Raw genomic sequence first — 72089 nt, forward strand, 5'->3', positions numbered from 1 at the left:
ATCAAGAAAGTAGACGACGGAGCACCTGGGTGGCTCACTGGGTTAAAGCCTCTGCCTTTGGTCATGATCCCAGGGTCCTGGGATTGAGCCTTGCATTGGGCTCTCTGCTCAGCAGGAAGCCTGCTAACCACCCCACTGCCTGCCTCTCTGCCTACTTGTGATTTCTGTCTATCAAATAAATAAAATCTAAAAAAAAAAAAGTAAAAGTAAAAGACAACCATAGGATGGGAGGAAATATCTGTAAATCAAACATATCTGATTAGTATCCAGGAACTATCATCCAGACTATATAAATAATTCTTAAAACTGAATAATACAAATGACAACCCAATTTTGAAAAGGACAAAACATTTAAATACACATTTCTCCAAAGAAGATATATGAAAAGATGCTCAAAATCATTAGTCATTAGAGAAATACAAACCATAACCATAGTGAGAGATCACTTCATACCCATTAGAATGGTTATACCCAAAAAGATAGATAATAGCCAGTGTCTGTAAGGATCTGCAGAAATTGGAATCTTCATACATTGCTGCCAGGAATGTAAAATGGTGCAGTTGCTTAGGAAAACAGGTTGGGATTGCCTTAAATAGTTAAACAGAGAGTTATTATATGACTCAGAAATTTCACTCTTAGTTAAAAGGAATGAAAACATATACCACACAAAAACTTTTACATAAATGTTCATAACAACCAAAAAATGGAAGTAACTCAAATGTCCATCAACTGCTCAATGAATATATATGATATAGCCATGTCATGGAATATTATTTGGCAATAAAACGGAATAATAAATGATGCAACACGTCTGAATCTTGAAAACATTTTACTAAATGAAAAAAGCCTGTCATGTACCACACACAAAAAAAAACATATTTTGTAATTCCATTTACACAGAAAGTCTAGAACAAGAAAATTTATAGCTATAGTAAGTAGACTAGTGGTTGCCTAGGATTTTGGAGGTGGGGAGGGAAGGAGAGGGAGAAAGAGAACTTCCTCCTACAGAGTGGCTGCTGTGGCTTCCTGATGGGGATGCCAAGTGAAGAGTGGGCCTTAGTCCCCCTCATGCTGGCCTGAGGATGGATGGTATGCCTAGCAGTCTTTTTCTCCCAGAATTGATGCCAGAAGCCCTTTCCCCTTCTGACACCATCCAGACCAAAGCAGCGCTATGAAAATTCATAAATAAGACCCTCTGGCACTCAGATTGTGATCTATCTTCATCAGAAGATTCTGTTGTTGCCCTTGAGTGGGAGGGTATCCTCCATGATTCCAGCAGGTGCAGTCCTGTTCCCCAGTAAGGCCTCCAGACTATGGGCTGCAGATCCCATGGTGATGGGGGGTCAGAGATGCAGAGCTGGGCACACTGCAATGGTCACTACAATCTCCAGAACAATCTAACAACTCCAGGGTCAGAGGGAATGGGCCCTGTGGTTCTTGGGAGATAACATAGATAACACTGGACTATTCGGTTGGGCACTGTCTTCTAATGGGTTTTTCTAGGCCACGCCAGCCACATACTCTCCCAGGCTTCATCTTTCTTGCCCTCACATACAGAGCTCTGCACATTTGGGGTTTGGTTCTATGATGGCAAGAGATGGGCTGGGTATGGGAAGGACAATGGAGAATGGAAAAAGAATATGTGGAAGCAGACAGAAATGGAGGCAAAGATGGAGGATGTGAAGGTGGGAATGAGACAGTGACAGAAGATCCACCCACCAGACTCATTTGCCAGAACTAGAGCCAGTTCTAGGATATGGCAAGTGAGACACACTTTGGGCACAAATTTAGGAGCACCAAAAAACTCAATAGTCAAGATAAATATTTTAATGCACTATTTCTAAAAATTTAAATTAATGCAAAAAAAATCCATGATGAAGAAATTATCAAGATTTTAAACAAAAGTGAGATCCATATTCCTAATTGTCCCTTTTGCTTGAAGCTCCAATATGGCCCCTCTAACATGGTTGGGCAGGTGCTGCTACTAGAGTAACCTTGAGCCAGAGGGAAATAAGTGAGGAGATTCTAGACGACCAGGATGTCACCTATTCTCTAAGAACAGTCTAAAAGGAAACAAAGGAAGGTGGAAATGACAATATTCTAATGGAAAACTCTGTCTACCACAGGAAGTATAAATCCAGAATGGTCCCCAGTGCTCATATCTCTAGCTTAGGCTCACAAGAGGGAAGTTTCTCTGGGACTCTGGGCCATCTCCACATGGATCAGTGCATGTAATCCTCATAATAATCTCCACTTTCAATGCTTTCAATGTCTCCATTGTACAGATGAGAAAACCAAGGCCCTTGAATGTAGTAACATTCTCAGGGCCACACAGCTAGCACCTTGAGGGCTGGTACTACATCCAGGCTCACGCTTTCAGCTTTCACACTTCACTGACCCTTCATGCACAGCCGAATTCCTGCCCTCCATCACGTAACTCCATGATCAGCCTCCACGTCTGTGGAGTGCCTGACATCAAGTGCACTGCCTGACATCATCTCTACCTGGTCCATTGGCTGCTGCATTCTTCCTCATCTGCCTCCCAGATTTGGGCCTGCTGGATGCAGCATTGATTAAAATAGGGGGCAGCTATGGAAGGGATCTGAAAAGCAATGCCTTCTCATTTGACCAGGGAGCCAATGTCAAAATGAGAACTGTTAGGTTTAAACAGACACAGGGGCCCTGAGGATGAAGAATCCCCAAAACTCCTGGGCTGAACATAGCTATCCTTCATGCTGGATAGTTTCTGGCCCATTAGCAGTACTCAATAAATACTTGTTGAACCTTCAATGAATTAATGCACTGTTTTTCAACCTTGGCACTCTTGAAAATTTGGGCCAGATAATTCTTTGTTGCAGAAGCTGTCCTCTGCATTTGTAGGATATTTAACAGCATCCCTGACCTCTACTTCCTAGACACTAGTAGTGACTTCCAGTTATGACAACCAAAACTATCTCCAGACATGGCCAGATATTCCCTGGAGAGCAAAATCATCCAGCTGAGAACCACTGAACTAATGAATCAGAGGATGAGAAAATGAACAGCTCTTGGCCATCCTAAAGGAGAAGCAGGCCCTGGTGATGCTGAGCAGACCTAGGTGAGAGTCAGCTAGCAGTCAGAAGACCCTGGAACATCTTTGTTAAGAGACAAAGATGAAGGCACTGTCACTCCTTTTCCCCACTCATCAAATGGCCTATCTGTGGCAAATTTGCAAAGTGTGACACTTCAGCAGCAACAAATGACTGATCAGGGATACAGCCCACGGCTGCAAGCTCTGTCACTGTTCCAAGCCACTGCCTGACTTATGCCCAGGCCAAAAACAATTCACTACTTCTCCTTAAAAGAGCAATTTCCCCTCTGAGTGATGGATGGTCTGCCACTCACCAGCCACAAACCAACCCTATTTCTCACCCTTCACGCAGCTGCCCCACTCCAGGGCTTTACGGTAAATTAATCAACAATCGAGAGCAGGCTGTGGAAGGACACAGGGTGGGAAGAACAAATCTTCAAATTCAAAGAGACAAGGCCCATCAAATTATGTCTTCAGCCTCTGCCCTGCCCCCATCACCAGCAGCAGCTGCTGTCGGATTAAGAAAGGTAGAGATAGACAAGCCTGTGAACTGGGGACTGGGAGTCGCAGGGACATGTCCCCAGTTGGAACTGACTTTTATGTTGGTTCTCAAAGATTCCTATAAAGAAGAGTATAGAAACCACAATAAGTTGCCACTTAACACCCTTCAGGTTGGCAAAAATTAAGACATCTGCCAATACAAAGTTGATGAGAATTTGGAGCAGTGGGAAGTAGAGGGAATATAAACTGGTAGGAGCTCTGTGGAAAACAATGCATTACTGTCCTGTGACCTGGATGCCACATGTTGAACAACCCAACCACTCCATTCCTGTATATGGAACAGTAGTAACTCACAAAATGTGTGTACAGGTGCACCAGGAGACATACACAGAAATGCCCATAGCAGCACAAAAAGAGGGAAATAAGCATAGTAAAAATAGAGCAGAATAAGGGGAACAACACAAATACCCACCAATAGTAAAATGAAGAAAGACAATAACATATAAAATATAGAAAAATTTCATAAATGCAACATTAATTTCAAAAAAAACGAGCTAAAGGAAACATATAAAGTATCTTTCCACTGAGATAAAGCTCAAAAACCTGCAAGAGAGCTATATTCACCTGTGATAAAATTTATTTAAAAAGGAGCAAAGGATTAGTACTCAATTTGAAAAAAGAGATCATAGTTGAGAAAGATGTACCCATGGGGCTGCAAGATTATTGGTAATGTTCTATTTCTCAAGCTGAGTGATGGATACACACCTCTTCGTTGTATTATTGTCACTACTTACATTATATGTGCAGATATTACTATGTATCTACACATATGATTGAAATATATTTCCTAATAAAAAGATTAAGGAGTAAGGGATATTTTATGCCAACAGGTTGGAGAGTTCCATATCCAGGAATGGAATGGCTGGGTCATACAGCATGTGGCATTCAAATCATAAGGCAAAACACATCGTTTTCCACAAAGCTCCTACCAACTCCTACCACCACACACCGAAGCAGTAAACAAGAGCTCTTGTGCCTCCATATCCTCATCAACTTTTGTACTGTCAGCCTCTTAAACAGTAATGACGAATGTTAAGACTTTTCAAAGAAGTTCCAGATGAGGACCGAGCTCCCCCCACCAAAAAAAGGCATATACCCTAAAAAAGTCAGTCATGTCCTCCACACAACAAAGGTTCAATGACTGTTCTTGTACTCAACCATCCAGTCAGCTGGGGGTACCTCAGGAGGCAAAACAATATCTGAAGCCAAGGGAAATGGAAAAGGGGCTTCTTTGAGTCACTGTGCTGCCTACTGACCTTCTTCATGGAGGGTATAGGGCTTCATAGCCCCAATGAGCACAAATTGTGTGTTGGGCAGTCACCATAAATCATGAATTGCTCACAAAAACCCTGCAAAAGAATCTTTATTATTCCCATGTTATAGCTTAGAAAGTTGAAGCTACTTGCTCAAGATTACATAACTACTAAAAAGTATAGACAGGTTTCAAACTCAAGGCTGTCTGATGTCAAATCTTGACCTCTTTCCCATAAGACAGGCTATCTTTTGAATTTCATAATCTACCCTTCCTCATCTACCACAGAAATGCCTTTGGAGAAACTGTTGTGCCCAAATTTCGAGACCCCCCAAAGACAACCACCAGAGTCCAGAGTCAAAGCCAAACAGCAAGGGTTGTTTATTACAAGTTCGAACCCGGACCTCCGCACACTCGTTGCCGGTGATGCTAAGAGGTCCTGAGCTCAGGATCACAGCACTTTTTATACACTATTTGGGGAGGCAGGGACTTAGCATACATCATAGTATCTCGTAACAAATCACTACATACCGCGGGAAAATCAAACAGTAACTCTATAATATGACTGGTGCGCTATAGAGCAGGAAAAAGCTGAGAATAGATTATTGGTTAGGTCAAAGGGCTGTCATTCTTCAAACTGCTTAGTTGGCGCTGCTAGGGTATGTGCTCCCTCAGGATTGGCTGGGGTCTCCCTGTCAAGCCGCGGGGTGCGAGATGGTTATTATCTCCCGTACCCAAAGCTGGGTGGGGTCTGGGAGCAGTCACTTTGTCATGTCCAATTCTGGGTGGGGGTTTCTCTGGTGCCAGATGGCTGTTATCTCTCCGCCCGGAGCCGGGTGGGGGTTTAGGAGCGGCCACTCTGCTAGGTTCGATTCTGGGCGGGGGTTGTGTGGTTACAGAGGGCCTCCAGAAAGTTTACTGGTAATTTTCCATCTCCTCATGGGTTAGCAAGTGAAGGTACAGAAGCAGAAATAGCGGTAATAGTTATAATTTAGGCATCTCAAAAAACATAAACAACCCTTCCTCACAGGCTGTTTCATATAAGGTGAACTTAAAGAGGAGCAATTTTAATTGGCCCAGCACAGCTGCCAGGCCAATAGCATAACTGGGCAGTCACCAGTTTGTCGTTAGTAAAAAATGGTAGCAAATGAAGGATACAAAGCAGTTGTACCCTGCCACTTTCCTAATGGCGCACAGGGGAAGATGGCACAATTGAGTCAGCTGTGAGAGAGAGGGAGCAGGCGACTACAGCCAGAAGGACTGTCACCCCCAACAACTTCTCAGTCCCGTATTTATTAGATACAAGATAGCAACAAAGAGGAAGAAAAGATGGTTATACAATAACCTTGGGTCTAGCAGGTAAACAAGAAGGAACGTGAGTCATATTGGTCACACGTTTTAGAGGTAAAAGAGATAAACAAGAAGAGGATTAAGGTGTGTCTGGTCCAGCAGCATGGATTTATAGTTGTGCAAGTGCACTTAAAGGGATTACCTTAGTAGGAGGCTTTCTCTGAGATAGGGGAGACAAAAAAAAAAAAAGGCAAGCAGGGCAGTGTTCCACCCAGAGCATGGCCAAGCACTCCCAGCCATTTGGCTTCAAGGGCATGTATCATCCCCTCCACCAGAGAGGTCTGCTGCTAGTACATGTTTTTCTCAAGGTCATCTTTAAGCATGCTTGCATGACCAGTACAACTCCTCAGTAGTGAAAATTATAGTTTAAGCAGTATATTATTCTGAGGGAGGGATACATTTACCTCATTTTGTTTGTGTAGAAGTAGGAAATTCTATTTAAGCAGTATATAAATTCTAAGGGATGGTTACAGTACTCTGTTTCTACTCAGCAAGCAAAATGAAACATTTTTTTTCTTTTCTTCACAAGCAAGAGGCATGAAAGCATACAAGCATCCCATGAGATGCATCAGCCACTCTTCAGGGACATTTATGGGTGCTTCTCATGAGGCAGAGCACAGTCATAACCACCTAGTGAAGAGTGAGCACCCAAAAGAGAGACCCATCCCAGAGATGCTGGGCTTGTTGGCCCCCTGACAGTGCTCTCCACTTTCCACATCAATAATCCCAAACACAGCCAACCACTGCACTGGTCTCAACAAATGGGAAGCAAGGTTGCATCTTCTTTGGCTCCCTAGTGTCTAGAGGTGAAATTCCTTACTATGGCTAATAAGATCCTCCTCAATCTCTCTCATCTCAGTTCCTGCCATGTGGAAGTTCAGGAAAGGGCAGCAGGCAGAAGATATAATTGCCATTCCCTAGCATATCTGAGAAATAGTAAGGGGGTGGGGGTGCACTGTGGCTGGAGCAAATGAGTGAAATAAAGAGAGAGTTAAAGAAGACAATACTGGTAAGTTTTGCTCTTTATTCTGAATAAAATGGAGAGCCATTGCATGATTTGAGCAGAAGAGGCATAGGTCTGGTTTCCATTTTCAAAGAATCTTCAGCTATTATGTAACAGATGAGTTGCAGAGGGACAAGAGTGGAGGTAGAGACAAACTAAAGGCTGTTCAGGAAATAAGGTAGGAGCTGATGGTAGGATGGAACTGGTGGTAAAAGGATGCTGGATTTATTTGGAAGCTGGAATCAGTGGGGTTTCCTGACAGATTGAACAAAAAGTGTAAAAGAAAGAATAGAGTCAAAGATGATTCCAGAACTTTTGACCTGAGCAACTGAAAAGCAGTTGTCAGTCACTGAATGGGAAGGCTGTAAGTCAAATGGATCATTTCAATTGAGGGACAGGCAGAGATTGGAGTTCAGTTGTAGGCATGTTGAATTTCAGATATCTATCAAACATCCAAGAAGAGATATAGAATATACTCTTGCTGAATATAGAAAAATGAGCTTCAAGAGGCAAATCAAGACTGAATTATAAATTTGGGAGTTGTCAGAATGTGCATAGTATCTACATCATGAGACTGAGTGCAATCCCCAATGAAGAAAATATACATAGAGCATGAAAGATGACCAAGAACAAGCACTGAGAGCCTCTGACTTTAAGAGTTCTGAAGAGGAGAAAACAACACAAGTTGGAGATGATTCATCAGTAATTCAGCTGCTACATACATGACCATACATACACACACATATACATATACTTACACACGCACATGAACATACATATGCACATACAGTTTCCCAATCTCTAAAAAGACAGAACGTAATCCAAAATCTCTGCAAAATAACACTCACAATATCCGTAATAAACTAGAGGTTTAAGGAAACAAAGAAATGTATCCAGAATCAAGAGGAAACAAGTCAATAATGCCAATTCACAGATCACTCAAATTTTGGAATTAGAAGACAATAACATTTTCTTTTTTGTTTGTTTGTTTTTACACTTTTACTGTAGATTCAATGTAATACTTTCTTTTATTTAAACTTTATTTTATTTTTTTCAAGGTTCCAAGATTCAATGTTTATGCATCATACCCAGTGCTACATGCAATATGTGCCCTCCTTAATACGCACCACCAGGCTCACCCATTTCCCCAACCCTTTCCCTCCAAAACTCTCAGTTTGTTTCTTAGAGTCCACAGTCTCTCATGGTTTGTATCCTCCTCTTCAAAACCATTCCAAGTGAAGAAATGAGAAGAAAAAACAGACAGAATGGGTGAGGAGATGAAGGTGATGAGGACTCTCAGGAAAGAAATTTCAGCCATAAGAAGAGAACCAAATTGGAATTCTAGAACTAATAAACACAACATCTAACTCAAAAATGTATTAGATGTAGTCAGTGTTGTTCTACACTCAGTGGAGAACAATTCATAGATTCCAGATGTGTTAACAGAGAAAATAATTTTTTAAAAAACAGAGTGTCTGACACATGTAAAACAATATTAAATGGTCTAACATAGGAGTCCCAGAAAGAAACAAGAGAGAGAAATGGGGCAGAAGAAATATTGAAGTGAAAAGGTCAAAATTATTCTAAATGAAAACTGATGAAAGACGTAAGTTAAATTTCCAAGAATGTTGGTGGGAGTATAAGCCAACAGAGGAAATAAAATGGAATTTTTTAAAATTATTTAAATGCTTGATTACTCCAAAAGAAGTCAGGAAGGGAGAACAAAAAGAACAACACCAACAGCAACAACAAAACGATGGCATACATAAAACAAATAGCAAATGATAGACTGAAGTTCAACAACTTCAATAATTTTGTTAAATGTAAACTGACTAAGCAAGCACTCAACTTAAAAGCTGAGCACTATCAAAATGATTTTTTTTAATTCTATGCTATTAATAAAAGACAAAATTTAAATTTAATAGTCAATATATGTTGAAAGTGAAAAGTTGGAGAAATACATGCCTTGCAAACACTGATAACAAAAAGGTGGTAAGACTGCAGTAATGGAGTAGACTTCAAGACATTGCTAGAGATATAGAAGAACATGTCACAACATCCAGAAGATTAATTCTCCAGAAGGACGTAACAATCTTAATATGTGTCCACCTAATCAGATAGATTCAAAGTACATGAAAAAAAACAATGAATGGATCAAACAGAAATACACATATTCACAATTAGAGTTGGAGATCTTAACACTCCTCTCTCAGTAAATGATAAATGTGATTTTAAAAATCAGTACAATATAAAAGAATAGAACATGACAATTAACCAATTTGATCAAACTGGCAATTGTAGAACACTATACCCAGGAAGTTCAGAACACACTTTCTTTTTAAGAATATGCTCATGGCACAGTCACCAAAATAGCTGATGGATATGCTCATACATAAAATATGTCTCAATGGATGAAACTTTACAAAGTTCATTCTTACTTACTCTGGAATTAAATTAAAAATAAATTATTAAGCAATTATCTTACAAATTAACTAGAAAAATACCTCCCCATGAAAATCTCTTTTTTTAAATTATTTTATTTATTTATTTGACAGAGAGGCAGGCAGGTGGGTGGGGAGCAGGCTCCCTGCTGAGCAGAGAGCCTGATGTGGGGCTCGATCCCCGGACCCTGAGATCATGAACTGAGCCAAAGGCAGAGGCTTAACCCACTGAGCCACCCAGGTGCCCCCCAAATCTCTTTTTTTTATTTAATTTTATTTTTTCAGTGTTCCAAGATTGTTTATGTCCCACACCCAGTGCTCCATGCAATATGTGCCACCAAAATCTCCTGAAACTAAGTATTAGGCTTTTTATAACCCATGAGTCTAAGAAAAACTAAAAGGAAATTAGACAATATTTTTATCAAAATGATAATAAACACCCAGCATTTCAAAATGTGTGAAAGGCAGCTAAAGGAATACTTAGATATAAATTGATCATTTTAATTCCACATATTAGAAAACAGGAGTTTTAAACAGTTTTCACCTCAGAAGTTAGCAAAAGAAAAGCAGTTTAAGTTCAAAGCAAGTAAAAAAGCAAAGAAATCATAAAGATGAGAGGTTAAGAAAAATACACAGAAAAGAAAACAGAGTAGCCATGAAAAAAAGCCAGAATAACCAACTTTTTTTCTTTTTAAAGAAAATTAACAAAAAAACAAGAATGTCAAGAAAAGAAAATACAAATTACCAGTATCAGGAATGAAATGAAAGCCTGAAATGTCCTACAGATGTCAAAAGAATATTAATAAGCTATTATGAACAACTTCATGTCAAGTTTCAATAATTTAGATGGTAAAAAGTATGTTGCAAAATACAACTTCCCAAAATTGTCACAAGAAGAAATAGAAAAATCAGAATAAACTTCCAGCTTTTTAATGGAGACCATCATTTAAAATCTTCCCACTTTAAAAACAAACAAACAAGGCAAAGAAACAAAACAAACAAGACTCCAGATCCAAATGTCTTTGCTAGTGAATTCTACCAAACATTTGAGAAAGAAATACCAATCTTACACAAACTATCAGACAACCAAGGAGGAAACATTTCCAACTCATTTTATGAGATTAATATAACCCTAATAAAAAAACCTGACAATAATATTATAAGAAAAGAAAATTGCAGACCAATGCTCCTCATGAAGAGACACAAAAATCTTTCACAACATATTACACATCAAATTCAGAAATACATGAAAAAAGAGAATATATTTGTGACCAAATGCAGTATATCATAAGGATGCAAGGTTGGCACAGCACTCAAAAGTCAATCAATGTAATTCAGTGTATTAACAGAATAAAGGAACAAAAACCATGTAATAGTCTCAATAGATTCAGAGAAAGCATCTGATAATATTTAACAAGTGTTCATAATTAAAACTGTCAGCAAAAAGAGAATAGAAGGGATCTCCTCAACCTAAAGAGGAGTATGCATGAGAAAAACATACAGCTAACATCATATATATGATGAAATATTAATCTTTGTGCCCTAATACTGGGAACAAGTCAGACAACCAGTCTTATTGTTTCTATATCCTACTGTAATGAAGGTTTTTATAGTCTGTTAAAGAAAAAGAAGAAAAGAAAAGAAAAAAGAAAAATGGTTTTGAAAGGAAGAAGTAAGGCTTTGTTTACTTGCAGATGACATTATTATAGAAAAATCCATAGAAATCTACAAACTATTTAAATAATTCCTGGATTTAACAAGGCTGCAGGATAAAAATTAAATACAAAATAATATACTTTCTAAGCACTGGCAACAACAACAAAAAAAAAAGAAATAAAAGAAATACAGCAAAAAAAAATACCATTTCCAATAGCTTTGAAAAAATCATATATGTGGGAATAAGTTTAACAAAAAAATGTACAAGACAGAAAATATGTAACATTTCTAAAAGAAATAAAAGAAGAGCTAAAAAATGGAAAGACATCATCTGTTCATGAATTGGAAGACCACTGTACAGATAACCAATTCTGACCCCAGTTGATCTACAGATTCACTGAAGACCCAGTCAAATTTCCAACAGGATTTGTTATAGACACTAACACCCATGTGCTATTAACTTAATAACAGAAAATAGATCAACAGAACATAAAAAAAGAAGTTCAGAAATAGACCCACACAGAAAATTATAAAATATTAATTGTGACTTTTATTTCGTATTATTGAACAAAATTTATTCAAGCTGGATCACAGACTAAAAGCTAAAACTAAAAATATTCTAGGGGGGAAAATAAGGTAAAATTTCACAGACAGGATTGATTAGACAAGCACATGAAAACACAAAACATAAAAGAAAAAAAATAGTAATTTAGACCTTACAAAATTAAAATCCTCTACTCATGAAGAGACACTATCACACACACACACACACACACCATTAATATATATATATATTTATATATATATATATATATATATAAATGGTGTGTGTGAATATATATATATATATATATATATATATTCTGGAAGCAAGATAGCAGAGGAGTGGGAAACTGAAATAGCATTAGGTCCCAAGAGTTCAGTTAAATAGTTATCAAACCATTCTGAACCCCAACAAACTCAACAGGAGATAGAAGAGAAGAAGAGCAGCAGCAATTCTAGCAACAGAAAATCAACCACTTTTGGGAAGGTAGGACATGCAAAGAAATGAATCTGAAACAATGGAAAGATAAACCATGGTGGGAGAGGCCGGCTCCTGGCATGGCAAGTGGTGGAGCAACAGAGCACATAAACAGAACTTTTAGAAGTCTACTCCACTGAGGGACATCACTCCAGAGGCTAAGTGGGGATGGAGACCTCATGAAGACCATGTGATCTCAGGACCCATGGGGTCACAGAAAGATTGGAGATATCTGAGTGTGGCAGAGCTCCCAATATCAGAGTGGGGAAGCCAGTTACAGAGATGAAACTGAGGTGGGGGCTTTCAGCTAGGGGTTACCTTAAACCATGATCTAAGGCACACTCGGGCCATTGTTCTTCAAGCAGGGACCACTCAAGTGGCAGATCCAAGAGACCCTGTTCCTCCTCTGGAAGGAGCAGTACAGGAGTGCATGGCTGGAATGCTGGATTTGGAGACTCCAAATGGGGCTGTGCACCAGAGATAGAAACACTCGGTCACAGGCTGGCTGAGCTCAGTGCGTGGCCAGAGACCAGGGAGAGGGGAGGGATGACTGCTTTTCTCTGAGGGTGCACTGAGGGGTGGGGCTCCAAGTGCTTGGCTTCTCTGGGCTGGAGATTGGGAGGCCACCATTTTCATTCCCGCACACCAGAGCTCACAGAGAATGTTCAGGGAACAAAAGTTCCTAAGAATGAACCTGAGCAGATTACTTAGCCTGGTCCCTGGAAAGGGTGGTGCATTTCTGCCTCAGGCAAAGACATCCGAGAATCACTGCAACAGGCCTCTCCCCCAGAAGATCAGCAAGAAATCCAGCCAATACCAAGTTCACTGATCAATGAGAACAGAGGAACTCCAGAGCTAGGGGAAAGCAACATATAGAATTCATGGCTTTTTCCCCATGATCCATTAGCCTTGCAAAGTTAAAATTTTTTTAACTTAATTTTTTCTTATTATATTTTTTTAACTTTTACTCTTTCCTCTCTTAACGTTTTTTAACTATTTTCTCTTAACAATACCTTTTTTAAAAGAAATCTTTTTAAAATTTTCATTGTTATACTATATTTTATCACTTCACTGTATTTAATCATATTTTTATATACATATAGGAGCTTTTTTCCTTTAAAATTTTGGGATACAATTTCTTCTAATAGATCAAAATATACCCTAAATCTAGCACATGGTTTTATTCTTGTCTCCAGCCTGATTACATTCTGTCCTCTTTTTTTTTTTCTTTTTCCAACCCCCTTATCTTATCTCTTATCAATTCCTTTTTTAGAATCTTTTTTTATTTTCATCTTAAAGTCATATTCCTTCCCTTCATCAGGCTTACTCTTATTTTGTGTGTGTGTGTGTATTTATATATATTTTTTTTTCTTTCTTTCTTTCTTTCAAATTTTGGGAGTTGGTTTCTTCTAAAAGCCCAGAATACACCCAAAATCAAGTGGGTGGCTCTGTTCTATTCACCAGTTTAATACATATATCTTTTCCCTCCTTTTTTCTCCCCCTAGTTCTGGGTCTCTTCTGATTTGGTTAGTATATATTTTTCTATTTTGCCACCCTTTTAGCATTTTACTCTCTCATTCATATATTCTTATCTATAAAAGGACAAGGTGGAAAAACTCACTCAAAAAAAAAAAAAAGAACAAGAGGCAGTACCAATGGCTAAGGAACTAATCAATATGGAAATTAATAATATGTCAGAACTAGAGTTCAGAATGATGATTATCAAGTTGCTAGCTGGGCTTGAAAAAGGCATGGATGATATTAGAGAATTCCTTTATGTAGAAATAAAACCGCTTTCTGGAGAAATAAAAGAACAAAAATCTAACCAAGTTGAAATATTAAAAAAAGCTATTAATGAGGTACAATAAAAAAAAATGGAGGCCATTACTGCTAGGATAAATAAGGCAGAAAAGAGAATTAGTGATATAGAAGACCAAATGATGGAGAATAAAGACACTGAGCAAAAAAGAGGCAAACAACTACTGGACCTCTAGGGGAAAATTTGAGAGATAAATGATACCATGAGACAAAAAATATGAGAATAACTTGGATCCCACAAGAAAAAGAAAGAGAGAGGGAGGCAGAAGGTATATTGGAGCAAATTATACTAGAGAATTTCCCTAATATGGCAAAGGGAAGAAGCATCAAAATCCAGGAGGCACAGAGAACCCTCTTCAAAATCAATAAAAATAGGTCCACACCCCATCATCCAATAGTAAAACTTATAAGTCTCAGTGACAAAGAGAAAATCCTGAAAGCAGCCTGGGACAAGAAGTCTGTAACATACAATGGTAGAAATATTAGATTGGCAGCAAATTTACCCACAGAGACCTGGGAGGCCAGAAAGAACTGGCATGATATATTCAGAGCACTAAACAAGAAAAACATGCAGCCAAGAATACTGTATCCAGCTAGGTTATCATTGAAAATAGAAGGAGAGTAAAAATCTTCCAGGACAAACAAAAATTAAAAGAATTTTCAAATACCAAACCAGGCCTATAGGAAATATTGAAAGGGTCTTTCTAAGCAAAGAGAGAGCCTAAAAGTAGTAGACCAGAAAGGAATAGAGACAATATACAGTAACAGTCATTACAGGCAATACAATGCACTAAATTCGTATCTTTCAATAGTTACCCTGAGTGTAAATGGGCTAAGTGCCTCAATCAGAAGACACAGAATGGTATCAGAATGGATAAAAAAACAAGACCCATCAATATTCTGTCTACAAGAAACTTATTTTAGACCCAAAGACACCTCCAGATTTAAAGTGAGGTGGTAGAAAACAATTTACCACATTAATAGACATCAAAAGAACTTGGGGTGGCAATTCTTATATCAGATAAGTTATATTTTAAGCCAAAGACTACAATAAGAAATGAGGAAGGACACTATACTATACTTAAAGGGTCGTCCAACAAGAAGATCTAACCATTTTAAATACCCATGCCCCTAACATGGGAGCAGCCAACTATATAAACCAATTAATAACAAAATCAAAGAAACACATTGGCAATAATACAATCATAGTAGGGGACTTTAACACCCACCTCACTGAAATGGACTAAGCAAAACATTAACAAGGAAATAAAGGCTCTAAATGACACACTGGACCAGATGGACATCACAGATATATTTAGAACATTCCATTTCAAAGCAACAGAATACACATTCTCCTCTAGTGCACATAGGACATCTCCAGTAGAGATCACATCCTGGGTCACAAATCAAGTCTCAACTGGTATCAAAACATTGGAATCATTCTATGCATATTTTCAGACCATAATGCTCTGAAGCTAGAACTCAATCACAAGAGGAAAGTTGGAAAGAATTCAAATACATGAAGGCTAAAAAGAATCCTACTAAAGAATGAATGGGTCAACCAGGAAATTAAAGTAGAATTGAAAAAATTCAAGCAAATGAAAATGAAAACACAACTGTTCAAAATGTTTGTGACACAGCAAAAGAGGTCCTGAGAGGAAAGTATATAGTGATACAAACAAGTCTTTCTCAAGAAACAAGAAGGATGTCAAGTACACAACCTAAGCCTACACATAAAGGAGCTGGAGAAAGAACAGCAAAGAAAACCTAAACCCACCAGAAGAAGGGAAATCATAAAGATCTGAGCAGAAATCAATGAAATAGAAGCCAAAAGAACAGTAGAACAAATCAACAAAACTAGGAACTGGTTCTTTGAAAGAATTAATAAGATTGATAAACCCCTGGCCAAATTATCAAAAAGAAAAGAGAAAGGACCCAAATAAATAAAATCATGAATGAAAGAAGAGAGATCACAACCAACACCAAAGAAATGCAAACAATTATAAAAACATATTATGAGCAACTCTACACCAGCAAATTTGACAATCTGGAAGAAATGGATGCATTCCTAGAGATGTATAAACTACCACAACTGAACCAGGAAGACATAGAAAACCTGACCTAACCACTAAGGTTACAAACACGACAGGGATGTCCACTATCACCACTGCTATTCAACATAGTACTAGAAGTCCTAGCCTCAACAATCAAACAAAATGGCATCCAAATCACTAAAGAAGTCAAACTCTCACTCTTTGCAGATGGTATGATACTTTTGTGGTAAACTCAAAAGTCTCTACTCCAAAACTGCTAGAACTCATACAGGAATTTAGTAAAGTGTCAGGATATAAAATCAATGCTCAGAAATCAGTTGCATTTCTATACACCAACAGCAAGACAGAAGAAAAACTAAGGAGTTAATCCCATTTACAACTGCACCCAAAACCATAAGATACCTAGGAATAAACCTAACCAAAGGGGCAAAGAATCTGCACTCAGAAAGCTATAAAGTACTCATGAAAGAAATTGAGGGAGAACAAAGAAATGAAAAAATGCTCCATGTTTATGAATTGGAAAAACAAATATTGTGAAATTGTCTATGCTACCTAAAGCAATCTACACATTTAACCCAATTCATATTAAAATACAATGAATTTTTTTCAAAGAAATGAAACAAATAATCCTAAAATTTATATGGAACCAGAAAAGACCCCAAATAGCCAGAGGAATGTTGAAAAAGAAAGCCAAGGTTGGTGGCATTACAATTTCAGGCTTCAAGCTCTATTACAATGCTGTATTCATCAAGACAGTATGGTATTGGCAGAAAAATAGACACATAGATCAATGGAACAGAATAGAGAGCCCAGAAATAGACCCTCAACTCTATGATCAACTAGTCTTCGACAAAGCAGCAAAGAATGTCCAGTGGAAAAAAGACAGTCTCTTCAACAAATGGTGTTGGGAAAATTGGACAGCCACATGCAGAAAAATGAAACTGGACCATTTCCTTACACCACACAGAAAAATAGACTCAAAATAAATGAAAAACCTCAATGTGAGACAGGAATCCATCAAAATCCTTGAGAAGAACACAGGCATCAACCTCTCCAAGCTATGGTGAGTGCTGTGAAATGTGTAAGCCTGATGATTCACAGACCTGTACTGCTGGGGCAAATAATACATTATATGTTAATAAAAATAATTTAAAAAAATACAAGCCACAAAAACTTCTTCCTAGAAGCATTGTCAAAGGCAAGGGAAGCAAGGGCAAAAATGAACTGTTGGGACTTCACCAAGATCAAAAGCTTTTGCAGAGCAAAGGAAACAGTCAACAAAACCAAAAGACAACTGACAGAATGGAAGAAGATATTCGCAAACGACCTATCAGATAAAGGGCTAGTATCCAAAATCTATAAAGACCTTATCAGGGGTGCCCGGATAGCTCAGTGGGTTAAGCCTTTTCCTTCAGCATAGGTCATGGTCTCAGGATCCTGGGATCGAGCCCCACATTGGTCTCTCTGCTCGGCGGGGAGTCTGCTTTCCCCTCTGCCTCTGCCTGCCTCTCTACCTACTTGTGATCTCTCTCTGTGCGTCAAATAAATAAATAAAATCTTTTTTTTAAAAAAGACCTTATCAAACTCAACACCCAAAGAACAAATAATCCAATCAAGAAATGAGCAGAAGACATGAACAGATATTTCTGCAAAGAAGACATACAAATAGCCAACAGACACATGAAAAAGTGCCAACATCACTCTGCATCAGGGAACTACAAATCAAAACCACAATGAGATACCACTTCACACCAGGCAGAATGGCTAAAATTAATAAGTCAGGAAAAGACAGATGCTGAACAGGATGCAGAGAAAGGGGAACCCTCCTACACTGTTTGTGGGAATGCAAGCTGGTGCAGCCACTCTGGAAAACAGCATGGAGGTTCCTCCAAAAGTTTGAAATAAAAATACCCAATGACCCAGGAATTGCACTATTAGGTATTTACCCTAAAGATACAAATGTAGTGATCCAAAGGAGCATGTGCATCTGAATGTCTATAGCAGCAATATCCACAATAGCCAAATAGGAAAGGACCTATATGTCCACCAACAAATGAATGGATAAAGAAGGTGTGATATCTATCTATCTATCTATCTATATGATGTCAGAGAAATACAATTATCATATGATCTCTCTGATATGAAGAATTTGAGAGATAGGGCAGAGGGTTGTGGGGGGGTAGGGAAGGAAAAAATTAAACAAGATGGGATCGGGAGGGAGACAAACTGTAAGAGACTCTTAATCTCACAAAACAGAGGGTTCCAACCCTTGGGGGTTGGAAGGAAGGGATAGGGTGGTTGGGTTATGGACACTGAAGAGGTTATGGGCTATGGTGAGTGCTGTGAAATGTGTAAGCCTGATGATTCACAGATCTGTACCGCTGGGGCAAATAATACATTATATGTTAATAAAAATAATTTTTAAAAAAAGACAGGCCACAGACAGAGATAATTGGGCTATATAGCAAACAAAAAAAAATTATCTCCATAATATATTTTTTTAATTTATTTTTTATTTTCAGCGTAACAGTATTCATTATTTTTGCACCACACCCAGTGCTCCATGCAATCCATGCCCTCTGTAATACCCACCACCTGGTACCCCGACCTCCCACCCCCTGCCCCTTCAAAACCCTCAGATTGTTTTTCAGAGCCCATAATCTCTCATGATTCACCTCCCCTTCCAATTTACCCCAACCCCCTTCTCTCTAACTCCCCATGTCCTCCATGCTTTTTGTTATGCTCCACAAATAAGTGAAACCATATGATAATTGACTCTCTCAGCTTGACTTATTTCACTCAGCAAAATCTCTTCCAGTCCCGTCCATGTTGCTACAAAAGTTGGGTATTCGTCCTTTCTGATGGAGGCATAATACTCCATAGTGTATATGGACCATATCTTCCTTATCCATTCGTCCTTTGAAGGGCATCTTGGGTTCTTTCCACAGTTTGGCGACCGTGGCCATTGCTGCTATAAACATTGGGGTACAGATGGCCTTTCTTTTCACTACATCTGTATCTTTGGGGTAAATACCCAGTAGTGCAATTGCAGGGTCATAGGGAAGTTCTATTTTTAATTTGAGGAATCTCCACACTGTTCTCCAAAAAGGTTGCACCAACTTGCATCCCCACCAACAGTGCAAGAGGGTTCCCCTTTCTCCACATCCTCTCCAACACATGTTGTTTCCTGTCTTGCTAATTTTGGCCATTCTAAATGGTGTAAGGTGATATCTCAATGTGGTTTTAATTTGAATCTCCCTGATGGCTAGTGATGATGAACATTTTTTCATGTGTCTGATAGCCATTTGTATGTCTTCATTGGAGAAGTGTCTGTCCATATCTTCTGCCCATTTTTTGATATGATTGTCTGTTTTGTGTGTGTTGAGTTTGAGGAGTTCTTTATAAATCCTGGATATCAACCTTTTGTCTGTACTGTCATTTGCAAATATGGTCAAATAATCTTCGACAAAACGGGAAAAAATATACAGTGGAAAAAAGACAGTCTCTTCAATAAATAGTGCTGGGAAAACTGGGCAGCTATATGTAGAAGAATGAAACTCGACCATTCTCTTACACCGTACACAAAGATAAACTCAAAATGGATAAAAGACCTCAATGTGAGACAGGAAGCCATCAGATTCCTAGAGGAGAACATAGGCAGTAATCTTTTCGATATCAGCCACAGCAACTTCTTTCAAGATATGTCTCCAAAGGCAAAGGAAACAAAAGCGAAAATGAACTTTTGGGACTTCTTCAAAATCAAAAGCTTCTGCACAGCAAAGGAAACAGTCAAGAAAACAAAGAGGCAACCCATGGAATGGGAGAAGATATTTCCAAAATATATTTTTTAAAAAAACACAAATAGCCAATAAGAAAAGAAGAGGTGGCCAGCATCATCACCAAGGAAACGCTGTGATGCCCCCTCCCATCTACTGCAGAGGCTACCACCAAATGGGTGAACAAATCCAAATGCTGATGAGGATGTGGAGCAACTGAAACTCATATATTAGTGGTTGGAAGACAAATAGCACAAAATGCTTTGGTAAACTGCCTGGCAGCTTCTTCTTGAAGTTAAACATACACCTGCTCACATATAAGAATTTAACTAGAAGAAACTAAAATGTAGTACCACAAGAAAACTTGCGTAAGAATGTTCATAGCAGTTTTACTGATAATAGCCCAGAGCTGAAAAGAAAAATGTCCATTCACAGAATAAATAAATGCATTTGATATAGTTCCCAGAAAAACTGAAAGGAAGAACCACTGATTCATGGATGAATCAAGTCTCAAGAACATGGTTTAAACAAAAGAAACCAGAGGTTCAAAAGCAGGCAAAACTATAGAAATCAAAACTGGGGCCCTTGAATGGAAGGATTAGAGGTAATTTTCAGGGATGGTGGACATAGTCTATATCTGCATTTAGGTGGTTGTTAGAATATTCATTTGACAAAACTACTGAATTGCGTACTGAACCTGTTTATTTCACTCTACGTAAAATCTGCCTCAATTTTAAAATAAATAATTAAAAGTGCTTTAAAGAGACAGACTGACAGAAGAAGCATTAGAGGCAGGGTATACGGAAAAGTCAAGAGTGTTTTGCTGTAAGTGGAACCAGAGAAATAGGATGGTAACTGATAAAGCTGGTGTGAGGAAAAATATGCTTGTTTGTTTATTCGTAGAGAAACAGAAATGACAGCACAATGGGATGCTTACAGGAGTGATCCAGGATAGAATTAAGCATTGTTGGAGTGACTTCCCTGAGTAGACAAAGAAGGTGAAACCTCCAATGCAAGAAGAGGGATTGACTTTAGACAGACAAAGCAAGAAAGAGTTTCTTAACTATAGAGAATAAACTGATGATTACCAGAGGGGTGGGGAGTGGCCTGTGAGTTAAATAGGTGATGGGGATAAAGGAGTACACTTGTGATGAGCACTGGGCAATGTAAGGAATTGCTGAATCACTGTATTGTACACCTGAAATTAATGTAACATTGTATATTAACTACACTGGAATAAAAATTAAAACTTAATAAAAAAAAAAAAGAGGGATTGACTTTAAGAAAGTACCCCCATAGGGCAGGAGGGCAAGGGTGTGGGGACAGGTGATGGGTGGGGTTCTGATTGTTTCTCTCCTCTCGATGAATTAAGAAGGTGTGGGAAGAGGTGGAGGAGGTTTGCAAGGATAGGTTATGAAAGTCACACAAGATTTGGAGAGGGAATTGTCCACAGTAGGAGTCAACAAACAAGGACACTTAGGCCCAACATGGCCCCACAAAGCTAAGAATGGTTTTTACATTTTTAAATGATGGGGGGAGGGGGGAGAAAAGTAATATTTTGAAGTATGTGAAAATATTTGGAATTTAAATTTTAGTTGCAACATATAAAGTTATTGGAACACAGCCATACTTATCCATTCCTATGTTGGACATGCCTGCTTCCAGAAGACAGCAACAAAGCTGAGTAATTGCAGCAGAGACCACACAGCCCACAAAGACTAAAACATTCATCATCTGGTTTTTACAGAAAAAGTCTGCCTACTAATATGATTGCTGGGCAGAAATGAGCCTTCACTTGAGGATTATGATCTGAACTTGAAATAAGACACATCCCCATAGTTGTATGTTTTTCTCTATAATTTAGCAGTAACCAGGCCCCTGTTTAGGCCACAGTTTGGTTGTTGATTGAATTAAATGAGATCATACCTGTGTAGTGTCTAGCACAAAGCATGTACTTATTCAACATGAAACACCCAGCCACCTGCTATCATGACCTCCTCCTGGAACTAACGTGTGTGGATGATGTCAAGCCCAGAGATTATAGTGGGATTCTAGGCAAAAGGGCTGCCTCCTGAATCACAGCTCTCAAACAAACCTTTCCTTATCAACTGGGATTTTTGTATCCACATCTGCTAGGAGTAATCCCAACTCAAAACTGTTCTGACCAAATGTTACTAATCCTTGCCAGTAGGCAAAGCATCCATGCATTCCAGAGCTGAAAGGTCAAGACCTTGCAAGAATCAGTCTGGAAAAGCTCTCTCCACCCTGACCCTAAGCCACCCCATGGCAGATATTCTTTCACCAAAGCAGTTTCATAAATAAAATAAAATAAAATAAAATAAGAACAAGAAAGAGTTGGGGGCAGGAGGAGTTCTTGGTGTAACTGTAATTTCTCATGAATGAGAATTGCCATTGTCTTTTTAAGACATTTAGAAATTTTAATCTAGTGGCAAAAAAAAAATTTCATTATTTTCTTAAATTTAATTAATTTACTAAACTCCTCATGGTTCGTTGGATTCAATCCTGTATCTGTGATCTTTCTGGGTCCATTACACTCATGGGATTCAACTTCATTTCTTCTAACTCATAAAAATCTCATCAAAATGGAAATAAAATGCAGTTTTGAACTTTCTAATGAAGGCACCCATCCTGACTTCCCAGCACTCTAAAATTAATGGCCTCTGTCCCTCACCCTTTGTTGAGAACTCTTTAGTTCTGTGCGGACTAGAAGGGAGAAGATGCCATTGTCGTGAAGGACCTGCTCCACCTCCACCATTTCGGTTGGCGCATCACCCAAGAGGGACACTCAGGAGAGGGGTGTGCCTGTCCACAAAGACACCAGCCAGTTACAGCTGGCTCCTGGGAAGACATTTTTGTAATAAAAGTAAGGGAAAGCTGGGGCGCATGGGTGGCTCAGTCAATGAAGCGTCTGCCTTCAGCTCAGGTCATGATCCTGGGGTCCTGGAATTGAGCCCCATTTCAAAAAAATCCCTACTCAGCAAGGAGTCTGCTTCTCCCTCTCTCTGCTGCTCCTCCTGCTTGTACTCTCTCTCTCTGTCAAATAAATAAATGAAATATTTTTTTTTAATTAAGGGAAAGTACTGTCCCAATTAAGGACAAGTATAAAACCATTTCTGAGTTGGCAGCTGCACAGATGTAGGTATAATAAGCCACAACACTAAGGCTGCTCCACACCCACCCCTGCTCATGTTCTATGCACACACCGCTCACCTCCTTAGACCCACCCACCCCTGCTTGTGCTCCACCCACACACCATGCACCTTCCCTAGACTCACTGGGCATCTTTCAGGTCTCAGAAACTTGCACCTCTGGAGTGAAAGTATGATCATCTCCACTTTTTAGTGAAAGAGTTTTTCACTGAGAAAACACTTAGCTCTTGTCCACACTCATAAATATGACAAAAGATAGAACAGGGCTGGTTATGACATAACGAGGTCAGCTGTGATGATGGCCAGCAGCAAGCATCATGGCAACCACACCTCTGGGCCAGGCTTCCTACTAAGTGTTGTCCAGGCATGACCTTATTCAGTCTCCACAACTACTCAGATGCTGTGCATGGCTATCAGCCCCATTACAGATGAGCATGTAACATGGATTAGCCATAGATTGTACAGCTAGAAAGTGGCTGATTTTCCAATCCTGAAGACTGTGGGCTCCCGGCCCTAGAATCCCCTACTGTCTCTCATTGCTCCTCCCACACCTGCCCCTGGAGACATCCCCAAGACTAATTTGTGAAATGGACTCTCTTCTCTTGGAATATCCAAAATTAGTGTTATTTTGAAATTGACATGTTATTTAATGCAGACTCCTTGGAGAGTATCCAAACTTCTAGCCAAGGAGAGGTTGATGCCATGTCCAAGACTGGTGGAATGTTCAGCCTTTCCAAACTGTACTTGCCAGCCTGAATGTCTGAATCTTGGATCCCGCCACAGTTTTCTGATGTTGAAAGAGGAGAGAAGGTCCTTTCAGCTGATCCCAATGACTCATGTCCCCAGTGGTAGCCCATGAGGCTACTCATCATATTCCACTTCCCACTCTTTATGGGAGGACTATACTACCCTTCCCAGTTTGAGTTAGGTGAGGCTATAGGATGTGCTCTGGACAATAAAAAAATGAGATAAAATAGTGTGTGTCACTTCTGGGCAGAAATGCTAAGAGAAAGTACACAGTTTATCACATTTCTTTCCATCTGTCTCTGTGATAAAGGAACTCAAGTCAAGATGAGGCTTCTGTTAGCCTGGTCCTGAGTGACTATAAAGGAGCAGAGAATCCTGCCAACCTTCATTGTTAGGAGCCCTGAATTCTTGTTGTGTAAGTAAAGCCACTGAGACATGAGAGTCTGTTTGTTGATGCAGCATGACCCAGCTGCACATATACACATACTCCAACAACCCCACAAATATCCTCTTATAAACCCACTCCAGGATAGGATCTGTTTCTCTACTCACAAATCTTTTAACACAAAATATATAGGTTTTCCACTCCAACCAATTCTCAAACTCTCTGTAGATGCCAACTGGGTGTTTTACAGTTTAATCCAATTTCTATTCTAACTACCTAAAGTCAGCACAGACCCTGCAGTTTAAGGGCTCAGCTCTACAAGACTGTCCCATTTCAGGCACCAGTAGCAAGTAGTGGGTCCCAAGGTTACACACACTTCTTTCTCACTTAGCTACAAATCAGAGGTTGTATGATCCCCCTCTTGCAGATTTGATAATTTACTGTAACAGTTCATAGACCTCAGGGATAACACTTTAGTGACTATTGCTAATGTTTTATAAAGGATAGAAATGAACAGACAGATGAAGAGTTAAATAGAGCAAGGTTCAGATGGATCCTGAGCACAGAAGCTTCAGTTCCCTTGGAGTTTGGGATGTGGCACCCTCCCAGCACATGGATGCATTCACCAACCTAGAGGCTCTCCCAAGCCTTGTTGCTTAGGGGTTTTATGGAGGTTTCATTACATAGGCACAATCGATCAAATCATTGGCCATCAATGATTAACTCAATATCCAGCCGCTTTCCCCTCACTGTAAGTGAGACTGTGGGACTGAAAGCTCCAAGCCCCCGATCACATGGTTGGTCTTCTGTCCAGCAGCCTCCCTTCTCCAAAATCCCTTCCTTAACATTAACTCAAGTGTGATTGAAAGTGGCTTGTTATGAAAAATAAAAAAATGTTCCTCTCACCACATCACACAGGAAATTACAAGCATTTTAGCGACTCTTGTGCCAGGAATGGGGGATACAAGGATCCCCAGTACCAGATAAGCCCTAAAGGGGACAGAGCCCCTACCCTACAGAAGGAAAGTCACACTCTACTCTCTGACATGACACCCACTCACCACCCACCCATGCACCTACCCATCCATCCACCTACTCATCCATTTACCCATCCATTCACCCACACAACCATCCAGTCAGCCATCCACCCACCCACCCATCCATTCAACGAATCTTCTCTCCCACCTACAATGTACCAGACTCTGGTGCTGAAGACCCAGAAAAAAAGCAAGGTCAGCAGGTGGATAGGGACTATATTGGAAGTGGGTACATAAATATACCACAGGATGACTCTGGCTAGCTGGGCTTCAGAACCACCCAGAAAGTTCCAAGTGCCTTTGGTTGGCATTCTTCTCTGTGCACCTGGTTTCATCTACTACAACTACTTCCTATGTACATATGCCCAACAGGACCCCTGCGAGAAGAATGGCTTATATACATTTGTGCCCCACCTAGTAGAAAAACTGCAGTAGATGGTTGTACAGACAAGAAGACTTCTGTCCAGGATGGCAATGTCTATTGCATTCCCGGGGCCCTGGAACTCATCTGATTCCTCAGCATATCATTCATCTTGTTGGCACAGGTGAGTGTGAGCAAAGGATGCCATGAAATCTGATCCCAATTAGTTGTTTCCTTTGCCACCTTGATATCTATTCCCCTCTGATAGTTTCATATAGCTGGTTTTAAAATTGCTTTATATCTTGCCACATAATTAAGAAAGCTGGTGTTCTTCCATCTAATTTGGTTTTAGGAACACATCAGGACATGAGTTGTGGGACCAGCATCCCACTGAAATCACCTCCCCAACCAGCTCAGAGGCCTGGGGGTTGGATTCTGAGTCTAGACAAGAACATGTCAAAATAAAGAGGAGGGAAGCACCGCCAGCCCTCTTGCCACACAGTAAATGCCAGTGTTTTGAGCCTGCTTTTAACTCACTGGTTCTTCTGCTCTTAAATAGTGAGCCTCTAAGGACCCAAGTAATGCTGGAGATCACAGAGACCTCAGAGAATCCATAGATTTGTGGCTCTACGGCCCCAAGGAACAGCACAGTGTATCATCTTCAGCACTGCAGACACCAGCTACAGGTGGGTGTACAGTAATCATGGCCAAGGAAAAGAGGGTGAGTGCTTGGGAATATTACTACCATTGCCTGTGTGGATCACTTCTGGGAGTGACGGTTGAGACTGACCAACACAAGTCTGACAGAGAGATGTCATGGGCTAAGGATGTCATGGGGTAAAGGGTGGCAACAATCCAGTAAAACTTCTCTCATGCTCACAGCATGCCTTATACAGATGAGAAATGACCAGGCACCTGCAGTAGTTATACCACTGGTCCCTGCCCCCACCAAAACATACTCTATCCATGATGGTTCATTTTATGTGTACACTGGATTGGGTCACAGGGTATCTAAATATTTGGTCAAACATTTTTCTGGGTATGTCTTTGAGAGTGTTTCCAGATGATATTAACATTGAAATCTGTACAATGAAGAAAACAGATTGCTCTCCCTAATGTGGGTGGGCCTCATCCAATCAGCTCATGACCTAAATAGAACAAAATGTTGATCCTCACTGAGCAAAAGAGAATCCTTCCTGCCTGTAGATATTCAAACTGTAACATCAGCTCTCCCTAGCTTCTGGCCTTTGGGTCAAACTGGAATACTAGTTCTGTGGATTTGGAACTTACAAACCTCTGTAACTGTGTGAGTTAATTCCTTATAGTAAAGGTACATATCCTACTGGTTCTAAAGTTCTCTAGAGAACTTTAATATACCATCTCTCCAGGAAACCTCTGACCCCACACCCCCAGTCTCCAAGTTGGGAAGAGGAAGTGGGAAGGAGCCAAGAAGTCAGTGGATGCAGGCAAGACAGGCCTGGCAGGTCTATCCTGCCCTCTCTCAATAGCTATCATGGGTTTCTGTTGATTCTCAGATTCCTCATATGGGAACCAGGAAACATAAATAATCCCAGAATTAACATGGGCCAACCATCAGGTACCTAGCAGGCCATCAACAAACTCTTGCTCTTTGGCCTAAAGCATGTTTGCCCTGCTGCTGATTTTCCAGGCAGTGGTTGTTTTATGCCCCCCAGAAAAGCAAATAGCGCCTTGCTCTCTGACTAGGACTTGGTTGGGGTTGTGAACCTCATGCCTTCACTCAGTTCTCAAGCCTGGACCTTCCACCCCCACCCCTTGTGGCCCTCTTAAACCTGACTCCATCATCATACCCCATACTATCAGATTGGCCCATGGGACTCACACATTATTCTTCTCTTAGAAACATTTCTGCCTGGGCAGCTTTCCCTGTGCTAAGTCAGCATGGAAGGCAACTGTCTGGACCTTGGAAAAGAAGTACATTCATCAGTCCACTGTTGCTGCTGCTTTTCATGGCACAGGGGTACTCTACAGGACTCCACAAACACTGCTTCTCCTGGCTAGAGTATGCTGGAAGGTACTTCTGTGGTTTTGCAATTCATGGACACTTTGTATAAACTGAGGGGCAATGCCAGGTCCACAGAGGCTGAATAACTTCTGGATGTCCCAGAGTAGCTTGTCCTGACTTCAGCCGCCTTGCTCTTGTCCAGAGACAAGTTGCTGGACACCAGGAGAGGGCCTGCACCCAGGCTTCAAAGAACCAGTCCCACCACATGTCACTGACCCTCCCCATCTACTTTCCAATATGCTATTTCTGCCACGTTCATCACTGGAGCCCCTCTTGCCCCTCCCTTCTCCAACCTGATTGGTTATGGCCTGGCTGACCATGTGGTTTCATCTTCATATGCCCTGCCTGGCTGGGTTTCAATTCAGCTCCTCCTCCCTTGCCTGAGCCATAGGTTGCAGGAGACTCCTGCTGGCCCCCTATCACAGCAGGCCCTGGGCCTCTCCCCTGAGCTCCCCTTTGGGTGACCCTCCTATTGGTGATAGATTCTGCCTGAGCTCCAACATCTGATCCTGCCAGCCTCCCCTTTCTCACCTCCCACACTCCTCCTTTCCCTCAAGAACCCCAAGCCCCTGCTGACCCTTGCAGACCTCTGCTTGTCGCGGCCAGCACGACGAATAGACCAGAGAAACCGTGAGGGCTAAGAGGATGGTGAAAAGAAATTAAGAGACAAAGAGATGGGGACAGGAGGGACACTGAGGAGGATGTCCAATAGTGCTGATTTTATTCCACATCTTACTGTCATTTATAAGGCAGACCAGAATAGAAGGAGCATTACATCAGTACATAGTCAGAATACCACAAGTTTCTATAACAAGTTTACATTTACTACAAGCAAACCTTGTGACGCCAGGTAGTTTCGGCTAAAGCCATTAGCAAGACAATCAACCAGGGAGTGGGTCATGGGAAGTACAGAACAACAAGGACTAACTAAGAATTCAGGACTCTGGCCACATTGTTCCCTACTGTAGGGAGAGTGTGTGGGAAGTCACGTAGGCGAGCGCACGACACATAGCACAGACCCTTTCTCAGTGCACTCAACTTTCCCGTCCTTAACCTTGTCAAGGTGTCCGGACTTTGAAGGAGACACAAGTCAGGGCCTGGTTTGATCCTCTACTCCAACTGTGCCATGGCCTCCAACATCTGCTCTTCCCCATTCTGCCTTCCCCTGACCTCCCCCTCCCTTGCCTAACTCCTCCAAGGCCCAGAGCCACAGCTCATCTCCCCTTGGGCAAAATGGTACAGAGATGTGGTCACAGTTGGCATATGCTGAATCTGTATCTTTTTTCCTGGCTCCTGAGATTTGACCCTTAGTTCTACTTTAACTTCCCAGTCATCTCAAGATCCATAGGCAGGGTCCTTCAGATCCACACCCCAAGAGCTGTGTAGTCTGCTTTGGACCTGAGCACCCACACGTGTGCCCTTTCCCTGGGGTCCTCCAGCTCCTGCCTCATGGGGAGGCCAACTTCTGAGACTGACTCCAAAGCACATTTTCTTCCTGAATAGCTCATAACCCAGCTAAATTCTTACCTTCAGGTTCCACCCCATGAGCACAGAGCATGAGAAACTCAGCATTACCCTGCATAATTATGCTTTAATGGACAGACTAAGGCCTGAACTAGACAGGGAATGGCTCATGAGTGGGAGATGGTACATGAGTGGGAGATGGTACATGAGTGTGCACATGTGTATCTTCATGTGTGGTATATGTGTTTCAGGTGTGTGACAGCATGTGCATGTGTGTGGGCAGTATGTGGTAGTGGTGGTATGTATGTGTGTGTGCAGTGTGTGGGTTTGGGTGGTATGTGGTGATGATGTGTGTGTGCTGTGTGTATGGTATGTGGTGGTGGTGGTATTATGTGCGCAGTGTGTGGTGTGGTGGTGGTAGTATGTGTATGATGTATGTGGGTGGTGTGTGGTGGTGTCTGTGGTGGTAGGTGTTTGGTGGTATGTGATGGTAGAAGTATGAGTCTGTGAGGTATGTGGGTGGAGTATGGTAGTGGTGTGTGTGTGTACAGTGTGTGGGTGAATGAGGTGGTGGTGTGTGTGCAGTGTGTGGGTGGTATGTGGTGGTGGGGTGTGTGTGTGGAGTGTGTGGGTGGTGTGTGGTGGTACATGTGTGTGTGTGCTGTATGTAGGTGGTATGTGTTGGTGTGAGTGTGTGTGCAGTGTATGGGTGGTGTGAAGTGGTAGTGTGTGTAGTGCAGTGTGTAGGTGGTATGTGGTGGTGGGGTGTGTGTGTGGCGTATGGGTGGTGTATGGTGGTAGTAGTGTGTGTGGGTGTGGTGGTATGTGTGCAGTGTGGGTGGTATGTGGTGGTGGGGTGTGTGTGGTGTGTGTGCATGCTTTCTGGGGCTAAATGGGGAGTGGGGTGGGGGCTGCCTTAGATGAGGAAATCATTTCCTTCTCATCACTGCTTCCTAAAACCATAGAAGTGAAACTGGGGAGGTGAGGTTGCAGGGCAGAAGGGAGGTATCTGAAGACACCCTGTGGAAGGCAGAAGAGGAGCTTTTCTCCTTAGAACCAACATATCTTAACTGTGTTGCCTTAGACAGGCTACTTGGTCTTTCTGAGCTTTTTTTCTCATCTATAAAATGACAATGAGCACAAGGACCTCACAGGGTCATGCTGAGGGTTAAGTAAGACACTGGGTGTGACGAATATGGACAGTGCCCTCCCCAGGAGGGCTCAGTCTCCACACAGCCCAGCTCTGAGCCCATGGTTCAGGAAAGAAGGGGAGTTAAAGAAACATCCAGGGAATGGAAATAGGCTTGAGGAAAATGCCCCACCCAGAGAATGAGAGCCCTGCCAGGCTTGGCTCAGAGCTGGGAAATTGTAAATGCAGCTTTATTATGTAAAGCGTATAAGTGATTTTCAGTATAATTAAGATGGATGGCTCTAATAATCCTGCAGGGTCCAATTCTGAGCCACATTACCAGGCATTTACAGGGAGTTTTTGTGCACTTTGCTTCAATGAGCACAGGGCCCATTAAAGGAATGTGTGGAAGACCAGGTTCTCTAGCCAACTGCCCTGGGCAGAAGCCAGTGGAGGGGCCTTAGGTCGAAGGCCCAGAGGAACTGGCAGAAGCCCCATATCCCAGGAAAGTCATCCTTCACCCTTAGCTCTGCAGACAGAGCCATTTCTTATTCTCCCAGTCAGAAACGGTGCTTCATCACCCACACAGGAAGCTGCACTGGGTCAAATTGTCGACCCATCACTCAGGTAAGTGAGAAGAGCTTACCAATGAACAAACTGAGATCCTAAAAGGGCATATATCTCTCCCCAAGATCACTCAGCTCACCAAAGCCAGGATCAAAGTCAGAGGGAGGGACCCACACGTGACAAGGCTCAGTCTCCCTCCACAGTGGAGGTCTCCTCTACACCAGCCAGGCTGCCTCCCCCCCAGTTATGACATGTTGGGTGCTGGTGCTAGCAGCTCTTGGAGCCCCACTTCGCACAATGATACCAGTCATGCTAGCAGCTGGCATCATTTTTATTCTTACTCTTGCCATCATTTTATTTATAGTGCTTACTATGCAGTGAGCTCTTTCCCTATTTTAATCTATGAAATAGGCATCATTATGTTTACCCCTAAGAGGTATATGACTTGCCAAGGCCACATGGCTGGTTAAGGACTGTGCTGAGATTCTAACTGAATCCCTCTGACCCTGGAGTCCACACAGAGCAGGGACACTGTATGTCAGAAAGTTCCTGCTTATTTATAAAGATATAGGTGATCCAAAACTACCGATCAGAGAGCCATGTTTCCTCAAGCCTAGGGGAACCCCCTCCTGCCCTACAACATCTCTCCTCACGCTGTTCATTTCAGGACCTTCCACACCCTCCCGGAGCCTATCTCCACTTCCCACCAAATGGCAGGCTTGCAGATCTTCCATCCCTTCTTGTGAAAGACTTCGTTCCTCTCTGGGCCTCAATGTCCCCACAACTGCATCAGCAAAATGGTCATCTAGGAACCAGCAGGGTGTCCTGCACCCCACACAACCTCCACACCTCTTGGCCCTCTCCTCTTATCAGTCAGTATGCAGGCAGCATTGGCCTCAAGCTCAGAGGCCTGGATCGGTGCCCTGCTCTGCCTGTTACTAACCGGGCAGCCTCAGACAAACCACTCTGATCTCCCTAACCCTTGGTCCCTCCATCCTTAAAATGTACATAGAAGTGCCTGCCATACACAGCTACCAGGAGGACTGAGGGCCATGGTGTCTAAAACCCTTGATCAGTGTCCATTTTCAACCTCCCCTCCAGACAAAATGCCAGGGAAAAGAGAAAATGTAGGAAGGAAAAGTTCAGCTGCAGAAGCTTGGTCTTTGGAGCCTGACTGATTGATGATGCCCACTTTGTGGCAGCAGGGGGGACTTCCAGGATCGTTTCCCTAGCAACAAGTAGGGCCTGGAGGTTCCAGTCTCCTGCTCCTGGGAGCTGCACAGACCACAGAGAGGAACATAGAGGGGCCAGGCACTCACAACACCCTGAACCCCCACACTGGGCCATGACCTACAGTGCTTGAGAAAACTATAGTCTTCCTCTCTTTCTCTTTGTTCTGACTTCTACCTCCCTGTACCTCAGGGGCACACCAAGCCCCATAGTTCTTGGACCAGAAACTGTCAGACACAGCCATCAGTCCTCACTGGTACCTAGGGTTTCCTATACTCTTAAACCTTTCAATGTCTCACCACCCAGGATCACTGTCTCAGCCTAACACTCTTGGGCAAGTAGGGTGTCTTAACAGGTTGTGTGGGCTGCTCAGAGCAGGGCTGAGGACAGGGTTCAGATGGCCTCACCTTGCAGCTCTTCTCTGTGTGGCGACAGCAGGTCCCTTACCCTCTCTGCACCCTTCTTCCTGCACCTATAAAATCAGGATAGCCACGCCCTGTCACATGAGCTCACCCATGCAATAAAGCTCCATCCAGATACTCTTTCTTTTCCTGGCTCAGTGCATTCCGATTGAGCGACAGGGCACTGCTGGAGGGACAGCAGGGACAGGACAACAACCAATATTTCTAATTGCCCCCAAATACTTCTTGTTTGAGTTTCCTGAGAAAATGACATTTTTCTTTTTAATTTAAGAATAATTGAATCAACAATATTGTATTAGTTTCAAGTGCACCATATAGTGATTCAAATTTTACATATTACAGAATGGTCACCACAGTAAGTCTAGGTACCATCTGTCACCATACAAAGTTGTTACAATATTGTTGACTGTATTCCCAATGCTGTACAGTACATCCCATGACTTTTTTATTTTATAAGTGGAAGACTGTACCTCTGTACCAATTTATGTTCCCACCAACAGTAAAAAGTGGTCTCCTTTTCTCCACATTCTCACCAAAACTTGTTATTTCTTGTCTTTGATACTAGACATTCTGACAGGTACAAGGTATTATCTCATTGTAGTTCTGATTTGTATTTCCTGATGATCAAGTGATAATGAGCATCTTTGCATTTGTCTGTTGACCATCTGGATGTCTTCTTTGGAAAAATGTCTATTCACTTCCTCTTCCCATTTTTAGATCATATTTTTTAAATACTGAATTCAGTTACTTATATATTTTGCATATTAACCCCTTATGAGATATATCACTTGCAAATACCTTTTCATTTTGATCGTTTCCTTCACTGTGCAAAAAGCTCTTTGGTTGGATGTAGTTCCATTTGTTTATTTTTCTTTTTGTTGTCCTTGCTAGAGAAAAAGATTCAAAAAAATATCTCTAAGACCAATATCAAAGAACTTACTGACTATGTGTTCTTCTAAGAGTTTTATAGTTTCAGGTCTTCCATTTAAGTCTTTAATTCATTTTGAGTTGATTTTTGTGTATGGTATACGAGAGTGGTCCAGTTGCATTCTTTTGCATGTAGTTGGCATAACAATATTCTAGGCTCGAGCTCTGTGTGAGTTTAAAAAACTTTTAGGATTCTATAAGTGACCTTTGATAATAAAAACTAACAAGCTGAAAAAGTAGAACTATTCACCCTGAGCAGTGGATCTTCAGGTCAGAGAGATCTGGGTTTTTTACCTGCTGTCTCGTCACATTGCCCACAGAAGTAACTCTTATCAGGTGCATGTCACATAGGGATGCTCCCCCTTGCCTCCAAAGCTGATGTGGTGATCACCCTCACTGGTAACCAAGCATGCGGCTTCTCCTCTGGCCAAGGGGTGGGAGGGAGGGTATGGGGAGCCAGTTGGGGAGGAAGGCATCTTAACAGAAAGGCTCATTCCAGTCACTTTATAAAATGTCATGCCTGTAAGGTGACCACAGCTTTGTAAGTGCCCACATCATTGAGGTTGGGAAAGGCCCTATGGCTAGATCTACCTGTGACTTGTGAGTGGAAGCAATCTCTATTGCTTATGCTGCTAGAGCATTTAAGTACCCACAAAAGACCCTCCCACACTCTCTTCTCCCCTTGGTATGGTGTTCCACAAGATCCAAAAGAGGGACTGCTTTATCTGTCAGAATCTCTGAGTGGCTCTGATGAGCAGAGACCCATTCAACCCATATGGATAAGTACCATAAAGGACAAATAAGTCTTTGTTTTTTTCAGGCCACTGAAAGGTGAGGGTGTGTGGTTAGAGCCCGACCTTGCCTACCTGGACTGATATAATTACTGTAAAGATTAAATGTGATTATGTGGATAAACCACCTGGATCACAGCGGGTTCTGAAATGATAGCTGTGTCCCCTTGAAGCTTAAAATACAGAGTACAAAGCCTCTTGTTCAACAGCAAGGAAGTCAAATACTCCCAACAGAAAGGACATCCTGGTACATATTGAAATATAAGTGAGGAGGAGCATATTTTTTCCCAAAAAGCAGCTATGGCTAGGAAGGCGGTGAAAATATGCAGGTGTCAGGTGTGGAAGCCAGGAAAGGAGTAGAAAGAGGCATGGGAGCATGCTGCATATCACCCTCACCTCCATGGAGACACCCAGAGCAGATTACCTTTGTCCACTGCCTTGGGGGGACTTCAACCAGAAGATATATACCAAGGATCTGGGGAATCCCTGGCTGCAGCTGTGGCTAGAGAGAATGAAGAATGGGAGAAGGAGTTTACTAGAAGTATGGAAGCACAGAACAGGGCCTGACAGGCAGCAGACAGCACAGCCTAGCTCCCAACAAGATAAAAAGAACCCTCCAGGCCTCTCCTGTGTCCTCCAACTAGCTGCCAAGCTAGGTCCAGTCCAGCCCCTAATAACTAGCCCTGCTGAGCATCCGCTCCAGGCTAGACCTCATGCCCCACGGTCCACATCCACTACTGCCCACCCTTTAGCTTTGAGCAACATAAAAATCCCAGAGGAAGCAATCACCCACCTCCTCCCAGGCATAGTAGAAGGCTCTTCATTCCATCTTTTCTGTGGAGCTCCTAGCACAGCTCTCAGCAAGATTCAGGCACAATCAATGATGTTTCCTAGATGGATGGGAAAGGACTGTAGCACCTGACAACCAGAGGAGGCTGGGAAAGCTCACCCAGCAAGTGGGAACTTGGACTTCTCTATTGCAAGTCTCTCCCTGGTCTCAAGAAGTCTCATCCAGCCTGCACCCACAGTGGCCCCACCACTCACAGACTTCAGGACTGACTAGATCTCCATTTTTTCTGGATCCAGGGGAATTGTTTTCCAGCGTCCTGCAGGCCTAAGTGTTTAAAGACTACTTCCCAGATGCAAATCAACAGCAGTCAGCTACTCATCTATACTAGTTAACCCTTAAGTAAGACGCATACCATAGTATGTGCAAACATGTGTGTGTGCGTGCATGTGTGTGTGTGTGTGCTTGCAAAAAGGCATGCCTGGGTTGCCAGTCACATGGCTATTCAGCCCCCAATAGGACAAAACTCATCCCTCTGTACCCTGCACACTGGTCTCTAGCAGGGGGATACCCACTGATTGTGCACATCTAACGGTGTCTGTTGTGATTGAGCACCATTCCTAGTAGTACACACTTCACAGTGCTTAGTTATTGTTATTTGGCAACAGGATCCATTTGAATTCAGGTCCACCCAAAGAGAAGGGTAAGGACTGAAGAGAAATTTATAACATACATTACGTTAAGCACTTGATAACACATATTCACAAAATCCCCAGGAGATGGTGCCTTAACTATCCCCATTTTAAATTTGAAGATACAAGGATCAGGGACATGAAGAAACTAGCCCAAAATAATACAACAGGGAAATGTCAGCAAGATTTCAAACCCAGATACAACTCAGGAAAGATTGCATGCACATTTATTCCCTGTTCCCTCATTTCCACATGGAGGAAGGACCACGGTAAACCCAGTCTATCTCTTCACTCCATCTCTACTGCTTCTTAGATAGTAATGAATGGCAGTGGTCATGGCGTCCATTCACCTGGGGCCCTAAACCTGTGACCCTCAGTGTGGCTGACGGGGTTTGCATAGAGTCCACTTGCAGACCAAAAACTTCTTTGTGTTCTTATCCCCAGGACTGAAGAACTTCAGGCAGGAGCAGGCTACCACCACTTTGGTTTCCTGCTCTGCCTGAGGCCTCTAATTCCTCCTTGCAGATTCCTCAGCTCTGTGCATCCACCATTGGCCTTTAGGCTGTGTCCCTCCCCTATTGATGAACAAGTCTGTACTTAGGGCTTTTCATAGACCTATGACCCCAGTATCTCTTGTTTTATTAAAGGACAGGCAGTCCCTAAGTCCTTCAAAGTTGTCCAAAATTCTTGGCATTAGCACATCCTCCTAACTTCAGGTGTACGCCATAACAGACTCAATGGCCAGCTCAGCGGAGAGAAGATGTTCTAGTTCCCAACATAGCTATGGCCTTCTGACAGCCAAAGGCTCTGTTCTGCTCTACTTAAGCAGCAAAAACCAAAAAGCCATGGAGGATGGATTCTTACCATACCTGAGAGTTCTCTGCCTATTTGCCTTCTTCTCCAGGGAAAACAAATATTCCATTTGGAAACTAGAGCCTTGTCCCATCAAGACCACTTGTGGGGCACCTGGGTTGCTCAGTTGGTTAAGTGCCTACCTTTGGCTCAGGTCATGATTCCAGGGTTCTGGGATGGAGCCCCATGTCCGGCTCTCTGCTCAGCAAGGAGCCTGCTTCTCTCTCTCCCTCTGCTGCTCCCCGTTTGTCCTATCTCTCTCTCAAATAATAAATAAAATCTTAAAAGAAAAAAAAAAAGACCACTTTTGACCAGCATAAGTGAACCCATTGTCTCTACCTGCCACATTTACTTTAGAAATCAGACCTGTCTTGGAGACTTCTGGAAAGGTCCCAGTCTTTTTTTCAAGGAGCCTATGAGAAAGAACTTACTGAAAGAAACAAAGAGAGGAGATGAGCAAACTTGTGTCAAGGGCTACTACATGTAACCACTGGAAGAAAGCAAGTAATATCAGAATTACCCCAGTGCCTTAGAACACAGACATTCTGCTTTGAACTTGTGACTGTGAGAGGAGCCATTTCTCTTTCTTCTTTGGGATAGTAGTTGTGGCCTCATAGGGGAATCAGGAGAGTACTGGGCTCCCAGCAAAAAGTCAGAATCCCCTGCATCCAAAATAAGGAAGAAGAAGCTAAGAACATTGTGTGTGGAGCGTGGCAATGGGGAGCTCAGCATCAGAAAGAGGAGGAGACACTTCAGGCCAGCTGCATAAAATAAACTGTGCTCACAACCCCAGGGGAGACATGACCTGAGGGCTTCCCAAACTACTGACAGTGGGAGAGCCACAAGAGCTGAGAGCTTGCAAAAATAAGATGACCCAGAGAAATGTTATTGTGATTGTGACCCCATATTTAAAAGCAGGCTGGTAAGGTCTGGGGGGCAGTAGGCTTATACTGGATTTTAATGCCATTTTAAATCAATAGTTAAAAAAAAAAAAAATGTGTCCCTAAATCAGCAGATAACAAATTACCTAATGAAAAACTTAGACATGGCCTTCTGAGGGATCAGAAGATGTAGAAATCACTGAGATGGAAAAATCTGAGTAGGCTTTATGGATGCAGGAGCTCAGTGGGCATAAAATGGAAAATCTGAGAGATAGACGGTATAAGTATACGGTGGTAAGCCTTGGTCTGGAAAGCACAGTGCTGCACTTGAACCTTCATCAGTTCCCATCCTGGGCCTCAGCTCACTCCTCCTAGGAAGAACACATGGGTCACTGAGCCCCATTAAGTCCATGCCCGTCTCTTACCCTGCATGATTCTCTAGAAGCAGCAAGAAGATGGCCAGGAGCTCCTAGTTTTGCAGATGTTCTTTCCTTAACCCTTGATTGTAGAAATAATGTCTCTAACTAGAAACAGAGGTGGAAGACAAAATGTCCTATAGATGCTTGATCTCACCTCCTTGAATAACAAAGGACCATGGCCTCAGCCTTTCCCAGAAGAAGCATCTCACTTTAAATTCCTCCCAATTCTAGTCAAAATTCTTTTGATGGTCATTAAAATTACATGAGTGGCTTCATGCAATTTTAATCTTCTCTAGCAGCAAGTTCTACAGGAGAAGTCCCCCCAGGCATCTCCATTGATCATTCTAAGTAGATACAACAAAGCATTTCAAGACATGAGTTTTAACCAGAAAGAAAATGAAATGAATATTTCATTTATGATAGGTCATCTGGTGAGGATTTTTTCTATTTTTTTTCATTTAAAAAATCAAAAAACTAAATTCAATCTTTTGTAAAGGCATTTACCAAGGCAACACTAACCTCATAGATTTATCAAACACTCTTTCAACGAAGCTTCCTTGTAACAACTGCACTGGATTTACAAGCCAATAACCTCTAAGCTAGTTTTGCTGACCAACTAAGCTAATCTGTTTGTGCACTCTGTGAAAATAGATGCCCTTGTAATGTTCCACTTGTCCCTAGATCTCTCATTGCTACTATCCTGCTATCTCCACAATTCAGCACCTGTGAATCAAAAGCTTGGACCTGGAACTTGAGAACCTCTCAGAAGGTTCCAACAGAAGCATTACAAAGACTGGATCCAGGTGTATTCAAGCCAAAATATTAATGAGCAGAAATAACTTTATGTGCTATTGTTGTGTGGTAAAGAGTCTGGCTGGCCTTTCTCTCTGGTTCCCAGGAGGTAATCTCTAAATCCTTGGATTTAACCTGAGTGATAGGAATGTCTTTGCTACTTATGGGGGGCTTACTGCTGACATTATGCTAAGGCAGTGACTCAAGACAGGATCTGGCTAGGCCAGAAATACCATGTGTTTAGAGTGTTTGCACTTTGATCCAGGCAGTATCAGCCCAACCTCTAAGAGGAGGGGGAAGATGGAGGTTGGATTTAATCACATAGCCAATGACTCAATCATGTCTATACAATGAAACCCCAATAAAAATTGTAGACACTGAAGCTCAAGTGAGCTTCCTGGAAAAGGAACGTACCAGGAGGGTGAGGCATCCTGAAGATACAGAAACTTCACATTTGCGACCCCCTATTTGTCTCTTCATCTGGTTGTTTCTATCCTTTATAATAAAGCTATAATCATAAGTATAGCACTTGCCTGAGTTTTGTGAGTCTTTCTAGCAAATCATGAAACCTGGGGGGATAGTGGGAAAACCCATATTTGTAACCAGGTGGTAAGAAATGAAGATGGCCTAGAACCCCAGACCCTGTGGCTAGTGTCTGAAGTGAGGTCAGTCTTACGAAAGATGGTGTCCTCAACCTATGGAGTATGCACTAACTCCAGGTAATTGGTGTCAGTTGGTGCCAATGCAGCTATGCCTCTAACTAACTTATCTTCACACTAAGGGGCTATGGGGACGCATAGTTTCATAACCCAAATTGGTGACTAAATATGTGGGGAGGGGGGCTAGTGATATTACCACAGATCCAAAGAGTAAATATTTGATATTTAGAGGTGTAGTAGGCAGAATTCTGTGATGATCCCCAATATTCCTGTCCCCTGTTGTCCATACCCAGTATAATCCTGTGCCCCTGAACATAAGGCAGTGTTGTGAATATAAAGGATTTCATTCCTCTGATTAGCTTAGGATATGCACTTGACACTTGAACAACATAAGGATTCAGGGCACCAACCCCTTCCACACAGTGGAAAATCCAAACATAACTTTTGTCTCCCCCAAAACTTAATTACTAGTAGCCTACTATTGACCTGAAGCCTAACAATAATATAAGCAATTAACATATATTTCCTGTTATATGTATTATATACTTTATTCTTCCAATAAACTACAGAGAGGAAAATCTTAAGAAACCATAAAGAAGAAAAAAATGCATTTATAGTACTATAATGTATTTGTTGAAAAGAAAAATTATACTTATAATTAAACCCACACAGTTACAACCCATTGTTGTTCAAGGTCAACTCTATAACATCACAATTTCAGCCTTGTGAGACCCTGATAGAGACCAGGTGAGCCTTGCCCAGACTTCTGACCTATAAGACACCATAAAATGATGAATGAGTGTTGTTCAGGCGACTAAGTTTGTGGTAACTGGTTATGAAGCAATATGCAGGGAAATCTGTGTGTGATGGTATCAAACAATTTTGCCAATACCATTCTCTCTGGCAGAAAGAAATGGTTTGAAAGGAAAGCAATCAGAATGTGGGGGGAGGGGACAGGAAACCATATTCTAAGATGGGAACCTAAAAAAAAAAACCTCTTGGGCCAGAGGGATGTTTGGCCTCAAAGAAGCGGCTTTATTTGTGTTTTCAAAAACTGCATGAGCTTTCCTTTGTCAGGGTTAGGAGACATGCCCAAGTTGCAGGAGGCACAGGGTGGATGTGATCTCAATATACAGAAGGCAGCTCTAATACCCCCAAGATGCCTAGAATTGGAAAGGGCTGCCTTTACTATTTAGACTTCTAATTCAATCCAAATTCCTAATTCATTCCAAGTACACAACAAACTATTGAATTAATCAGAAATAAGAAGGGAAATCAAGGCAAGCAAGTCAAGGCTAGAAAATGAAGATGTGAAGAGCTACCAGTCATAGGCAATGTGTTGGATCAAAAGCTCCCCAAGCCCATGGTCTCTGTGATTCTATATTTAAATACTACTTCAGGAGTGCCTGGGTGGCTCGGTGGGTTAAGCCTCTGCCTTCAGCTCAGGTCATGATCTCAGGGTCCTGGGATCGAGCCCCACACCGGGCTCTCTGCTCAGCAGGGAGCCTGCTTCCACCTCACCCCCCCACCCCCACTCTCTCTCTGTCTACCTCTCTGCCTACTTGTGATCTCTGTGGGTCAAACAAATAAATAAAATCTTTACCACTTCAAAGTGTCAGCACCACTTTAGTTGACTAACACTAGGATGCCAAGGTGAATTGAGATGGTATTGGGCCAAGGACAAAGTGACGCCTGAAACCTACCCTCACAAGTTTCCCAGAGGACAAGCATAAACTAAGGTAAAGGAAGATGTAGCACACTCTAGGGCTTAGACCCAAATCTTAGGGTAGAACTCTAACAAGTATGACTGCCTCTTACAGAATATTTCCTTTACTTCAGCAGGGGTTTCCTGATAGCTTGATGCCAAAGCACTCTAAAGACCTACTCCGATTATTTCACCGCCCAAAACAAAATCCTGAGTATTGAACATCACCACCTCCATTTTGAGAAAAGACTATTTCTGCCAAGGAAAAGCAAAAGAGAACAAATAATACCAAAGAAAGTCAGAAAAGGAACCCAGTCCCAGAGGAGGCTGACCTAGGCTGCCTATTTCAGGATTTTCTTCATCCAAGGAGAGTCAAACAGTCTGGACCACTTGTCATTCTAGGGTGTCGCTATGGAGGTTCTCCTCACCTCTCTGCAAGGTTAGATTTTCCATTTCCTGACTTCATGTCTTCATCTTGTTTCCTTGTTTTGTTCATTTAGTTGGAGCATATCCCCCAATAGTTTAAGAAAAGATAATAGAGTTTAATTTTAAACCTTGTCTGGTTGAAATAGTCTTTCTTCCTCCCTGACATTTTCCTCAGTATGGAGTTATAACATGGATACACTTTTACTCAGAATATAAAATTGTTCCATTGTCTACTATTTCCTACATTGCTCTTAAGAAGTCTGAAGTAATTCTGATTATTGCACATGGTCTTTTTTTTTTTTTTCTCTGTGCCTTGGTGTGGTTTTCCCTATTCCTACCCCTCAATATCTGCTCAGTGGGCCCCTTCAATATGGAAATACATGGCTTTCTAAAATTTCTTCCTTGTATCATTTCTGTCAATACTGTGTTTTCACACAGGCTGGGCAGAGCCCCCCTCCCACCACAAGTGATGGCAAACATTGTAAGCTACTGACTTGCATAATTATATACCTCTGAATGGTATCCAGGACATCAGGGGAGGGAGCACTGTTTTTTCCAGTCCTGATTTGGGACCTTCCTTCCAGAGCATGGCCTGAGTAGAAAAAGTATGCCAATTCCTTAACCTCAAAACTGTCCAGTCATTGGGAAAGCATCAGCTGTGTTGTACTCAGAATCATTCTCTCATCTCAGAGCCCACCTGATGGAATTTACCAATTCAACTATTTCTTCTGGCAAATCTTGATGCCTGTCCTCCAAATTCCTCTCCCTATAAGATAAAATTCCTATCCATATATACTTCCTACCAAATTTCTATCATGAATAATTTTTCCCTCAATTTTCTCTGTTCTTTCTTTCTGAAACTTGTAATAGCTGGATATTGAAATTCGTGGATTGACTATTTAATGTATCTTTTTTTCCTATTTCTTGTGTCTGTCTTTCTGTACTTCTATCTGGGAGATTTCTAAAACTTTATCTCCTAACACTTCTGTGGAATTTTTTTGAATTCCTGCTATTATATTTTTAATCTCCAATAACTTTTGTTATTCTATTTTTCCCTTACATAGCAGTCTCTTCTTGTCTGGAGAAAGCAATAGTTTATTTAAATAGTGGTGTTCTAAGTTTTCTTTTGTTTCTCACCAAATCTTTGTACCCTTTCTTTTTCCTATGGTTTTTGTTTGCTTTTGTTTTGATTTCTTGCTATTAGGTTTTGTTTTGTTTTGTTTTGTTTTGTTTTGTTTTTCCTCTTGTTCATGTAAGATGCATTCTTCAAATGCCTGGTGGCTTTCAGCTGCTCATAATCCAGCCTCAGACACTCAGAAGCTGGCATGGAAGACAAAAAGCTTACCAGCTAAGCAGTGACAAATATTTCACTGGCTTTTTCTTTACCACACCTTACCCACAGGTAAGGAGCTTTGTTTTTCTTCAGTGCATATTACACACAAGAACTACTGGCCCAAAGATGACTTCTCTCTCTGCACATCCAGTTACAGGCTGGAACTCTGTCTACAGTGTGTCTGTACTACACTGTGGTAGGAATAGCTATGTTCCTTTGGCTTGGGCAGGCACAAGACAGCTGCTAATTTATATGTGCCATGAAAAAGATGTATGTTCCATAAGCTTCCCCTTGGCTGACCATCTCTATGTGGAAAAGTGAATCATGTTCTTTACATAACTAGCCCTCTCTTTATGCTGTTTCCTCCTGACTTCTCAAATTTCAGCCAATTGAACTGTGTCATACATGGTAAATACCATCAGGAGAGCTGATCATCAACACAAGACTGCACAGCCACCTCTCTGATCCTCACAAGAATCCTCCCCAAGAACATAAGTGACCTCATATTCAGAGGGAGATATTGAGACCTTGACTTCGTTCTGGCGCCACAGCCTAGTTTTGTATCATAACTGGCCCTCACTGTGCCCTGTGGAATTTACCTTTGTTCTTCAAAGAGAATGTGGTTTCCAGGGAGAGGGACTACCATCATTCCAAGTGGAACTGCTAGGCAGGGTATTAAGAGCATAGAGTGAAGACCCCAGAAGATGCTGCTTTTCCTGCTTGCCTGTCTCTTGCCTGCCATCAATGGGAAGAGCTGCTTCCACTGCTGGCCACAACTGCCTGCATTGATAGACTATGACCTACAGATTCTATGGGGCTCCCCAGGACCACCCAGAGATCTCTCCCAAAGCATCCACTCCCTATTCCTGAAGAAGGATTATGTCTTCCCAGAACCCTGGTATCTTGGTGAGGCACAGCCTAGACACTAGGGATCAGGGCTGGGCCCTTTACCTGACCTGGGATCTTATACCCCCAACTGCCCTTCATCCCACATCTCATTCTCAGATCATGCCCATATGGAGGAAGCAACAGCCAAATTATTCAATCACATAGATGAAGCCATTAAGAAGTTTCGAGATGGTGAGGAAGCCCCCAGGCTTCTGTTGACAAAACCCAGAACCCCAAGGCACTTCTAGAGGGCCTGCTGGCCTGGGGTGGGGATATGTGGTGAAGAGTGGTGACTGACCCAGCATCTATGTGCTCTGTGCAGTTACTGTTAGAAAAACTTGGCTCGAATTCCCAATCTTGAGTTATGTAATTGTTTCCACCTATAAAATGTAGATGATGAACACACCTCTTCCTCTCTTCCTTTTCCACTCAGATAAACCATCACTTCTGAGAGAGATTAATGTTCAGAAACAGGTGTTTACTAACAGGCTAAATGAGACGTCTAAGAAGCTGAAGGAGAAGGGTGAGCGGTGGAGATGGCCCCTGCCCACCACCCAGCCCTTCACCTTTCCCAAGACTGAGAACAGAGCCCAGTCTGCAGCCCCTCCAATGTCCCTCCCCAGGAATCCCCATTTGCCCACATACTGGGCGCCTGTCCACACCTTCTCCAAGTTCCCTTTCTTGATGATACCCCAACCCTTTGTGGCTCTGTCTGCCTCCCCCAGCACTTCAGTTTCTCTATCATCTCACCCTCCTGGGCAGCTTGTAACAAGTCTTGTGGTGAGTATGTATGGGGACTTGGGGGTGGGGGAATGAGAGGTGAGGGGCACATGGCCCTGGCTAAGGCTACTGCCTATCCTCTCTAACAGAACTCCACCCCACATTGGAGGTCATCAATTGTGCCAGCTGCAAGACACACCTTCTTACCTGCAAAGACCCAACTCTCTGCCCAGGTCAGTGGCAGCTAGCCATCCTGCATCCAACCTGCCCGTACTCCATCCTGGGTCATTGTTGTCTTTGGATTGTCTTCCTCCTCTGCTCAGCCTCAAGCTCTTTTTGCTGTCCATCCAGAGAACATAGCAATTCCTGGGATTTCTTGATGCCACGTGTCCAACTTCAGAGCCATAAAGCCATCTGCCTCTAGGACATCTCCCCTGGAGGTCTCTCGGGCCCTCAAAGCAAGCATGCTTGGAAACATATTCAAACTCAACTCCCCCACCCCCAATCTGCTCTTCCCTCAGGGTCCCTCTCAGCAAATGGCCCCACACAAGCCCTAAGCCTCCTAAACCAGGAACTTCCCTCCCCTATATTCAAGACATGGAATCACCAAATCTTGTTAAATAATTCTTAAATGTGTTACCATGTTTTCATTGCAGTATCCACCACCATTCCTCAGGCATCCTCACTTCTCATCTGGATTATGTTAGCATCACTCAGCTGGCCTCCCTGCCCCTCTTGGCCACATCTTACTCAATAACCAAGGAACCTTCTCAAAGAGCAAATCTTCCTATGAAACACCCTGTTTGTAGCCCAACTGCTCTCCAGATAAGGCCTAGCTCTTCGGAAGGCCTTGTGCAAATAGCCCCTACACACCTTCCACCACCCCACTCCTCCCCAGCCACACTGAGCTACTGACATGCTGTACATACAGATGACTTCAAGCTTTTTCTTTGAATTCTGTGTCCTCTGCCTACAGCACAATTTTTTACTTGACCATGGGACCAAAACTGAACTCATACTTGTTTTTCAAAGTCCAGTCAAAAGTCCTACTTCCTAAGAAGGTTTCCCTGACAAGCTCCCCCGCCTGAAGCTCATCAGCCTTCCTACTATTCCTCTGTTCTGTCCTCCTCTGCTTCCCTGGGATACCACACCATAATTGTTTGCTAGTCTACCTCATAGAGAGCAGGGACCATGTCTCATTTATCTCTAATATATGCCATGTATACAGTAGGTGCTCAGTAAGTGTTTGCAAACAAATGACTGAGTGGACAAATACAAGGAGGAAAGAATGTAGTCTCTCTGGGCCCAGATGGCCCTCCTTGCCCCCCCCCCCAAACACCTGGCTCCCCCTTTTATACCCCCCAGCCAGGAGCCGGAGAATCCTCGCATGGTTTGTGAGCCTTGGCATTATTCTGCTTCTGGCAGCCATAGCTGGAAGTGGGTGAGTGACTCTCAAGCCCTAGCATCCCCAGAGAAGACAAACCTACTCCTTGACTGACCCATCTCCACTCTGTTTCCTGGCCCAGATGGTACATTTTCTGGCATGGGAAGAGGAAGAAGGAAGCTGAAAAGGTACTGGGAATGGAGACCCCTGACAGAATGTAGGTGTCCCAAGTAGGGAAAGCTGGGGGTAGCAAGGCTGGAGGTCTCAACCCTGGCTCCCAGAGTGTGACATCTAGAGCAAAGTGGGATCAAGGCTGGGGCTCAGGAGGTCCCATATCCTCTTAATGAGAGTACACACTCAGGGCCAGGGGCCCAGGAAACAGTGGCAGCAAATCTCCACAAGGTGCCCTCCACCTATAGCTGTCCTTGTCCCTCTGGAGACCCTCTCCCCACAGGGGCCACCACACTGCCTGACATATATAGACAATCAACATGGCCCTCCTGCTCTCTGCTTCTGGTTAGGTTTAGCCAGCAAGAGTTCAGAGGGACAGAGGCAATGGCATGCAGAAGGTGGGGGTGTAAATGCCCTGCTTCTTGTCTCAGCAGGAACCCAGCAGTCCACTGGTCTGAACCAAGATCACAGTTGCTGTCAGGAAGCTCGTTCATCTCTGAGTTTCAGTAGCTGTCCCTTGCCTGACACTCTCCAACAGGGGATGGTAGCATTCCTGTGGTTCAAAAGACTACACTCTGTCTTGTGGTTTTCCTGTGCCCATGCCTTGTAAATGCCTTTCATTAAAACATCTTCCTATTATTCTGATGAACTATAGCATCGGCTTCCCGTGGGGTAGGGACAGACCCAGCTGACACTGAGATCATCTCCATAAGGTCCTAAAGGGGCTTGTTCCCTCCTCTCACCCTCCTTCTGCTGGCCCAGCACCCTTAATCTTCTGAAACACCCTTCTCCTACTGCTCTGGTCCCAGCAGTGGTAACTCCACAGGCTCAGTCCAGTCTCACTTAATTCCAGCACTAAAGATGAAGGCAGAGATGGCCTCGGTCCCTGTGCCCAGGTATGGAACAGAAGCAGTGAGAGGCCAGCTCATGGCCCAGGGACTAGGAGAAGAAAGGCTTCAGAAAACAGGCTCCAAGTCACATTCAAACAGACCTCCCTGACATTCTGGCTAAGATGCCCAGCCTGGCAACACCCAGGTCCCCAGTGAATCTGGTGCTGCTAACAGTGAGGTTTCCCTGACTCTGCCTGTGGTGCTGGGAATAGACAGGGATGGGGGGGGGGGGTAGAAAGAAGGGGCTTTGCCTCCTCCTCTTCCATCCCCATGTCCCTTTCCTGTTTGCCCCCAAGGCTGCCAGATTAAATGGAACCTCTGAGTCCTCCAGGCTCAACTCTGCCCTTTCCACTCAACCTTGTATCTTTCCTCACTCCTTCTCCTGGCCTGTCATCCTTGGTTCAGGCTCAGGCTCTATTTGAGACTAAACAGGCTCTACTCTGGCAACACTGAAGCCACTGCCAGGCCCAGAGCCTGTTAAGCAGGCCAACCACTAGGAGCTGAAAGGAATCATGTCTGGGACCAGAGCTAAGGACAAGAACCCAGAACCTGGACTCGAGTCCTGTCTCTGATGCTAAGGTTTCAGTCTCCCCTTCTGCATCTGTTCCTCCATCTGAGCATGGAGGGAGGATGTCATGCTTCAGCCAGGTTGGTGTGCCCTGGCCTTGGAGCCCCCTGAATTCACATTTGCCATCCTACATTTGTTCATGCTTTGGGTCAAAATGTAATGCCCTCACCCCTTCACCTCACCCCCAGTCCACTGAAATCTTGCCAGGACCCACAGCCCAGTTGCTGAAACAAGCCTTTTTGTCTCCACAGGCCCTTCTGGTGCCCCTCTTCCAGAGCTAGCACCCAGCCTGGAAGTGACCTGACTCCAGTAGAACCAGCCTGCCATAAGGGCCACAACTTGGCTACAATGGGGGGACTTCAAGACACTGAGGCAAAATGTATATAGACCATAAATGGCAACCAGTACAGGGAGTCCAATGACTGAGAGCAGCTGTGGGCCCCCAGCCATAGGTATCTCCAGCCCCCAGCCCAGGAAGACACAGGAAGCACCCCCTTCCAAGGTGGTGTCTTCAACAATGAGAAACCATGGAAGGTGTGAAGGAAGAGAGAAGTGTTGTCATTGAGAGTTTAGTGTTGCAGCAGAGCGGAGGTATGAGAGGTTTGATAGGTTCAGGCAACTCCAAGAAATGTGATATGGCTGAAGGGAGAGGCCCAGGTAAGAGGACGTTGAGAAGTGGGGACCACAGAAGCACCCAGGCCCAAAGGGAATGAAAGTAGGTGAGCAAGGAGGGCTAGGAAGAAGTAGTGGAGGGCTTTGCCAGTGGCAGGCCTGAGTCCTAGGGAAAGGTCAGGGATCCAGACAGAGAAAGAGTAGCTATGCCAGGCGTATGCAGCTCCACATGCAGGCAGCTGAGATATCCCCTCCATCCAGCTCCACAGATTATCCCTGCCTCACAAAACTGAGGAAGGGTCCATGGATATAAGGTTTTTGGAGAAAGCATAAAGACATAGCTATAGCCAAATGGTGAGAACATCCTCATATCCATTCTGAGTGACTGAGCCAGAGCCCCAGGCTGTAGTAATGGACCTCCAGGAAACTGTGATTCTGTGTGTCTGTAAAAGCTGGCTGCCACCTAGGAGAGAGGGAAAGCCAGGCTTTCATGGTGGTGATATTGGTTTCCTATTTATATTTAAATTGGGACTTAAACCATTACTTCAAAAGTATCCAGAGCAACTGCTTTCTGATGCATGCAGCAGAAATAGAAAATCCCGGGTATAATTTATGAGTTTGTGTGTCTGTATGTGTATATCTCTGATCAACAGATTTTTTTATTATTATTTGAGGGTATATTTGCATGAAAAGCAGATACTGAGTTCTGCTAGAGTAGAAAGATCAAAGAATTTTGACTCAGGTAAATCTTGGTCAAAATATAGACTCTGAAGGACTTTATGCTTCCAGGTATGACAGAGCAGCTTACAGCATACCAACACTACCATCCAAGGGCAACTAAAAATAAAATACATCAAAAGAGCAAAATGAGACAAAAGTCTGTTTAAGGCACCAGGTCCCTAATGGGTCCAAGGTCCCAGACGGAAGTAGAGTTCTCTGTGGTGACAAGCCCTTGTCTTGCAATGAATTTCTCCTTGGCACTTCTGGGCTTCAACAGTACAGGTTGAGAAGCTTGAGGGGGCTGTCCAGCAGATGCCTGCAAAGTGTGGAAAAGTCATCAAAGCTTTTAACAATATCATGGGCTGAAGAGACAAACCTTGGAGCTCTACTTTGCCAAGATAGAATGTGAGAGGTCCAGATCCCTGGAAGTACAGAGATGCAGAAAATGCAAACAAATGCATTGCATCTGTTTGTCCCATCCTCCCAGGAGCAATCCTGTTCTTAACCAGCACAGGCCCAAAGACAAAGAAATCAAACAGAAAAGATCTGAAATACAATTTGTCAGAGATTTGCCTGCTAGGGAAATAAAAATTAGAGCTGCTGACCCACATATGAAGACAAGTTTTAATAAATAGTCCAAGGTATTGATTGGTAATAGCCTAGTACATCAGAGGCAGACCAATCCTTACAAAGCATGGAATTCAGCCTCTGACAAAATTAAAGAGAACTATTCTTATTTTATATCACTGCTGGAAGATAGAGTAAATATCTTCTAAAGGAAAATAATATCATCTAAAGCCACTACCATGTTTTATTTACAATATCCAGTATTCAAACAAATATTAAAATCCATACCAAAAATAAAATCAAGAGAAAAATCAAACAATAGAAACAAACCTACAAATGATCAAGATTATCAGTTATCCCATATAAGTTTTAAAATATGTGCGACTAATTTGCCCAAAAGTATTCTTTGCAGCTTATTCAAATAAAATTGACATACAACATTGTGTTAGTTTAAGGAGATATAATGTATTGATTTGAAATATCTACAAAATTGCAAAATGATTACCACCACAGCATTAACTACCATCTCTCTCACATCATATAGTTACCACCTTTTTTTTTTTTTTTTTTTTGGTGAGAATATTTAAAATTTGCTCTCTTAGGAACTGTCAAGTATATAATACAATATTATTAACTAGCACCATACTGTACATTAGATCTCTAGAACTTATTTGTCTTATAACTAGAAGTTTGTACCCTTTGACCAATATCTCCCCCATTTTCCCATTCCCCAACACCATTCTATCCTGTTTCTATGAGTTTGGCTCTTTTAGATTTCCACACATAAGTTATATCATACAGTATTTGTCTTTCTCTGTCTGACTTATTTCCCTTAGCATAAAGCCATCCATGTTTTTGGAAATGGCAGGATTTCCTTCTTTCTCATGGCTGAATAACATGAATATTCATGTCATTTTATAGATATTATATTATTATGTTATAATAAAATAATATATGTATGTATGTATGTTTGTGTGTATTTATAAGTAGATAGATTGATAGATAGATAGATATCCATTATCTATTTATCCATTCATCTGTTGATAGACATTTAGGTTGATTTCATGTCTTGACTGCTCTGAATAAAGCTGCGATGAACAGGAAGTGCAGATATCTTCTCAAGAGTTTGTTTTTGTGGGCTTCTGGGTGATTTGGTCAGTTAAGATTCTGCCTTTGACTCAGTTCATGACCCTGGGATCAAGCCCCGCATCTGGCTTGCTGCCCTACTTCTTCCTCCGCGACAACCCCGTTCATTGTCTCCCTATCTCTCTCTCAAATAAACAGATAAAATCTTTAAAAAAAAAAAAAAGAAAAGAAAAGAGTTTGTTTTTCATTACCTTTGGATACATACTCAACTGCAAAATTTCTGTTTGGTTCTTTTGTGTTTTTCTATCTCTTTGTTGAATTTCTTATTTTGTTCTTGTATTGCTTTCCATAATTACATTGAATTTAGCTGTGTTCTCTTGTAGCTCTCTGACTATCTTTAGAATAATTATTTTGAATTCTGTCAGGCAATTAACAGATCTAAATTTCTCTAAAGTCAGTTACTAGACAATTACTTTGTTCCTTTGGTAATGTCATGTTTCCCTGATTTTTCATGATCCCTGTAGCCTTGGGTATGTGTCTGCTTCTTTGAAGAAGCAGTCACCTCTTCCATATTTATGGACTAACTTTGGTAAGGAAAAACCTTCACCTATGGGTGGGGACATGTTGGAGGCTCCAGGTTTAAGGGTGTGTGTAGGGACTGGGTTAGTGGGGGTGGGGGGGCAGTGATGACTTCATCAGCTCAGGTTGTTGGACCCACAACACCAAGAGCTGTGTAATCTTTGGTGACTATAGCGGGAAGTCCACAGAGGCTGTACATGCTTTGGCATCCTCAGTGCACCTCCACATCCGGTGCCTCCAGGCCCAGATGATATTACTCATTTAAAAATATTTCATACTAAAAAAATTTTTTTAATTAAAAAAATTTCATACGTGGGCATAAAAAAGGAATGAAATTATGCCATTTGCAACAACACAGATGCATCTGGAGAGTGTAATCTAAGTGAAATAAGTCAGAGAAAGACAAACACCATATGATCTCATATGTTGAATTTAAGAAACAAAACAAAGAAAAAAGAGACAAACCAAGAAATAGACTTTTAACTATGGAGAACAAACTGATAGTTACCAGAGAGAAGGTGGCTGGGGCAGGGGTGGGGGGGGAGGGTAAATAGGTGATGGGGATTAAGGATGGTACTTGTGGATGAACACCATGTGTTATATGGAACTGTTGAAGCACTATATGGTACACCTGAAGCTAATATCACACTGTATCTTAACTACTCTGGAATTACAATGAAAGAAGATTTCACTTAATCATTTAAAAATAAGTAAATAAGTAAATAGGTGTTAGGAGTAATACATATATATCTATCTATAAATATAGATAGATATACATAGATGATAGACTTAAGATGCATTTTTCAACAAATAATGCTGAGTAATTGATCATCCATAGGCAAATATGAGTGTGGACTTAAGTCCCATACATTATAAGAACATGAACTCAAATATATCATAGGATTAAATATAAAACATAAAATTAAAAGTTGTAGTGTAACATATAGGGGTAAGACTCTGGGATCTGGAATTAGACAAAGAATCCTTGGATTATATCAAAAGCACAATCTACAGGAGGAAAAAACTGATAAACTGAACTCTATCAAAATAAAAACTCTCACCCATGAAAGACCTTGTGAAGAGGATGAAACAACAAGCTACAAACTGGAAAGAAAGATGTACAAACCACACATCTGACACAGGGATAGTGTCTAGAATATATAAAAAATTCTCAAAACTTAGCAGTAAAAGTCAAACAATCCCATTAGAAAATGTCCAAAAGACTTGGAAAGACATTTCACCATGTATATGAATGCATAGAAAATGTGTTGGAAGCACACACACCGTCATATTAACAATAAACATCTATAATGTACTGTCTCTCTATATATCTTTCTACATATTTTATCGTCTCTGTAATCTCTTTTAATGTTTAGAATAAAAAATACGTTATACCAAAAAAAAGAAAAGTTGAAAAGACATGAAAAGCCATTTCACCATGGAGGATATTCAAGGGCCAGATAAGCACATGAAAAGATACTCAGCATCATTACAGCACAAAGAAAACACTTGCAAAAGCCACAATGGGATATCAGGGGACACACTGGCCTCTAACACTGACCATATCAGGTACCAGTGGAGACATGGGCAAGTGGATCTCATTCGATCCAGAAGGGGAGGTGTGACAGTGCTGCCACCCCACATGGGGCATTGAGGGGACAGGGGTGTGCACACATGCCCCCAGAATCCACAGGTTTCTTAGCTGTTCCATTGTCAGGGCTCCAGAGAGGCATTCTTTTTGGCCAGTGGGCAGAATCTACCAGTGCTCCTGCCAGTGAGTAGGGAAGTCATGGTACAAGACCTTTTTCAGATTCTGGCAGTGTTCTTATGTACTTCAGAGCCTGACTGGTCAGTCTGGAGCAGCTGAGATAAGAGCCCAAGCTCCCAGCAAGTGTGCCCGCCCTCAACTCTCCCCTCCCAGTCACCAGCAACTCCTCCCATGACAGGCCTGGCCAAATCTCCCAGTCTTTGTTTTCCAAATCTGCCACATGCTATCTGCAGTCACACTGAGCCTCTCCCCCAAAGAAACACATCTCCCATATGACCTGGTTCTAGCACACAATAGCCAGAGACTCTGCTGGGCAGGAGAAAGATGTTTGACACTTTTCTCATTTCTATTCTATCTGATACTTATCACTTTATCTCATTTAACTGTACCAACCTGGAATAAGTATTATAATCCTCTCTTTACAGATAAAGAAATGGAGACTCACAGATGTTGTATTTACCCAGGTACATCTTTTTTCCAAAGAGCATTGCAGACTTTTCTGCGATGTCTGGAAACTGAGAAGTAAATCTGGAACCTGAGGACTAGGGAGAAGTCTTACCCTCCATCCCTCATTCCCACTGCAGCAGTCATAGCGTATTGCCTCCATAGGTGGTCATTTTTATCAACACTATCGTAAGAATGAAATCCGGCCCTATCCCCTGTGTTTCCTTTCTTCTGTCACTGCTTGGTCCGCAATGGAAAATGCCACTTGAGCATGTCATTTGCTCTTCTAAATTAATTTTCCCATGTCTTTTTAAATCACTTCTGAGCACCTTCAATTGCCAGGCACTGGGCTAGTTGCATTATATAAGTCATTCCTGGCCTTCAACATAACCGCATAGAAAAGGCTATTTTTCCATTAGATGCCAGACCCCTGCTTTGTTCCTGTCAGCTGTCACACCATTAAGTGTGGAAGTGTGTGGGTGGCAAACACTGGCATATATACCCTTTGAATCCACAAGATTCGAAGATGTCATATCTTAGGTCAAGACCCAGAGAGGTTAAAAATCCAAAGGTGTCCCAGTTAGTTCATGAGTCTATCTACCTTCAAAGGCCCCATACCAAATTTTCCTCCTCTTATCCTGACTTCAGGGTAAAACAGCTGCATGCAGGGAGGTCAGGAGGAAAGCCAAAAAGATGCGGAGGCAATTTGAAAGAAGAGAATCTTAACAGAAAAGAGGTGGGTTATTGGGAAATGAAAATGTAGAGCCCATCCTGTCAGAGGAAAGCCATTAGCACTCAATGGTGTTAACCGATAGCTGGTGTTTGACAAGGATCCCCTTTCTTTTATGAAAGAGATGTCTAAACAGAAAAGGGCATATCCTCACATTTGTTTGAAGTTAAGGATCAATATTCTTTGCCTCAGGAAATCCAGAAGGCTTTCAAAATGCTTGTGTGGCAAAGAAGACCAACAGACACTTCTAGGCACTGAGCCTATATTCTGCAAATATGTAACATCTGCCAGAAGACGAGAGCCATCTGGCCCCTCCACAGTGGGGGAGGCTATGGCACACAGGCAAGAGGGATCACTGCCTCCCCTCCCTTTTGCTGGCCATGGGGAGATGTCATCCTCACTATCTTGTTTTCAAATTAAAAAAAAAAAAAAAAGAAAAAGAAAAAGAAACCAAAATGTTGAGAAGGGATCAGCACAGAGTTGGGTGGTAACAAATCCCTTGTCCAATGCTCTTTTCCCTGAGCCATATGCACTTTTTCTGGAGTGTCTATTTCCATCTCTAAGCTACAGAAACAGCCCTAACTCTAGAAGGGCTCAGGAGGGCTTCTCTCTGGAGTTACTGCCCCAACTCCACTGACTGTGACAAAAGTGTAAGGAATGAAAAGGCTCTGGGGAGATGATTTGCTTGAAGACCTAGAACTTTGTAACATGAGGGGACCAGTCTACGCTTGCTGAAGTAGCAAGCTGAATGGTGGGGTGGGAGGAAGCAAGCTGGGAAGCGAACATCAGCTACGTATATACAAGCAGTACTGAAAATGTCATTTATTGGGCAACTACCACGTGCCAAGCACTTAACACCATTAGTGCTTTTTCATCTTCCCCATGACCATGTGATCTGTGGCCCATTATCCCCATTTTGATGATGGGAAATTCAAAGTCACCTGCTCAAAGTCACACAGCTAATCAATGAACAGGCTGGGTCTATGCCAACCCAGAGCCCTTGTTCCTCCTACTGCACCACGTTTCCTCCAACAACGACTCCCCTCCCCAACAAAGAGAAGGCTACCTCCAAGAAGCTGCCTACCCTCCCAGGAAAAGTTAGGCAGAGGTGGGATGGACTCAGAGACTGTAAGCTCCCTCTGACCCCGACCTTCAGGCACTTCAGCCAGAAGCATAGACACTGCAGCCAGATTACAAGGTTCCCAGCCTGGTCCATCATTCGCCAGCCATGTGATCCAAGACAGGTTACTTAACCTCTGTTGACTGCCGGCTCCCCAGAATGATGACCAAAATAATCTGCTGATCATGCAATTCAGGCTTGCTGCTCCCTAGAGTGAGAAGAGCCACAGCCTCATGGACTTGTGTCAGAGGAGAAAAGGCAAATATGGGTTATTTATGAGGTCTGGATGGTCTGGTTCCAGGTAGATCTTTCCATACAGGGCCCTTAATTGGCACTGGAAAAAATTCACAATACAGTAGGATTTGCAGACACAGCAGGGAGGGACTGTGGAACCGTACTTGACGTGCATACAGTCAGTTGATGAGCCCAACCAAACAACTGATTTTTTTTTTTTTTTTTTAGAAAAGATTACTTACCCTTTTGAGAGAGAGTGGTATATTACCCAGATAAATGGATTTTTAGGAAGTTTCTGAAACAAACCATAAATGTATTTGCAACGTTGTCTTTCTGGACAAGAAAGTCATGAAGTTGTAAAGTAATGTCAGTGATGAATGTCCAACAGTGAAGTCATCTTAATGCAGACAGTAAGCTCTGGGGTGTGGATGGTTTCAGTTCTTATCCGTTCCTCAATGTCCTCATCAGCCAGCAGGGAGAGTGATGGCACCTGCTCCCTGGGGTTGACATATAAGTTCCTATGTATAAAGGACTTAGGCCAATACATGGCACTTAGTAAGCAGATTAGTCTGCCAGGCCTGTCATAGCAAAGCACCCCTGGGTGACTCAAACAAGCATTTATTTCCTTATACTTCTGGAGCTTAGAAGTCCAAGATCAATTTTCTTCCAGTTCTGGTTCCTTCTGAGGCCTCACTCCTTGGTGAATAGGTGTCTATCTTCTCTCTGTGCCTACACAGTCTTACCTGTGTGTGTGTGTGTGTGTGTGTGTGTGTGTGTGTGTCCTAATCCCCTTTTTATAAGGACACCAGTCATATTGGATTAATATCTACACTAGTGATCTTGTTTTACTGAATTTACATTTTTAAATGTATACATACACAGTTGCATCCTGAGATACTGGTGGTTAGGGCTTCAACATATGGATTTTGCAGGGAAGAGACATGATTCAGCCCACAACAGCAAGAATTTACTGATGCCTCTACTATCATGTTTCCAAAGAGCTAGACTACACTCTGACTATGCTGGGCTATTTTTAATTCTCCAGATGTGTAATTTTCCTCGACACACATTTCTTTTCTACCCGCTTCAGCTAGGCAATTCCTACTCAACACTAAGAACTCCACTCAGTCCTTCTTTTCTCTGTGACACACATTTCTTTTCTGTCCCCTTCAGTAGGCAATTCCTACTCAACACTAAGAACTCCACTAGCCCTTCTTTTCTCTAGAAAGCCCTCCCCTGGGCACACAGAGCAGGGCAGACTCCTACAGTACAGTCTTTCTCAGCCCCCTTCCTCTCCAGCACTTACTGTCACTGAAATGCATCAAGGGTGGTTTCGCTGCTGTAGTCTCTCTGCCCTGCAGAGGATAGAATGCAGGCTCTGGGCCATAGGGAATTTCCTGCCTGTCACCCCTTTGTCTCTCCCAATTCCTGCTGTCCCAACCACCCTGCCATCAGATCTCCCAGGGAATAGACCCTGGGAGAGAGGTGGGGACCCCAAGGCTTGCAGTGACTGCTGCATGCAGGTACCCACTCTTATTTGAAGCTCTTGGGTTGCACATTAACCTGGGTCCACTAAATACCACTGGGTCTTTGATTGCCCTTCTGGCTGCCAGTCCCCCTCCCCACCCTCACATCAAACCTCCTCCTTTCTAGCCAGAGCCCTCAAAATGAACTAATATTTCAGTTGTCTGCTGTGCAGCCTACCTTAGCTTACTGGTCTATGTGTATGAAATCTGCTTTCTTATGTCTTCGTAGGCTCAGGCTACTATTACAGAGTACCATGGCCTGGAGGGCTTAAACAGCAAACATTTATTTCTCACAGTTCTGGAGGCTGGAATTCCCAAATGAAGGTGCTGACAGACTCCATCTGGGATGCAGATGGCTGTTTTCTCATCATATCCTCACATGTCAGAAAGAGAGAAGGTCTCCCACAACTCTTATGAGGTCGCTAATCCCATTCATGACTGAAGCACCTGCCAAAGGCCTCACCTCCTAACACCATCACTTCAGTGGTTAAGGATTTCAACATAGAAATCTGGAGAGGGACAAGTCAGTCCATAATATTCCCGCTTCTGAAAATTAGGGTGGCATTGGCCCATCCCAGCTCCAAGATCCTTCTCCTGCCCTCCTGGTTACTGGTAGTGGCTCCAGGCTGCCCCGAGGCAGGCACTGGGTGCTGGGTGCTGCCTAGCAGCGCGCTCACAGAAGAGCAGCCCCAGGTGCTTTACACAGACTTCAGAACTGCCCCTCACCTTGGTAGGGGCAAATACCATCTCCTCAGCAGGCAATATGCACCTGAAGGGGCCATTTCACATTAACCATAGTGACTCGGTCAGCTCAGCTGGCTGACCTTTGTTTCGCAGAATTCCCTTCCCCGGGGTTTCTGGTTAGGAGGGGCCACAGGGGGTATTTTGTACTAGATTGGGAGGCAGAAGCACAGCAGTGGCTGTACTGCTGCTTCTACTCAGAGACAGGGCTTGGGGGAGTGGGAGTGCAGAGATGAGACAGGTGCTTCCGCAGCTCACACGTGTTGTGGACAACTTGCTGACTCATCTTGTCAACATCAGTGGCTGGGCCTGGGCTGCGGCTCCTCCGCATCACTCCTCTAGTCCAGATGTGGACTTAGCTCTGTGAGTAAGGCCATGAGCTTCTCTGGCAGGACACCATGTCCTCAAGCGTGGAGGGCACAGGAACCGACACGGGTTTGGGCCTGTTCCCCCTCCTTCACACCCATCTTCCCTCCCCCACTGCCTCCAGCATCAGACACTGACAAGGGCCTTCCAAAGGCTATTCAACCGGCTCCCACAGCCACCTAGGGCATAACAGACAGCAGTTGGTGCTGCAGCTCTGACTGAGCCCCAGCTAACACACACTAACCAAAGCCACAGAGAGATTGCATAAACCCAGTACCACTGTTTGTGGACAGTAAGAACCTTATCTGCCAAGCAACCCCAGCAGTGAAGACTCTCTCTGGAGGTCAGTCTGGGTAAGGAAGCAAAGTCTGGACACAAGTACACAGCAAACTGATGTCACAGCAAGGGGGGCTGATTGAATGACCCTGGTAGACAGTGGCCTGAACCTATGCCTCAACCCCTCTTCTCTGGAAACCCCAACCAGTCCTAGAGACTAAAATTCAGCTCTTGATCCCCGGCACGCCTGCTCCAGAGCATTCAGGGCACACCCTGCACACTCAAGCCCCATCAGTGCGTTGCATACCTTTTCTACCAACAAGCTCTGAGCTCATCAACGTCACTTCCCTAGAACCTCTGGGGTGAGAGGGTGGTGACTACTTGTGTATCCACATTCTTTGTGCTGGGAATAGTCACAGAGCCATCACCTTCACCCACATCAGCACCTAATCCCCACCACAACACCCTCTGAGACAGTTGCTCTTTTTATACCCATTTTATAGGTGAGGAAATTGAGGTTTAGAAAAGTTAAATGACCTGATCATTATCACACAACAAGGAAGTAGCAGAGCTTGGGCTCTGGCCCAGAACCTAAGCTCTGCTACTTCCTTGTCATGTCTTTCATTATCTGTATTTCTAATATTTTGACATGTGAGGCCTTCCGACTCTGGAGGGACTGCCCCTCCCTGGGCCAGTTAATTCCTAGAGATAGCAAACTAGCCACCTGGAGTGCACCTTTCAAGTGCCAGTCAAGCCATCTAGAACCCATGCTCATCATCTCCTTTGTGGGGCTCTCACACCCCACACCACTATCCACCTGCCCTAATCACCTTGGGGTCAGATGGCAGAAGCAGGGTCAGCCCTAGTGCCCCAGAGCCAACTGAGATATTCAAACTACCCAATCCTAAACCTCCTTACCCTCCTCACCTGCACTTTCCCACAGAACCACAGTAAAGGCTCTTGCCCACATTTTCCCCTTTCTACCTCTGTCTTCTGACTAACCCAGTGCTTCTCTGTGTGGCCCTGTGGGCTATACCGTGACTCTTGTTCCCAGGGATCTTTGAGTATAAAATACTTCTTTCATGACCATCATTTCCTTGTATCATCTGCTGGGAACTTTCTATTTCTCGACCTGGATAGTGGCTATGTGGGTGTGCATTTCATTATTATTTTTTATTGAGATACTGGTCAAATAACATTAAAAATCACCCTGCTAAACCACACACTCACTCCCCATTACCCAGACCACCTCAGCCCCAGGCAACCATTACTGTGCTTTCTGTCTATACGGATTTGCCTATTCTGGAAATTGCACATAAACGGAATTATACAATGTGTAGAGTTTTATGTCTGGCTGCTTTCACTTAGCATAATGTTTTCAAGGATCATCTATGAACCCATATACGTTGTAGCATGTATAGAATATTCTTTTCTTTGACTGAATGACTCCATTTCTGGATATACTATATTTGTTTATTCATTCATCAGCTGATGAACATTTGGATTGTTTCCACCTTTTTGGCTATTATGAATAATGCTGCCATGAACATTTATGTAAAACCTTTTGTGTAGACATACATTCTAACTTGTTTTGAATTTATACCTAGGAGTGCTATTGTGGGGTCATATGGCTGCATTTTGCATTCCCACTATCAGTGTCTGGGTTCCAATATATCTACATCTTTGTCAACACTTGTTATAATTATTCTGACTCAAGGCAACCATTTACTTTTCCTTGGTAATAATTACCTCAACTTGTAATTATATATTCCTTTGTTCTTTAACTGATTAGACTGGAGTTTTCATGCAAGCTATTGGCTGCATGCTCAGTATTCAGCCTAGTGCCTGACACAAAATTGGTGCTCAATAAATAGTTGAGCAACTAAATGGGTAGATAATTAACCCATGAAAAGGAAGGGCATAGCATCAGACTTATCCCACCACCAGACAGTCAGCAACTGGGCAAACGTCCCCCTCCCATCAACACTGTGTCAGTCCCCAGGATAAGAACTGGCAGCACAGAGTGACCAGAAAAAGACCTTGACCTGGGGGAATGGGGGGAGGAGAGATGGTCTTAAGCTTGAGACAGTTTCATAATTCATAATTTCATATTTCCCCACATGTGATCACTCCCTGATGGAGAACAGCACAAGATGACTTTAGAGCACACAACAGATGCACCTGCTCAGCATGGAGATCAAGAAGCCTTCTGAAAGGAGATAACACTGGTATGACAGTTAATTTTATGTGTCAGTTTGGCTGAGATAAGGGATATCCAGATAGCTAGTAATTATTTCTGGGTATGTCTATGGTGGTGTTTCTGGAAGGGACTAACATTTGGTTCAGTAGACTGAGTGAAGAGATCCATCCTCACCAATGTAGGCAGGCATCATCCAATCCACTGGGGGCCTAAGTAGAACAAAAAAAATGGAGGAAGGGAGTATCTCCCTCTTTCTCTCAGAGCTGGAGCTGGAGGCTCCATCTTTCTTGCCCTTGGATGGCAGAGCTCCTGGTTCACAAGCCTCTGGATATGAACAAAATTATACCACATTCTTCTGGTTCTCCATAACTGTGTGAGTCCATTCCTACAATACATCATTCCCTCTCTCCCTCTCTCTCTTCATATAGATAGATACATGGAGATATATATATAGATAGCGAGATCTATATATATATATATATATCTTCTATTGATTCTGTTTCTCTGGAGACCCTGTGAATACAACCAGAGTTGAGCTGGGTGAAGGGAAGGATAGCAGAAGAAGAATTGAAAACCACTGTGAGATCTCACTTGACCAAAAATATCTTGTCCACTAACTTACCATAATTATACTTTGTGCATAGGCAGCCTATAGTTTTCATCATTAGTGCAAACATTTGGCTCAGGCTACAGAGACCCTGAACTGTCCCTACCAGAGTGCAGCACTAATTTGTGCTAGGAGAGGAGAAGCCAAATCTGGACAACAGAGGGGCAGAGCAAGAGGGGATAGGAGTACCACACCCACACACCCTCTAAGCCAATCCTATCTCTTCACTGCGTAGCCAGTGGCCTCACCCTGGGGTCCCAAGGAGACTCTGGGAATAACAGGCCTTCCCTGAAATCAATGAAGTCTCCCCATGCACTTGGCAACCAGCCTTCATCTTTGGCAATAATTAGATCCCTTGTAACAGAGGGAGGTTTATACCCAGTGGCTCATCAGTCTCCCTATTTTTAAATGAATGTAAATGTTTAAGAGAAAATTAAGTGGTAAATACTCTCTGGTTGACAAGTCTGTAGCTGAACTCATGAAAGGGAATATAAGCCAAGTTACAGCAGTGTGGTCCTTTTGCCCCGACCCACTTACCACTGATGTTGGCAGACGCTGGAGGACACTGCTCACAGGCTTCACTGTTGTGGCCCAGCATGAACCCAGGGCTCTACAGGCTCAGTGGGCAGAGCCCAGCTCACGTTTACAAAGGTCAAGGGAAACACACACACACTGCCAGGGGACTTAAGTTTGACCAATGAAGAAATCTGCATCCCTCCTCCAAAAAGCCCTCAGCCTTCAGCCACACTCACCTACACACTCTGATGTGAAGGGTACTCTACCTGATGGCATGTTTGGAGGGGTTGTCCAGCTGTCCCTATACCTGCCTCCTAGACAATTGTGCAAAGGAAAAAGGGGTGGATCCAGGAGGCAAACAACTGTGCCACCCACCCAGTGTGGGTGACTTGAGAAGGAATAATCACCAGCAGGGCAATGGTGGCACCAATGACAAAGCTGACTTCCGCACAAACACTTTCTTGGAGCCTCCACTCTAGATGTGTTATCTCAGCTGACCCACCTGACCCTGAGAGGCTGGAGTTACTGTATGAGGAAATTGAGACCCAGAGGGATTTGATACCTTGTTCAAGATCACACAAATAGTCAGGACAGGATAGGTCTGTGTGACCCTGGAACCCACACTCTTGACCGTCATGCCAACCCCCGCACCATGGATGGCCCTGCCCCCAAGGTGTGTCTTTCCCTGGCTAGGAGGGGCAGGGTGCAAATTAGTGATGACAGGCTGTCATGGTCTATGTGGTGGATGGATATGACAAATGGACAGGCAGCTGTGGGTGGCAGGCTGAGACGGTCTCGTCTCTGTCAGTGAGCTGCCCATGCTGAGGCAACAGCCACTACACCAGAGGCAGCAGTGCCCATGCCTGTGCTCCTCCATGCCCTACCCATGTCTTTCTAGTTGCAGAATGGCCCTGGCTGTGCTGTACACCCCACAGCTGCACGTCTTATTGAAAACCAGACATTTCTGAGGGGTGACCACTTCCACACAAAAAGGTCGGCTTGGTGGTGCTCCATTCCCAAGCTGAGGGTGCAGCAAGAGACCATCCTCTCCAAACTGAACTTAGAGGGGGAGATGCTAGAGGGCCACTTCCTATTGCATCCCCAACCCAGAGCCTGCTACATGACCCAGCAGGGGAACCATGGGGGACACTCTCACCAGTCTCATCACACTTATTCCTCACAACAACCCTGAGATGGATCTTATACTCCCAGGTCTGATTGTCCAAACCTTTTAAGATCACCTTCTTTAGGGGTGCCTGGGTGGTTCAGTGGGTTGAGCCTCTGCCTTCGGCTTAGGTCATAATCTCAGGGTCCTGGGATCGAGCCCCTCGTCGGGCTCTCTGCTCAGTGGGAAGCCTGCTTCCTCCTCTCTCTGCCTGCCTCTCTGCCTACTTGTGATCTCTGTCTGTCAAATACATAAATAAAATCTTTAAAAAAAAATCACCTTCTTTATGGAAGCTGGGATGGGAAAAGTTTCTCACTGACTGCTGTCCTCTTATCTAAGGGAAAGTGTCCCAAAGGAAACCCTTTCCCAGATCTCCTGCCTGCTACAGGCCCCTGCTTCTTTTTGTAATGAAAATTATCAATCACCTACCCACACGTGTGGAAACTGTAGCCCATGTCCGTAGAGCCCCACCTCCTTCCCCAACTGTCCACTCTGAGATATACACTAGGGACTCTGGCTGGAGAGGCCAGGTAGAGCTCAGCACTCAAGGCCAACCTTTAAGATCCCCCTACCAAGGCCAGTTTGAGATACACCTCTATTCTTTTATATATATATATATATATATTAAGATTTTATTTAATCATTTGACAGAGACACAGCAAGAGGAGGAACACAAGCAGGGAGAGTGGAAGAGGGAAAACCAGGCTTCCCGCTGAGCAGGGAGCCCAAGGTGGGGCTTGATCCCAGGACCCGGGATCATGACCCGAGCCGAAGGCAGATGCTTAACGACTGAGCCACCCAGGCACCTGGGTATGAGTAAATAATCAATCTCTCTCTCTCTCTCTCTCTCTCTCTCTCTCCCTCTCTTTCTCTCTCTCTCATACCCTTCCAAGAGCAGCAGTCTGTACAGAATACACTAGTAGGCCAAAAATCAAATCCAATTGGCAGGTAGGTTTTGTTTGGACTACAGACATAGACTATTTCTTAATGGATTGTCAACTTTTAAAATTCAAATTTCACACTGAAATCCTAATTTTTAATTTTTTTCCAAACACTGAATAAAAGGCCCTCCTAAGCCCATATTTGAATGTATAATGGCAGCCAGAGCTAAGGACCCTACAGCCAGGTTAGCTTTCTCAGGTTATCCTACCCACTTATTCATACACTTCCCAAGCCCCAAATGGGACCTAAGTTCTTAGTCCAAACCTAAGGCAATAGGAAAACAAAGTCACTTCCTAATTCCCCCAAACACACAAGCTTCTCACTGTGTAGTTAGTGCACTGAACTATTACGCAGGGCCTTTTCTTTCCTTTTATATATTCTTCCATCTTTCCCACTTTTCAACTATGTCCTCTCCAGGTCCCCGGGAACAGGAGCCATGAATGCCAGAGCTCTTCATGTCTGCTCTGAGCTATACAAACACCTAACCAGGCTCTAAGAGTCTGCTTGGAAGGCCAGTTCAACCCTGAAATGAAGCACCATCTTCCATTTTATTTGGTGGCAGGGAAGGGGGGATAGCATTGTGTCAATCACAGCCACCTCCTAGAATAGGCCACTGGGGCCCTGAGAAATCTGAAGTGAAACCTTGTCCAGTCACCACGTCAGCACTGGGCACAGGGAAGATGGAGTCAGGCTCATGCAGAGTTTGGGGATATTTGCATATTGCACCCACCCCACACCACACCTTCCCCTGTTGCTTTACTCCCAAGACCCACCTGAGATAAAGACGCGATGAATGAATGGGTTGGCAGTTCACAGAGAGTACACCATTCATCTGGTGTGTGGGGCACAGCTCTTCTGCAACCTGCCTTGCACACCAGCTTCAATGCACACAGAAACACTCATTCATGAGCCACATCAGTCAGGCCTCGGGGCTCCTGTAGTGCCAGCATTTGGACAACCTCACCTTGTCTAGGCTACCCCAAACCCAGGTATTCTCCACCTATCCAGCTCAAGAGCCTTCCTATAATGTCCCAGCTGCCAGGGACTCAGCAGCTTTGGAGAGCATATAGGTGGCAGAGCTGGGGCAAATGCCTCTTGTCCAATCCCAAGGCCCATGCCTACCCCAGACAACTGAAAGAAAATGCAGGGTAACTCCCAGAAACAGTTGTCATAGTCTATTTGAATCAGAAGAAGGAATGTGGATATAAAGCAAACATTTACATTATTTTTAAAACAGTATTTAAATAAGACCTAAGTTGAGTTCTATAAGGATTTAGGGAAGGATGAGGTCAGAGGGCTAAGGTAGTTGGGAACCACCTCAGGTAAGCATAGGTACCTGAGCTGGACAGCAGAGGGTGGAAAGGTGAATAAGCGAGTGGGTTGTGAGGGCATTTGGGGCACAGGAAAAGCACCTTCTTAACAGCACATCCTGCCCTGAGGCAGTAGTCCAACATGGTCTTTCCATCCATGGGTCTGCATCTTCAACAGACAGGTTGAAATACTGAGTAATAGCCACAGAGAGGACTGTTTGCGTGTCCATGGCCAAGGCTTGCCTAGTGCTCACCTGTATTAGGGCAAATGGGAATCAGTAATAACTGTGCCTGAATTTGTACCATTTTTTTAAATTTATTTTTTATTTATTTTCAGCATAACAGTATTCATTATTTTTGCACCACACCCAGTGCTCCATGCAATCCGTGCCCTCTATAATACATCAGGGGCTTTCTTTCTGTGAAGGCCCTCAGAGATTCAGCTGTGATTCAGTTCTATGCACTGAATGACCAGCTGTCCAAGCAACATCTGAAATACCACATCATTCCTCAAGCCTCGTAGGGCACACACATGAGAACAAATTACACTGCAGTATGATCAGTGATAATGTAGAAAGCATCCCCTAAAAAACTTAAGTTTTATCTGAGTAAGCTCTTTCATTCCCCCACAAGGATCTCATCAGAGAAGCCACAGGCAAACAGGGACAGATCAGAAAAAAGGAATGAATAATAAGTAATTTTCAAGGCAATTGCTAACTCCATTTTAAAGATCAGCTTTCATCTGATTAATTATATAAGAAAACAAAAGATGATAGACTCACTTAACTTGAATTTTGTTTAAATACTTGGACTGGCATAAGATTTAATGAGGCCCCTTTTTGAGGAGTATTTAAAATTATAATTTTTGTTAAAAGAACATTTGTTGAGGTCCAATAAATCTGTTGCATACTCATGTGATTTTTTTTTAATAAATTAAATCTCCCTTCAGTAGCTCAAAACTACCACTGGCAATAACTGTCTGATTGCAGCTTTAATGGTACTGTAATGGGGCCAGTCCATAGAGACTGCATGAGGCAGTTTACAGTTAACAACATCGCCTGTAGTTGAGAAAGTTGATCAAGAGAGAAGAATGTTTATTATTGCTATAATTGAAAAAAACAAGTCACATTCCATCTTCATTTAAGGAAAATGGTCCTGTTAGAATATGTATGTGAACCCATGGCCCCATCATCCTTTTCCTTCCTCATTGTCTCATAACAGTTTGCAGGGTCTCAGACTGGAGCCTTGAGAGGCCATGTGAAAATCCAAGAGAAAGAGGATTGCTCCAGGCACAAAGGTATTAGTTCTCTCTGGCATCTTACTTTGTGAGCCTCTCCAGTTATTGTTCCCAAAATAGACCAGTGCTCTGGCTATTTTTTACCACCTCTGCTCACATGGAAGAGAGTGTATGAGTTAGCTATTCCTGAATAACAAACCACTCCAAGACAATACTCACTTATTATTGCTCACAAATATGCTGGTTAGTGGGAAAGGTTGCTAATGGGATGGGTTTTGTTGGTTTTGACCTCTCCATGTGGGTTGGGATCAGGTCTTCTCTGAGAAGTTATAAGAACTCCCAAGCAGAAGATCCTGGCATGAAAGTGACAAAAAGAGAGACTCAACACCACAAACACATTTCATGCTTTTGCTCCTCTTTCATCTGCTAACATTCCATTGCTAGCCCCATGGCCAAGCTCAACATACACTCATGGATTTGGAAAATATAATCTGTCTTTAGAAATAGAGGGAAGGGAATAAACATTTGCTGAATAATAATTGAAACTGGCACAGTCTGACCTATCAATTCTTTTACCTATTCTAGGACACCCTCAAATCCTCCTCCAATCATATTATCAGCCTGGAGGTCCAGGATCTCATAACTATACCACATCTACATGTCCTCTCTTCCTCCAGAGACAAAGGACTACAACAGGTCACAGAAATTTGAAATACTACTAGGAAATAATGCCAGGGCTTCTACCCTGTGAGTAGGGACTGTGTTTTGATTAGGCCCTGGATTTGCTCCCTGGGAATAGATCTCCATTCACCACTTTTTACAACTCTTGGATCCACACTTGGGAAGATCTTTCCTTTTCCATTATCCTCCATGATATAACATGTTGAGAGCTTTGGAGATGATTTCCCTTTACATCCCTGAACTGCCTGCAGGAAGCTGAGAACCCACAGGTCTTTTATATCTTGAACAACCTCCACCTCTTGTAGGCCAGGTTGGCCATACTTTTACCAATAGAGCTCTTTCAAACATGAAGATTTTCCATGTACTTGACTGTTATTTCCACATGGGTTGCAAACAACCATATCCACAAACTTTTTTTTTTTTTTTTCCTGAGACATGCCTTGCTTTCCAGACTTTGGAAGCTTTGAGCTTCTGTGAGACCACGCTCTCTTAATCATTCTAGAGTCCTTTGTCTAGCAAGTGCCACCTTAATGACCATAGAAATGTTAACAAAGCTGTAGCTTACTTTGAGAATGTGTTCTTGACTGGAGAGGCTGAAAATTAGCAAGTTTTACTTTCAAACCCAGAAAGCCCAAGAATTTATGGCCTCTCCACATTCCCTCTCACTTGCTGACAGACCAGCCAGAGTTTATCCCTTCCCTGTGGCAGCCTATCAAGGGCAACTCACAACAGCTGGATATACAAAGATGAGTATCCTTGGGTTGCCTGGGTGGTTCAGTCAGTTAAGCCTCTGCCTTGGGCTCAGGTCATGATCCCAGGGTCCTGGGATCAAGCCCGTGTTGGGCTCCCTGCTCAGTGGGGAGCCTGCTTCTTCCTCTCCTGCTCCCTCTGTTTGTGCACTCTCTATTTCTCTCTCTCAGATAAAAATATAATCTTTTAAAAAAGAAAAAGATGAGTATCCTTCTATACCCTTCTCTGAAGAACTGCTCTTGAGGAGCTTCCAGTGTGACAGAGACAATTATAGTATGCAAAGATACCAACAAAGACAGGTGGGCATAAGGGTTGTTGGAGGCACAGAGCAGAGTGGCACAGCTGACCCAGGCAAAGGAGCTGACACCAAAGTTGGATCTTCGTAGATGAGCTAGAGTCATTTTCCTCAAGGGAACAGGGAAGGGAAAGGCACAGCACATGCAAAGATATAGCAGCTTGGAAAGACATGGGACATTCAGAGAAGCAATCAGGATGTTTAAGTCAATGCAGTAAACATTCACACAAGACCAGACCACACCTGAACTACAGGAGGATGGAGAAGTCAACCTTTGCATCAAGGAACCCACCAGGCAACTGGGTAGAGCAATGAAGGGATTATTCCCACTGTGTAGGGCAGGGCTGTAATAGAGAGAAGCACAAGGGTAGCTTGAGTCCAAAAAAGGGATGGCCAGCTAAGCCTGCCATCACAGCCCTGGGTTAGCTCTTCACAGGAAGTTACAGTTCAGCTTGTAGAAGTTACCTAAGCAGAATGAGGGCCAGAAATGCATTCTAGGCTATGGGAACAGCATGGGCAAATGTCTGGAGGTTTGGCCCTGCATGGTATGGCAGAGAACTTCAATGGGTAGGTGCACTGTAGGTATGAGCAAACGGTGTGTGTTAGTGTGTCAATGTGTGTGACTGTGTGTCTGTGTATGCTTGCAAGTGCATTGTGTCTATGTGTATATTGGTATCTTTGTATATGAGTGTGTGTATGTCTCTCTGTGTGAATGGACATGTGAGTTGCAAGTGTGTACATCAGACAGAGGTGAGCAAAACCAGGTCAAGCCCTGGAGACTGAACTCTGTCTACAGGCCAACAGAGATACATTCAGGACCTCATTAAGAAGTGTGCTCCCTTCATAATCACAAGCCAGCAAGAGAAAAGGACCAGGACAGGGATAATAGGAGGGTCTAACTGGCATCAGTAGGACAGCCCCCCAGATGTTAAGATGTTAAGATGCTGGAAGAATTTTTTCCTAAATCACAACTTCATGTGAAAGTATGACTAGCCCTGACTGAGCCCTCAGCTCTGTACACAAAGCATCTGGAGTTTACCATCAAAACTTAGGGCTCTGGGGTCTAGCATAAAATAACTACATCACTGATTGCACTACAAGAAGGTAATCAAATATCTCTGTGAGGAGGGGAAAAAAAATTTAAAAAAATTTTAAAAAGAACTCAGAACTTCAGAGATTTCTCTGGAAGAATATCCCAGAGGCAAGGGCTACTGAATCAACCACAGTAGGTGGTTGGCCTTCCTTATCTGGGGTCTCAGGCTCCAGTATTCCTGGCACTGGCACCTCCATCCATGAGAGATTCCATCCTTTTTTTATATCAAGCTGGGCTTGGCTTTCCAGAGCAGCTGGAAGTGGCCAGATGCTTGAGAAGATGGTAAGTCCTAAGGGGGAGGTGGTGTCAGTGGGGAAATAAGTAGACAGAGCAAAGTGCACAGAAACAGCTTGACTCTCCAAGTGGGGTAGGATCCTGGGAATTAGCAAAGCTCTGAGCTAGCAGTACTTCACAACCCATGGCAATCCCAACCTGCAACCCTGTGGGAAAAACCTCCCCTCACCCCAGGAGTGAGCAGGACTTCCTGCCACAGTGGCTGTGCCACCTCTTAAATCTCAGGTCCAAGAATCAACTTCGAGGATAGACATCATCCCACTGCCCTTTCATCACTAGGATTCACTACTACAAGAAGCAGCAATTGGGGAAGAGGGGAGTGGGGAATGTGTGAAGCCCATTGGGCACAGGGCTTTCTCTTGGCATTTCAGAATGATATTGAAGATGACAGCTCAGCTCTTGCAACCACAGATGGGTTAGAAAAATCCATGGAGATTGGGGCTGGGCACTCAGGAAACCCTGACATGAGGGCAAAACGATGCAAAAAGCCTCAGGAAGACTTCTCTGAAAGATCCCACAGACCCGTCTCAATTCTAGTTCCATCCCGCACCAGTAGCTTGCATTGGGCAAGTCAGAGCATTTTCTCATCCAGAAAATCAGGACTACTTTATCCATCTCGTGAAGCTGTTGTCAGGAGTAAAGGAGAGAATTCTGTGAATGTTTACAATAGAGGAACCCGCACACAGTGGATCTGGCCGAAAAACAGTTTGCAGCCTTTATGGAAACTCCATCCACTGTTAGATTGGGAAACACTTTCTAGATGGTCATAAGATCCACCCTGTGTTACCTAGCTGATAAATGGCAAAGATGGGATTTGAGGGCAGGTAGATCTTCCACCAAAGTGCAACTTCTTTCCCATCTCTAGAAGGGCCTTAAGCACAGTAGGCAAGAGTTACTAACTGGTAATTCCTTCGGGTTCCCAGGAGAAAGAAAACCACCATACAGAGTCAGGAAATCTAAGTCCTAGATAGAAGATTTTCTTAGATAGAGGAGTTTCCCATGAAACAGAACTCCATGAACTGTTACAAAGAGTAAATGAGATAATGGAAAAAAATGCTTGCCACAGAGTGGAACGTCAATAAATGGTAGCTATTATTATGTTCTGATGACTTAGAGTCATGTCTCTTGTCCTATAAGAATTTTCGATGGTCCACAAATTAAGTGGCTTAAAACAAAAAAAAATTTGTTATTGCACAGTTTCTGTGGCTCCTGAGTTAAGGCATGGATTAGGTTAATACCCTTTTCAAGGTTTCACAAAGCTGCAATCAAGGTATTGGCTGAGGCTGCATCCCATCTGAAGCTTGGGTCTTCTTACAGCTCACTGGCAGAATTCTGTTCCTTGCTGCTATGGAACTGAGACCATCAGGTCCTAGAACCTCTGCCCTCCCCTGCCACATGACCCACTGCACACATAGCAGCAGCTTGCTTCTTCAAGAACTACAAGATAATGTTGCCCCTTCCATCTCTGACCCTCTTTTGAAGGACTTACCTGGCTGAGCCAGGCCTACCTGAAATAATCCTCCTTTTGATTACATCTGTGAAATACCTTTGCCTTTGCCTTATAGTATAATCTGATAATTGGAGTGAAACCAGAGCCACAGGTCCCACCCACAGTCCAAAGGAAGGGCTTCTACATGGGCATGACCCATTAGGGATCAGCTTAGAATTATGTCATTCCTCCTGTCCTTATCTGAATAAATCACAAAATCTCCTGCCAGGAGAATGAAACTCTAATAGTGTGCCTTGGTCAGAGCCCCTAGACTCTTGTCAAAGGACTCTTGGTCAGAGTCCTTTTAGCATTTCCCAAATAAATGGCATTTTATATCCAGAATGGTTTTCTTTTGGCAGATGGGCTCTCCCTGAAACATGAAGCTGGCTAACACAAATTAATCATAATACAACATTGTGAATTTAGGCAAAAGGGCATATTTGAGGCATAGGACCATTGGTTGAATTTTAGCTCTATCTTCTATACACGCTCCTTGTACCATCGAACATTCTTATAGGACAAGAGACGTGACTCTAAGTCATCAGAACATAATAATAGCTACCATTTATTGACCTTCCACTCTGGGGCAACCTCACCCTGAAAAGCCTTGCCATTCACCACCATAACAGTTCCGACCTCCCCAGGTTGGCCTGATGCATAGAGAAGATCCAGACCTCACTGATCCAGGAGACAAGCAGATCTTCAGAGCTAGGAATATTTCTGAAGCCTCCCCCAACCTCACCATATGAGCAGCTGCCTCTGACAGCGCTTCCTCTGCCTCTTCCATCCTCCGACCTCCTAGTTTTCATTTATCATTCTGGACTGCAACTCACAGAGGGCATCATTAATGCCCATTACAGTGAGGAGCCCTCTGACAAGTGGAATAGACTTAATTTTTAGCTTTAGTGTGAAGAAGAAAGAAAATCATTAATGTTAAAAGTTCTTAATGAAGTAGAACATACATTTTGCTTCCACTCCCAGTTACCCTCAGTAATACATGGATGAATATTTATCAGATAAATATTTTCTTTCCTGCATCATCTTAAATACACTTCACCAGGGCTAATGAACCAGCCCACACTCAGGTCTGGACAAGCATCAGGCCAAAGGCCTGAGTAGGTGAGGATTTACCAGGTTCCTGACTGTATGCTCTAGGCCTTCATCCACAACCTCATTGCATCCTCATATTTGCCTTGTTGAGGATGCTTAGCCCACATTGCCAGATGTGTTACCAAGCTCATGCAGGCTAGGGAAGTAACCCAGTGAATCACCGTCGGGAATCCAACACGGGTCTGGCT

At 43.1% G+C, this 72089-nt stretch overlaps 1 protein-coding gene and 1 long non-coding RNA gene across 5 annotated transcripts; one reads left to right on the plus strand and one right to left on the minus strand.

The window, feature by feature from the left end:
- Positions 1–33362: 33362 nt before the first annotated feature.
- Positions 33363–43397, minus strand: LOC116596796. Its single transcript, XR_004288320.1, has 5 exons — positions 43323–43397; positions 42000–42081; positions 35070–35166; positions 34701–34778; positions 33363–33445 (listed from the first exon to the last, which is right to left on the minus strand). It is a non-coding gene; the product is annotated as an uncharacterized LOC116596796 (long non-coding RNA).
- A 94-nt stretch (positions 43398–43491) lies between these two features.
- Positions 43492–48914, plus strand: TEX51 (testis expressed 51). Of its 4 annotated transcripts, none has more exons than XM_032353930.1 (8): positions 43492–43728; positions 43828–43902; positions 44144–44233; positions 44473–44490; positions 44580–44663; positions 45796–45871; positions 45957–46002; positions 47695–48914. In XM_032353930.1, exons 1-8 carry the CDS (start codon positions 43527–43529, stop codon positions 47722–47724), a joined length of 621 nt encoding a protein of 206 aa, XP_032209821.1. In that variant the 5' UTR covers positions 43492–43526; the 3' UTR covers positions 47725–48914. The 4 variants fall into 4 exon arrangements, with proteins under 4 accessions (XP_032209821.1, XP_032209822.1, XP_032209823.1 ...); XM_032353931.1 differs by lacking the exon at positions 47695–48914 and adding an exon at positions 46417–47011; XM_032353932.1 differs by lacking the exon at positions 47695–48914 and adding an exon at positions 46420–47011.
- Positions 48915–72089: the final 23175 nt, after the last annotated feature.

Source organism: Mustela erminea, chromosome 8 (genome assembly GCF_009829155.1).
Source record: "Mustela erminea isolate mMusErm1 chromosome 8, mMusErm1.Pri, whole genome shotgun sequence".
NCBI lineage: Eukaryota > Metazoa > Chordata > Mammalia > Carnivora > Mustelidae > Mustela > Mustela erminea.

Bases quoted from the DNA above. Each gene is read 5' to 3' on its own strand.
- TEX51 (XM_032353930.1), top strand. From the start codon at position 43,527: ATGCTGCTTTTCCTGCTTGCCTGTCTCTTGCCTGCCATCAATGGGAAG. The intron at 43,729-43,827 runs GTGAGGCACAGC...TCTCATTCTCAG, and splicing joins CCCAGAACCCTGGTATCTTG to ATCATGCCCATATGGAGGAA. The intron at 46,003-47,694 runs GTACTGGGAATG...TTGTCTCCACAG, and splicing joins GGAAGAAGGAAGCTGAAAAG to GCCCTTCTGGTGCCCCTCTT.